A 70,001-nucleotide genomic window follows, 5' to 3' on the forward strand; every position below is an offset into this window, starting at 1 on the left:
TTTATTAAGATACAACAAGCCAAATTAATTCTTGAGGTAAGTACACAAGCCAAACACTGTTAGAAGACTCTTATCTGCTGGGGGAAAATTTCATCCATTATAATGAAACACGGCTAAAAATATCCTCTAAGAACACTGGAACTGTATTTGAGGCAGAGAGAGGATGATAATTGATTTGTCACCAGCAGTAACACTTCTTGAGTAATATATTTTTCACACACAGTTGCACCCTATTTCCATTTCAGCTAAAGGAGAGTCCAGAATATGATTTAAAGTTCCTTCAAATAAAGCAAACAGTTTTGATTTGTTCAGGGGAATTTACTGGCTCTATCAGTCACAAAAACTTTTGATGACAGTAAGTCTACAGATTGCCACCAAGATTAAGCTTGGAGTTTCCCAGCCTCGTGGACAGTACAGAAACACAACCAGCAAAATGCAAGAAAAAGTTAGAAAAGTTGTAACACAATTGTTTTGTTGTGTGAAATTCCCGAGGCCTGTTACAAAGACTCATATAGAAGCCAGGTTCTAGTGTTTTATATGAAAAGATTGAAGGTATATTTTCTGTCTGCACTCTTTCTTAGTGACATGGATCTGTTGTTTGGTTGGGTTTTTTAATGCAGTGTAGGCACACTCATGATTTAGAAGCTCTGAGCGCTTCCTTAGCTACACACATTATTTTTCTTCCTTTTATCGCCTGAAAAGAGTAGTAATTAAAACTAGAAGTATGACTGCTTGTGAACAGAATTGTAATGTATCCGAGGCAACCAAAGGCCATGAAAATTATGCTGAACTATGACAGCAGAGATGAAAAAATTAATTAATGGGAAGAAATGTTATTATGAGTTCAAAGCTTGTTGGCAATGTTGATGTTTTTACATTGCTTTAAAAGAAATACCAGACTGAGAGTTGGCAAAAGTTTTAGTAAGACACTATAGCACAACATGCAGAGAGATAGGCCTGAAAGACTCGTCTCCTTTTCAACCCTCGATGCTGATGCAGTACAGGCTGGTTTAGTTCTGTAGAAAATATGGCATATTATAAAACAGACAACACAGACATGCAAATAACAGCACACAAAATACGAATAAAACCAAGTCAAGTCCATCTGAAATGAACTGCACTTAACACAGAGGAAAAGACGTATGTTGTTACTCATACTCTAATAAAAGAAACCTAACTATAGTGCTATTAGATTTACAGCTTGAAAAAAGGTCAATCCAAAGCATCTCCACAATCAGCCTTGCACTGACGTTTTACTGCTGAGTCCCAGGGCCCAGTGAGGTCTTTCTTGCTCAAGTACCCGCCGGCCAGGAAGGGAGGCATTTCAACAAAAAGTTTTAATGGCAGAATTTTAAACGAAAGTGTGACGACCAAATGAACAGAGTAGCTGTGTCTATTGCTGTGGTATGGCACTTCCTAGGACATTCACACAGAAGTGGGTTTGGAGCAATACTTAGTTGCTAATTCATTTACAAAGTTCCTAGGCAAGAGGGAAAGGGTTTATGTAAAAATCCTAGCAACCGAGTACTAAACTAAGTAGTACTATTGTTTGTGAGACTTGTGTATGACAGGTTCTAAGAGAATAAATTTTGTTCAGAAATTCAATTCAAAAAACACTTTCCTTGTGTCTTTTGGCTATGACGTGTGGAAATACCAGAAGCCTCGTTATCTGCTGTTCTCGTGAGCACTGGTGAAGTCCTGAGCCCGGTAAAAACTGACGGTTCGTCCGCGGCCGCCACCACCCAACTCCGGCGCGGCCGAGCCCCGTGTCCACCATTTCCTAGCGCTACCGGCAGGACGGGAGCCAAGCCGCCCCGTCAAGATGGCTGCCGCCGCCGCGGCCCGCTGGCACACCGAGCCGAGCCCGCCGGCTACCGCGGGGTCCGCGCCTCTGCCCGGGCGCCCGCCCGCCTCCGGGCCGGCCCGGCAGCCGGCACAGGGCCGCCGCCTTCCGCCGGGAGCCCGAGCGCCGTGCCGGGGAGCGGCAGGAGGCCGGCAGAGTCCCGGCGCAGCGGGGGGAAGCGACTGCTGGGGGACCGGGAGGGGCAATTCCGCCGCAAGCCCCGTCGCGGCGTGCGGGGACACGCGGGCTCCCGAGAGGCAGAGCCGAGGCCAGGGGCGTGCGGGCCGCCCGCCGCGGAGCCGCCGGGTGCGCGGGGGACGAGCTGCTCTCCCCGGGCTGGGCTGGAGGGGGCTGCGCAGGGAGAGGAGGAGGGTCCCTGCGCAGCTCCCGCCGCCCCCGCTGGCCTTGCGTGGGGCTAAGCGGCTTCGCCGCCGCGCCGCGGGTCTTGCCCAGCGCGGGGTAGGAGGGGGGGTGGGTAAAGGGAGGCGGCGGCTCCCGCGCGTCGTCCCGGGGCGGCCGGGCGGCCCCTGGCGCGCCAGGCGTCATGCGGCCGGGGGGGGCGCGGGGGGGCAGCCGGAGCTGCCGCGGCGGTGAGTCACGGCGCGGGGGGCCGGGAGGGGCCGCAGCGCCCGACAGGAGCCGCTCCGGGCCCCGCCCCGAGGCGCGCGCGGCCCCGCCGCCGGCCCCGCCCGCCCCGCAGCCGCGCGAGCGGTAGGCGGGCCCCTCCCACCTCTCGACCGCGATGGTTGGGTGTCCCCGTCCGCAGCTTCCATTGGCCACCCGGACAAGCGGTTTGCGCCCATTGGCTGAGAGGCGGGCTCCAGTGAGCCGTGCGCAGAGTAGTAGGGAGGGGCGGGGTAATCCGGGGGGAGAGTGCGTGGGGCCGTGTGCAAACCGCGTGTGGCGCAGCCAGAAGCGACCCGGGAGCGGGCGGGCAGAGCCGGAGGAGCGGGGCCTACGGTGGGGCGGCTGCTGCGGCGGGGTCGAGAGTCCGCAGGTAACCACCGGGGGTGGCCTGGGCGGCGAGGGGGCCTGCGGCCTCCGAGGGTGGGGAGGGAAGGCTGGGTACGGAGGGATGATGGCGCTGGCGCACTCCGGCCTACTGCGCGGGAAAGTGGCGCCGACCGGCCCGCCCGGGCTGGGGCGCGATTCCCCGGCCCGGCTGTCCGGGGAGAGGGTGGGGGGCGGTGGATGGGGAGCGCTGAGAGGGGAGTGGGGTGCCGCGGGCCCTGCGAGGGCGGGCGGTGGCGGGCGGGTGAGTCAGGCTCTGGCGGGTTCCGGGAGGCGCTGAGGGAGCCTGCGCCGCTCTGGGGGAAGGGAGGACGGGGCGGGGGGGGAGGCTGTCCCTGGCCGCTCGGTCAGGCCGGGGGCTCTCCGGGCGCAGTCTCCTGCTGAGCCCCCGGACCGGTCGCGGCGCCTGGCCTCTTGGCCGGGGTCCGGCGGCGGCTGCGACGACGTGTCCCGCTGGCTGGGCCCGCAGCGCGGGGGCGGGGGGGTGCCCGGGGTAGCGCTTCACGTGGCCGGGCCGGCGGCGTGGGGAGCGGGAAACCGCCCGCTCTGGCCTTAATGCGCGGGTTGGGGTGTGTGACTAACTTCCCTGTGGGTGAGCGGCCGCAGCAAGTTTGGGTAGGAGAAGATCCAGTGAGACCGGGCGCTGGGTGGAAGGTGGCTGAAATAAAATTGTTTGTTCTTCTTTTTCCTTTTTTTTTTTTTTTAAATAAAAAAAATTGCTAAACTCCACTTGGCCGCGGCTGAGTGGGGAGGCTGGCGGAGCGGTGGCGGCGGGGCCTGGGCCTGGGCGCACCACGTGGCTCCCCACGTGTGAGGCTGCCGGAGACAAGAGGGTCGAGGTGTTGCAACTATTTGTCTCCGACCACAGGCATGGATGGTGGCCTGCTCCAAATCCAAATGTGACCTATAAATGGATAGGAAAAATAGCCTGTGACATCCACAGATCACGGACTAGTGGAGCAGCCTTTTATTTAAGTTCCTGTCAGATGTAGTTCTCAAGTAACCACTGTTACTCATTTAGTATCCAGAATTGTCAGAAGGAATTATTAAACTTAATAGTGGGTTTTATTCTCCTTTCAGCGCTTAGTAAGAGCCTGTTGCCATGCAGCGTTTAGGGTTGCCTAGTCCATGTTTTCTTCCTCAGCTCAAACTTGCCTAGAGAAGCAATCCTGCATCTGTCTTCAAAGTGAAGAGGTTAAATGAGTTCACCAGGGCTGTGCAGCAATCTTGTGTTTTACAGGCTTAACCTACCCTTTTTTTAAAACTGACTTTGTTAATGTCTGGACAGAACTTTACATTAAAAACTTAGAACGTTGCTGATGCTGTTTACTTCTGAAAGTTTAAAACTTAGTACAGGTAGCAATAAAAAAAAAAAGGGAAACATGGTAGAATGAATATTTGATAATCTGTAGTTTCTCCCTCTCTATGAACTGGTATGGATAGATGTAAAGTGCTACAGAGACACTTTTTTGATGAACTTTTGCTCCCCTGATTTGTGTCAGCAAAACTAGCCAAGAATTGCTAGTTTTAACTGAAGTTATGATGTCGCTTTGACCTGGCTTCTGGCCTCACAGTAGAGATCCAAGTTCTTGAGTTTTAGTTAATGTTCAGCATTCTTGGATCAACTGGGCTGTAGAATGTGTTGAGGGGACCCAAATGGAGGGTAGGGCTTGGCTTTCCACTTCTGCAGGTTTTCTTAACGCTTTAAGCTACATCCTTTCAGAATTGGGGTGTTGTTCCCTGGTGGTCAGAGTACTTCCATTTTGTATCTTTTCTAGTGAGGACAAAATCCGGAGACAGAATCATCACTAACTCTCTCTGTAGCATGTTTTCAGGTTACAGATGTGGAAGTTCAACCAGCTGAATACTGAGTAGCTTTGCTGACAGTCATGTGTCCTGTGTTCAGGAATTCTGCAAGTATACTTTTGAGAAATAAAAACTATTTGAGGGTAGCATTTCTCTTTAAAGGAGTAATATTTTCACTTTTGAATCAAAATGCTAGTATTTCTGTTAGCAGTCAGTCCTTTCTGCCTTTCCATTTCTTTATCTTACCGGAAAGCAAAGCTGTGCTTCCTGTTACATAAGGGTTTTGCCATGTTCGGGGTGGCTTTTCAAATTCAGGTGTGGTATTGTAAGTTGGTCACCAACAGACTGGGAGGAAACTGCTGATTTCTCAACATTTCTTTTTGATATAACTGACTTGCCAAAGAGTCCTTAAGTATGCTGGCTCTAGCACTGGTTTTTATCTAGTCTGTCCTTTGATTGAAGGAGTGAAGTCCTATTAATATTGAATGGAAGTGATACTGGCAGATCAAAAGAAGCAGCTGGTAAGTATAATGAAGATAATAGCCGCTGTTGGGCTGTTGAATTCTAAGAAGCTGCTAGTATACAGAAGAATTTTGAGTAATTTTAGAGGTGTTCAGCTTCCATTCTACAGTGAGGAGCCCAAGTTAGTTTTACTGCTGTTTGTTAAAACAAGCTTCTTCCTCGGAGAGCGTCTAGACTTAAAAACGTAAAATAAGGAGCGTTAGGTAGTTCTTTTCATCATCAGGGCTAGATGGGCTACTAAAAGAGACTTGGATGTTGTTGAATCTTGTGTGTGAAGACTGGGGATTAATAGCATCTCTCCCATTTTAAAGAGTTGAATATTTATTAACTGTAAAGGCACAGAAAGACATGATCTTCCACTTTGAAGTTTGATAGAAGAAACTTCAGTTTCTCATATCACTAGAAGAATCACAAAGAAACTTTGTCATTTTGAAGCTTGGTTCTAAAGTTGCATTCAAAAGCTTCAGATGTGACCTAGGAAACTGCTGTGGTGGTACCTCTTGCTTGGATCTTTGAGCTGTTCTCAGCCTGTGATCTTCAGCAGTAGACCAATCATACAGAGCAAAGTCTAAAATTCATTCTTAATAATGTTTTGCTGAATAGGTGCAAGATGATTTACTTTAGCTTCGGACTACAGTTACAGAGCTCTGTAGAAGGAGTTCGGGTTAATTGCTACCTTCAGTAGAAAGGTAGGATTTGAGGCAACTAGACTTGCATTTCTTCACAAGTTTTGGAATCTACTCTGAGGCAATGGCATAGTATATCTTGCAGAATTGGACCTGGCTCAGAAATACCAGATGAGACCACAGATGTAATTTGTTTTCCATTATTGCTTTTTCTTGTCCTGGTGAGGTAAAAATCTAGTTCTGGGAAGTAAAGGCTGTGGGGGAGGGGGGAGCTGCTTTGTATAACACATTTCAGCTGCAGAAAACACTGATAGATGTGACTGAGTGAAAACTTTCCAAGAAGACTTAAACAAGTAGCCTTCTTAAGGTGGCCTTGATAGATAAAAAGAAACTACTGGAAACTTGCTTGTGATGACAAAATGGAGGAGTATTGACTAATATGAGAATCTGAACTTGGGTGTTTCTTGCTGTATTTTTTTTTTCTCTTACAAGTAACTGAAAAATATAATGGTGTTCAAACTGCTTGGGGGCTGTCCATTTAAGGACTTGCCTTCTGAACCAGCCTTTTCTGGATAATGCTCCTTAAAGGTGGTTGTTGGCTTTATCTGAAAACTAAACCCTTATATTGGTTTTTAAAACAGTTAACACTGTTGGGGAATTTTGTCCCGTGTAAGGCTTCTTAGAATGTAGGGTAAGTAAAACTAGTGTCAGTTGTGTCCGCCTGTGGCTGGTGAACTTGTATTCAGTTTCAGATCCTTTACGGGAAGAATGCAGAAGTTAAACATTAAAATACTGCTGAAGAGAAATTCCAGGCAAACCAGTACTTTCATATACTTAAGGTATCTGAAGATGGAGCAGCATGCTTTGTAATTGTACTTCTATGGCAGCTGTAACCTTCAGCTATCTCTGAGTTCAGGGGAAAACAGGCCTCTGAAGATAAAGGTTTTTAAATGAATTTCAAATAGTCTTGAAGTATAGTTGTGCAGAGACTGCTGTTTGACTTCACATTTTTGCTCAGTTTGCATAATCTTATTTAGACGATTTGCTTATATATACCAGAGGAAAAGAAACTTCAGATTTTCCTCCTGAAAGAACAGTTAAAAAGGAAGCGACTTTGAATCAGATGTAAAACTTGCCTTTAGGATTCCTTTCTGGCAGTTAGCAGTGGGCTTTTGTCCATCATGCAGATCCAGATGGGCAGATTGACAGACTAGATACAGGCTGACAGATTGATTTTAGTATTAAAGCTTTTCTAGTATGTACCTAAAGCAGGTACAACTTGCCTCTTGAGCCTTTGTCTTTTCCTATATGTTAACCTAACTGGTTAGGTTGTTTGTATGGGCAGCTGTTGCCAATATTCAGTCCTGTCACATCGTGCTGTAGTCTCAAATTCATGGTTTGGGACGAAAGTCTGATAGTTGTTAGTATCTGTAAAGATGTACTGCAGTTTAGTTACAGCTCTTGGCATACTAATTGGCTCTTTAACAGGTCTTATGTTGCTGTTCTGTAATGTTTTAAAAGTGAAGATTTTGTATAGGAGAGTTGCAAGTTGAGTGAAGAATGTAACTTGGTATAGAATTCGGAGACCCTCTTTGGAAATTAAAAGCGGTGTCAGCTATTGTGCCTGCGCCCAGCTCCTGCAGTTGGCTTTGCTTTGTGTTTTTCCTGTTCTGCAGTGTCAACATGGTTGCTATGAAAACAGGCATAAACAATGGCACACTGAGTGCCAGCTGCTGCCACCGTAGTAGACAGCTCTTTACCCTTGGGTGTCCTAATAAGATAGTTTGAGGTCCTGAACACTGTGATGAAGCAAAGAAGACTGGGTTATCTGTAAAATCCAAGTATATCTCTGAAGTGATCAGACAACCAGTTGTTTTATTCTTGTTAACATCTGTTTAAGATCTTCCATCCTTTCATTGCAGAACTTTTAAGAGCAAATACCATCATCTGGTCCAGCTGGAAGGTAGATGTGGGATTACAGAAGCAGAATACTTAAGTTTATTTCTCTTGTACTGTGAATTCTCAGGCTTCAGTGGTGGTTGGAAGGATTTATGGTCACTTCTGTGCTGAAGATGATTGGAGAGAAAGGAACTGTTCTGAGAGAAGAGTAGTTAAAAAGCCACAGTAAATCTGTTCAACATTAGAGTACTTCAAAAATAACTAAATGAAAATTCATGTTTAGATACACACTCTCCCATTTAAGAGCTAAATGTCAGGATGCTAATTCTGGTTCCATCTTGAGGTAGTGCCTTGTTCTTGTTGCTTCTGTAGTGGATTTCTTCAAGACACAACTCACAAATGTTCCTGGTAACCTGGAATGCTGGATGTTTTGGAGGGGAGGGAAGCATTATGTAACACAAATTGTAGGGTTATAGGAGGATTATCTTGATGGGGGATCAGGTAAACTGACCAAACATACCAGATAATGATTCTACTGATGTTGCGTTAAGAATAATGAATAGGGAGAGAGCATGTGAAGTATTTAAACTTCAGGAGATCTCATCAAAACAAAACTTGTGTATTTTTAAACTAGTGTACTTTAACTTGTCTTCAAGCACACTTTTAAAAAGACTCCAATTTAAATGTTTAACTTCCTTGTTCTTTTATTTCTAGTTCTAGAAGTCTTGTGTAACTGTTCTACAGCTTAGGGGAGTTATGGTACTGTGACTGCAAGTCTGTTTAACCTACCCCATCCTAACCACTGCTTCAGTGGCCTGTGGCAGACTGACTTTCTGCTCAATAAAACGCATACCTCTGTTCCCCAATATGGGCAAAAGTGGTTTATACTGTCTCGGACAGGCATTCCCATCTGACGTTTCCCTAGCATTCTAAGGATGTTTTCCAAGTTAGCCTTCCAGATATCTGGCCAGTGTCTGCTGTCTTTCAGGGAAGCCAAATGTCTTAAACATCATCTTTCATGTAAACCTGGGAGTGAAGTATGCATTCTCAGCTATAGGTTAACACATAGAAGCTGTAAGTCTTGTTTTGCCGAGTTTAGCTGCTATTTGGGTTGTAGAAGAACGTAAGTCCTCAAACGTTAAGCAAATATGCTCTTTAAGGCTTTAGGTATAATACCGCTTGTTCTTAGAATTAGCTTCCAGAATGAAGCTTGATTAGTCAATAAATGTAGTTGCCAGCCAGACGCTTCAAGAGAATGTGTAACAACTACCAGGAAGAAGTAATTTGTAGCAATTTTGAGTTTAACTCTGAATAAGGAAGAAAGTGTGTTATTGAGAGAGAACAACGGTAAGGTTGGTTAGACAATAGCTGAAGGGGTCTACTTTTTTCCCCCACTCCTAAGCATTTTGTACGTAGCTGAAGCAGACTGGCTACAAGAACTAATAAGAGGTAAAGATGCATAGTACATTGCTGCTTTGGCTGTTCAGAGTTGTCTTACTCCAAGCAAAGCAGAGACAAACTCTTATCTCCTACTGTGGTTTTAATAGTCATGGTCAGGTATTGTACAAGAAGGCATTGAGTTAGCCAGAATCCTGCTTGGTTTTCATTGCCTTTGCCAAGAGGGTGGGAAACCTCTAAAACTCTTATTTTAATGTAGGCTTTGGTTGGTTGGGGAGGGAAAGATGTTCTAAAAATGTCTTGTCTTCCTCAGGCAGGTGATCTGCAGCCATGAGCAGCAATGAATGCTTCAAGTGTGGACGTACTGGCCACTGGGCTCGGGAGTGCCCTACTGGAATTGGCCGTGGTCGTGGGATGAGAAGCCGTGGCAGAGGTGATTGATTGCTATGGTTTTCAGTATTTGTACAGTAAGATCTTTACCTGACTGTTCTGAATAGTGTGTAAAACTGACTTTGTTATTCTGAGGAAGTTAAGACACCAGTTGGCTGCTTCTTGCTTCTACATAACAATTTTGCCTGGGGCCTCTGAGAGCGAAGTTAGTTAACTTGTCAATTCAGCTGTCAGTGTCCTTGATTAACTCTTATGAATATTCTTGACATAAGGATTAAGTGTTTTTTCTTCTGTTACCCATCTCAAGCAGGCTTCCAGTTCATGTCTTCATCTCTCCCGGACATCTGTTACCGCTGTGGTGAGTCTGGCCATCTTGCCAAGGACTGTGATCTTCAGGAGGATGGTAAGTATCACTAAATATTCTATCTCTTCAATCACATGGACAGGGATCTGTGGTTGAAGAGAAGGATACAGCGCACTGATCATAATTCAGTGGAGACAAGCTGTACGTGTCCTTCATTAGAAGCATGCTACATCTTGCTCTACCAAGGTTTTATAGTCTTGTTTGGTATGTTTTTCTTATTGTGGAAGCCTGCTATAACTGCGGTAGAGGTGGCCATATTGCGAAGGACTGCAAGGAGCCGAAGAGGGAGAGAGAGCAGTGCTGCTACAATTGTGGCAAACCTGGCCATCTGGCTCGTGACTGTGACCACGCAGATGAGCAGAAGTGCTATTCTTGTGGAGAGTTTGGACACATTCAAAAAGACTGCACCAAAGTGAAATGCTATAGGTAAGAACTGGCAGGAGACAACTGCAAAATGTACCTTAAGTGATAAGATGCATTCTCTTGTATAATTTTGGTTAGGAAGTGAAGTTTAACCTTTGACCACATAGCTTGTTTCTCTGAATAGTTGCTATTTTTCAAAACTAAGACCTGAACACCTGCAAGCAGGGGCAAGTCATAGATTTGATGTGTGTATCTAGATGGCCAGAGCAATACAGATGTTACATCGCTTAAGCTGTACAGGAGAAAGGGCTGTATCTTTTTGCAGAAGGTAACAAAGTGCGCTTGCCTGTAGCACAAACTTAAACTAGAGTTGAGTACACTGTATCTTACACTGGAACTAACAGACTCCAGCTGTACAAATCAGCTGACTGGCACAGCCAGCCCCAGCAGGAATATATTTAAGACATCTTGGTTATGGGAACTGCACACAGAAGTGGATGTTAACTCTGCTTGAAATGCCAGCTTCCAAATGCTGTCTGGTTTTTGTATGCAGGCCTATACCAGAAACAGTTGGTTCCTGAGTGCAGTATTCTTTGCCCCCACCAAGGTTCCCTCCTGTGGAGCAAGGAGAGAGGATATGATGCATTTGAGATACAATAAATTACTCTCAAAACAAGGCTGAACTGCAGACAGAAGCATCAGAGCAGGCAAAATGTGACACATGGAAGGGAACAAACAAACAAAACCCAACCAAAAAAAAAATCCCACCAAACCCAAAACAAAGCCCCAACAACACAGAACACTTCTGTGCACATGGTGATTAATGTGAGTTGATCATCTGGGAAACATTCCTGGCTCTGGTAAAGACAGAAACTTGCCTCATGTCAAGTCTGGAACACTGAAGCATGAGTCTTGAATGCGGAAATAGTGTTGTATGAAACTTAAGTAGATAATGTACCTGACAGATTACGATTCTTTTCTGAGTAACTGTTCTGTATGGTTTGATAAAATCATTTGATTTTTCCAGGTGTGGTGAAACTGGCCATGTAGCCATCAACTGCAGCAAGACCAGTGAAGTCAACTGCTATCGCTGCGGCGAGTCAGGGCACCTTGCACGGGAATGCACAATTGAAGCTACAGCCTAATTATTTTCCTTTGTCGCCCCTCCTTTTTCTGATTGATGGTTGTATTATTTTTCTCTGAATCCTCTTCACTGGCCAAAGGTTGGCAGATAGAGGCTACTCCCAGGCCAGTGAGCTTTACTTGCCGTGTAAAAGGAGGAAAGGGGTGGAAAAATCAACTTTCTGCATTTAACTACAAAAATGTTTATGTTTAGTTTGGTAGAGGTGTTATGTATAATGCTTTGTTAAAGAACCCCCTTTCCGTGCCACTGGTGAATAGGGATTGATGAGTGGGAAGAGTTGAGTCAGACCAGCAAAACCCTCTCTGGGTTACATGGAAGTGATCCTATGCAGGAGGAAAGAAATTCTGGAAGTGTCTAAACTTCCTCATAACTTTAATTTTATTATAATGGCCTTGGATTGTCTGACCTCAGTAGCTGTTAACACCAAGTAATATCTGTATCAGGCCCTACCTAGAGCATATAGCTGAGTGGGAGTAAACAAAAAAGATGCACATGCCTGTTAATGGCCATGAGAGAGAGAGAGAGAGAGAAATCGGAAATAAACTTAAAAGTAACAGTAATTCAGTCAGTGAATGTTCATGTTGGAGATACAGAACGTAATGGGAAGCTTTTGAATAAATATTTCAAAGTAAATCTGAAACCCAGACATCAGTGCTCATAGCGCATACAATTTGGAGCTATTCAGGAGTTTCAAATAAATGCATTTTCACAGAAATCAAGATGTTATTTTTGTATACTATATCACTTAGACAACTGAGTTTCATTTGCTTGTAATCAGTTTTTAAAGTAAGATGGTAAAAGCAATTGAAGTCCTAGAACATAGAAAATGTAATTTTAAACTATCAATAAAGCTGGAGGAGGAAGGGGAGTTTGGCTAAAGTTCTTTTTGTTTATTTTTGGTTTTCATGTACACAGTGCAAAATAACATATTAAAAAGGGGTATGTGGAGGTGTAAAAAGTTTAGTTTTGACTTTTCTTTTGTACTGTCTTATGTTAAGTTTTCATCTGGTAGCATGAGACTGCAAAGGTGTGAAGTACGCAGTCCTTCCAGACTCTGTATCTGCATATGTTCATGTGAATGGATTGTGTGGTCTCAGAGTGGGCTTGTTTCATCTATGCTGATGCAGTTAAAGCATTTCTTTAAAAAGCATTGAAGGCACAAAAGCTGTTGAAGGTACAGCGAGTTCCAAATCTGGAGTAGTGTGATGGTCTGCTAGCACTCCTTCAGCCTTCACAAGTGCCATGGCACTAGCAACTCCCGTTTCCAACACTAGTGTTACAGGCCTTCCCCTGTCTATGTGTTCTACTGCGTTGATTGACCAAGGGTTAGTAAACAGTTACACAGATGAAAAGTGAGCTGATGCAGAGTGTGCGAAGTCTTGATGTGGAAGAAAAACAAGGGCAGGGGCTCTTGACTGCTCCATGCATCCCCATAAGGTGCAGTTTCAGAAGGCATGTCTTGAACTGCTGCTGCTCAGGGCAGCTCCAGCTGGGGCTCCCAAGCTTTGGGCTACCCAGGAGCTGCAGCAGCTTGTGTGGCATTTGCCTGTTCTGTTCAGCAATAGTGTACTGTAGTCAGCTTGTGCTTGCATATTCACACACAAACTAAAGGCTTTCAAGTCCCAAAGTGTCTGTCATGGGCTATCTATGCTATAGAGGTAAAAATGCCTGTGATGTTGGGACGGTTGTGTGTGGATCTCTAGAGAGCAGTACCAGACTGATAATGTGCAGCTATGCTAGAGGAAAACTAAATTGGCACAATTTCTTGGCTTCTAGATCTGTGTTATAACTAACCAGTTAAGTATTGCATTATCCTTGCTTCCAAAATGTTAAACGTGACACGGTCATGCAATAATGCTTCTGAAGGTTGTGGTCTTCCAGGAATAACTTAAGCCTGTGCCTTTCAGCAGACTATAGCACATGAGTGAGGCTTACAGAAGACCAATAAGAACTTGGCTGATGAAGTTCCCAATGAGGAGTCTTACCTGGGAGTGTTTGAAACTGCAAAAGCAGATGTATTGCCTGATAAATTTTGGGTTGTTTCAGGAAATCTGCTATCTAAAATGTGCGTCTCCAAGAAAATTGTGATGGGTCATAGCTGCTATGTTGCATCAGGTGAACTGATCGGATTGTTGCTGTTTTGCAGTGGGCTGCCATAGCAATTTAGAGTTCCTTAACGTTTAATGAAATAAAGATTTATAACGAACTGAAGTTTTCAGCCTGGGTTTAATGTTCAAAGCGTGTGGAAGATGTTGAGTCATAGTTTGGGAAGAGAAAGAAGATTAGAATATGAAATACAAGGTGGCTGGAGCCCAGATTGCTTGGCTGGCAGGAGCCAACCTGAGCAGGTTTTAGGCCGAGCTGGTATTGCTGCAGAGAGAAGGAAACGGACTGTTGGAAGAAGACTCTGTGAAGCACTTAATGAGGGAACATTCTTGTACTGCTTTGCCTAAGCAGGAAAAAAAAACCACAAGTATTTGCTTCTGTGTGGTCAGTGTGACAAAGATGAAGGAGGCAGGTTCTACAGAGTAAAACCAAAATGAGATGGTGACTGCTGTTATAATTGGTTGCAATTCTTTGGCAGGATGCCTTTTGTCCAACCTATTTGCTGAAGAACAAAGCCTTTCAGCTCTTGCGGAACTAAGGGGTGGGGAAGAGGTGCTTGCCTGAGTTGTGTGGGTTTTTTGAATGGGGGTGTGTGTGTTTGAGCATTTATTTTTTAATAGCTGCTATTGGAGCATGAGTGTACTTTTGAGTCAAACATGGTTACCAAACCCCTTGTAAATCCACACTTGAAGTGAGTGGGCTGTCTTGGGGTAGTACAGATAGCCTAGTCATAGCATAGTTTTGCTCAGCCTTGTGGTAGGTTAGTATAAATTAACTGAATCTTTACATATAATTATCTTAGTTAAACAGTAATAAAGCTTGAAGGTCTGTGATTATGAAGACCTGAAAATCTTTGAGACTTAACCTGTAGCTAAAAAATGCTGTCTCAAAGACCTGCAGTGCGGGTGACGTCTATAGTCTACTTTTCTATTCCTGCAGAACTTGGTGATTAAGGTTCCTCATGAAGATCATGCAGCTACTGCTCCTTAGGACTCGGGTACTTAACTGCTTTATTGTCACTGTGTAATTTTTGTGTGCCTGAAAAGTAGTGTTTTCCTCTGAGGTGGTTTCTTTTTTGACAAAATGTGATTTGAAAGCTGAGAAATACAAGCTAGGATGTAACTTCAAAAAGGAGAAAATCCAACTAAGGTATCTCTTCCTAGTCATCTTTCTATAGAGAACAGTTTAGAATATTGATGCTGCTACTTCAAATGTGTTGGTTGCTTCAAACTTAACAAGATGAACAAGCAGATGGTGACTTCAAAAATTGTGGGGACTTGGAAAAATCAAACCTAATATTTAATTTGTTCCATGTTAATCTTTTTCACTAACACTGAAGGATCCTTGTTGGTCTTGAAGACTGGTACCATGACAAACACCAGTGTAGTGGTTTTCATAGATCTGGTGGATTATGTGGATCAGGAAGGCAGAGAGATAAATGTGTAATGTATTATTTTCTACAGACAGGGCTCTCTGAAGGGTTAGCATTTTCTGGAAGGGGAAATTTAATAAAATAATTGGGAGCCATTGACTAAATTCTTACCAAAAACCAGTCTTCCCAGTTTGTTTTCTAGACCAACTGCAAAGGATTGATGCAATTGCACTGAGGATGAGGTGCATGGTGTGCACAGTAAAATGAGGAGGCTGTGGGCTGTGTAAGGCTGGACATCAGAAGAACATGCCGGCAGTTAGAGGTAGCCAGGCTCATTGTGTGGGTTTCAGATGCTGCGGGAATCCATCTGTAGGGATGGTGTGAATAAAGAGGGATCTGGTCTGTGTGCCAGCCTTTCTAAATCCATGTCTTGTAATGCTGTTGCTGGGCAGGAAGTCTTGAATGTGATGTATGAAATGCCTGCAAAAAAGTCCTTTTTCATTTTTAAGTGTAGAAACTAAGCATATATAAGAATAAGAAATTCCTTTTATTATTTTTTTGTAAAATTATTTTGTGAACTGAAAGTGCTGCAGTAACACTACGGGAGACGAGCACTGGATTTCTTTTCCAGAATGGCTGGATAATCCTTCAAGTACTGGGGGAACAAAGATGTTGGAATAGAGCACTGCACAGGATACTTGGATTTCAAGAGAAATACTTAGAGCTTTCAAGGATAGTACTGTTTTACAGAAGACAAAGATTACTGTGCCATACACAGTTTTGTAGCTGGGAGTTTAAGATTTTGCACATCACCTGCTTGCATGATGAGTACTTTGAAGTTAACTATGTGACGCCTTTAGCCTGTGAATTGTCCTGAGGGTGATCCGAACCGCTGGATTTCACACCTTGGTTCCCCTTAGCTGCTGAGCGCACGCGTGGGCTTGCTGTCGTGGTGTAAATCCACTCACGCAGGTGCAAGAGAGCTGCGTTTTCTGAACTGCACCTAGGGTGTGCACCCGACAGAGTGCCTTCGGGCCTGGCTCTTCAGAACGGAAACTGCTGACACTATATTTGAAAAATAACATTTACAGAAATCTGCAGTCTTGAATCACAGAATCAACTAGGTCGGAAAGGTCCTTGAAGATCATCTAGTACCACCGTTAACTCGGCACTGACAGTTCCCAACTACACCAGATCCCTCAGCGCTAAGTCGGCCCTACTCTTGAAGTGCAGTTACTGCTACAAAGCCTGGCTTGTGAGAAGCACTGCACGTAAAACCGCGCCAGGGAGCGGCCCGCAGCTCCCGGCGGACACGGTGCGCGGCGGCGACCGCAGCCACCCCCGCCCTGCGCATGCGCGGCGGGGCCGCTGGCGGGCGGCGCAGGCGCGGTGGGGGCCGGTTGCAGTTCCGGGGTAACGGGGCGGCGCCGTCCGGCGGCGGAGTCCGGCGGTGTCCGGCGGGGCGGCGCGGGGCCGAGCCCAGGGGGCTGGTTGGCGCCATGGTGAGTGCGGGGCTCCCTCCTGGTGCTGTTGCCCGGCGAGGGGGCTCCGTGGAGAGCGAGGCCGCCGTACGGCCGGTGGCTCCTGCGCCGGGCGGGGGATCCCTCCGCCGCCTCGGGCGGGCTGGCGGGAGCGAGGCGGGGGCCTGGTGTCCGTTTCCTCCTTACAGGCGCTCAGAGGCGGGGGGGCGGTGAGGCGCTGCCAAGCGGTCAGTAACATGGCGTTTGTTTTCTCTTTTTCAGGCTCGAAACGCGGAAAAGGCCATGTAAGTACGGCTGGGGGGGGCTGGGGCTCCCGCCTGGGGCGGGCCGCTGCCTGCGCTCAGACCCCTGGGCGGGCCGCTGCCTGCGCTCAGACCCCTGGGCGGGCCGCTGCCTGCGCTCAGACCCCTGGGCGGGCCGCTGCCTGCGCTCAGACCCCTGAGCGGGCCGCTGCCTGCGCTCAGACCCCTGAGCGGGCACTGCAGTACAGGCTCCGCTTGCTCTGGCCGTAGGGCAGAGACCGTCCAGCCGTGCGGGTCCCCGAGATCCGTCGGCGTTATCTGGTGTGCTTTCTGGAGCAGCGCGATCCTGCTCCTGTGTTAGGCAGCCCCACGTGTCTGAGACTCCGGCTGGATTTGGTTTCAGAGACATCTGCACCCTCTTGTGCCGTGGCTCACTCCCACAGAGCCGTGCTTACCCAGCGGGACTCACTGTGCAGCCTTTTGAAAAGCGTTTTGGAGTTTAATAATGCGTTTCGGTACTTACTCGCGGATGTGATGTTGGTCCCGAGCCGGTGGGAGTAGGAGGGCTGTCAGGTGTCCGTACACCGCGGCCCCAGGGCTGTGGGGCTGACGGGGCTGCGCTGGGCAGCGCTGGGCAGGCAGGAGAGTGGCTGCAGCAAGGCCTGAAATAGGTCCTGATGGCCTCTTAGAGCTTTATAGGCAGTTCCCGCTTTTGGAACGGGATTAGATAGGAATCTGTCATTGCTTTAAGTCTAATTCTTGCTTGGGAATGGCTTGGGTTAAACCAATGGGTTTTAAATACTTATTTTTGTATTGGCTTTCTTGACCATTTTTCAAAAAGGTTTGCAGACCATGTATTTCGAACTGCCATATTAGAGGCTTTTCAATATTTTTCTCTCATGTTTGTTCTTTTACCTAAAATGCTTGTAATTCAAGGAGAAGCTGAAGAGATTACAGCTGTCTAATAGCTGGTGAGGTGCAATCTCAGAGTGATCCCATCCAGTGTGTCTGGGACACTAGATTGGATGGTGTGATTTTTGTTCTGGAAATGCCTCTTAATAGCAGGTGGAGCCTAAGATAATTGACTTAGATGCAGGGTATAGGTATGCTGTTAAAGGTATTAAATGCACTCAACTGTTTTGTGCTTTTTAATGTAACTGTGAATGTCTAGTAAATAAGTAAAATTGTATTTAAAAACTGTAGTGTGTGCAGTCTCTGCTTACTTGTGAGAGACTTGGAATATTTTGGTAATATCAATAAACTTGATTACTAACTGCTGCTATCCTTACTGAAACTTTATTTTTCTCTTGAGTTTCTTGCTTGCTTTTTGATGTATCCCTAGATAAGATATGTAAACTTAATGCTTGTGCTTATACTTGTTGACGTCCTTTTGCTGCTAATATCTAACATGCTAGCATATGCTAAACTGAAAAAATAATTAGCTGCTTACCAGGATTTATCTTTATTTAAGAAATTAACCACTGAGGATTGCTAGTGTCGAAGAAGTCACTAGCTGGAAGAGCTAGCCAATGAGCATGTTCAAGCCCTTGTTTTCTACAGACGGTAATTAAGTCAGTAATAAACATCCAGAGGCAAGCTTGTTTCTGTTGGAATGTAGATTTGTGAAAGTAAATCTGCTTCCTTTCTTTTCTTTAGGACGGCCTTGGCAAGATTTCGGCAAGCTCAGCTTGAGGAAGGAAAAGTTAAGGTATGGTGTAAAAAACCTAAAGGTTTGTTAGATCTCGTCCGGAGTGGCATGCAAGCCATGTACGGAGCTGTGTGACAGCTGTCAGAGGGGTTGTATGCCAGATACAGGTATCCTACAGGAGCCTGGCATTAGTCATCTGAAAAGCAGCTGAAGTAGGGGTTGTATTTTAGTGACACAAAACAGTAATGGTGAATAGAATTTTCTTATATGAATAATCTGTTTACAAATTTATCTGTATGTGTGTTTCAGAGGTATATTGTGGCCAAGAAGAAAGGGCAAATTGAGCATCACTTAATTTTTTTAGTAATGTAGGTAGAATATGTAATAATTTGGAAAAACAGCAAACTACAGTAATGCTATAAATAGAGGCAGCGTGCTGGGCAGAAAATGAGAATTATTTTTGAAGTTCTCTCCCTGTGCAACTACGTACTCAAATTGATGCACATACACTTATTTTTACTGACAGTAATCACAAGGTTTCTTTGGATTTCTTCCCAAAAGAGGTACAAGAAATTCTTATAATCTTGTTCTTTGGTATATTTTGACAAAACAGTAACCATGAAACAGAGGGCCTTCAGGATCATTGTGAACTCGAGGCTTGCATGAGACATAACATTGGCATGTTATTAACCAAACACATGATAGCTGTGCATCTGTTTATAATTATCTTCAGAGTCATGCAGCTTTTTGTTTTGATTGGTGTAAGATTGACAAAAAAATGGACTTAGCAACTTCTTAATTAAAACCCCTTACCATTATAATGAAAGAAATAGCACCCCTAAACCCACACAGAACCTTAGAGACTGATTCTCTACTATCTCTGGATATTCCTGTACATTTTTCATGGAATCATAACTCAGATTGCAAGAATATTTATGTGGGATCAGAGTGTTCTCAATAATATTTTTTGAACATGTTTACAATTTTGAATTTTGGGTAACTGACAAAGGAATTCTGGAAACTAACTGAGGTGTCCTATGTTTGCACCTTAATAAATCATATTTTACACACAAGTGCAAGCAATGTGAAACAGTAAAGTGGAAAACAACAATTTAGAGAAACTAGTGAAAAAGATTCCATGAACAGCCAAAGCATAAGATGGAAGAGGGTTTCTGGTATATTATGTGAAAGAAGGCTTTTTAATGTATAAAAGGTAGAGCTGTGTAAGTACTGTAGAAAAAGAGACAAAACAGCTGCACACATAGTCATAAAGGTAAGATAGAGTATTAGTCTGTGTAAGCAAGTCAACAGAATATGAAGAATGTTGGGGAAAAGGTCTTTTGGATAAACTGTAGTTGAGAGAGTACAAAACAATCATATTGGAAAAAAATTACGTTACATAGTAGCAATTGAGAAAGTGGTAAACTTAATAGCTATGTGGAAGACGGTGGTTTTTATTTAGATGCTCTTATATTGAAAATGGTGTTGTAATGCAACTGGCCTGAACATTATTTGTATTGGAGAGGATTGTGAAATGTTTTGAAAAAACAGGTGACAGATTTTGTTTTGAATAAAGTGGATTTAAGTAGAATTTATACTCTGTGATAGTTTAATTTGGCAGGGCTGTAAATCGCCATTGTTTTCACTCATTAAAAATTAGTGGGAGTAGAAGGCACTGGAACTCGGGAGCGTAGTTTGGGGTTAATCAAGCAATAAAGTTTGAACGAAATGCTGTGAATATATTTATGCTAGTTTCAAACTTCATGGTATATGGCTTTCTGTCAAACAGGAACGAAGACCTTTCCTTGCATCAGAGTGTAATGAATTGCCTAAAGCTGAGAAATGGAGGCGACAGGTAATGTCAAGCTACAGATTTTACTAATTCTCTAGTGGGTAGAACTTTAGCACTTCCTAATTAGACAGCCTGCTTACATTTTTTTTCAGAATTCTTCAGTATGCTGACAGCTAAATCACAGAGTAATTTAGATTGGAAGATGGTATAGCTCACCACAGTGTCCAGAGCAGATCCTATCATGTCCAGTTGCCCATGGCCACGCCCAACTGAGTTTTGAATATCTTTAGGGATTCAGACTCCACAGGTTGTTGGGGTCCCTGTTCCACTGTTTAATTACTTTCTTAATGATTTTTTTTTTTGTACCCTTGAATGTAATCAGAATTTCCCTGGTTCCAACTTGTGTTTGTTGCTACTTGTCCTATTGTCGTGCACCTCTCAAGCAGTCTGGCTCTGTCTTGTCTCTATCCTCCATAAGGTAGTTGAAGACAGGAATAGGTTATTCCCTTTTCATCTTCTCTTAAGGCAGATCAAAGCCAGTTCTCTCTCAGCCTTTGTACTTCATGTGCTCCTGCCCTCATCACGTGTACAGCTGTAAAAATGTTTCCATGTTGTTTAAGTGTCTGAGGTGCTATATTTGTGTCTAAATAAAATGTATGTTGATATTTCAAATTGATAGGCTCAGATCCATTTTCTAGATCAAAAAGCCAACTTAGAAGTTGGATCTTTCTAGGGTTTTTCTGAGTCTTTCCTAGCCTCTTTTTTTTTTATTTTGAGAAATTCACTTGTGTTCTTTTTTAACTAGATCATTGGAGAAATTTCCAAGAAAGTGGCACAGATTCAAAATGGTAAGATTTTTCTAATTATGTTTTATTTTTTGAATCTCCGTCCTGAGCAGTTACAGTAAAAATCATATGTCATGTGAACTGTACTGTTTGCAATGCATAAATTATGAAATTACTTTGGTGCTTCTAGTACACTGCCTAATTTATTGCCTTTTTCCACTCTGATAGCTGGATTGGGTGAATTCAGAATTCGGGACCTGAATGATGAAATAAACAAACTTCTGAGGGAGAAAGGACACTGGGAATTCAGAATAAAGGAGCTAGGAGGTCCTGATTATGCTGTAAGTGTATTTTGTAGTACATGGTTGTTCTGCTTACAAGTAAAGTGACTAATGAGAAAAATCTGTGCAATGTTCAATTGTGTATTACTTTGTCAGCGTTTATTAGAGAGGAATTCTGTTCAGCTCCTAAAGATGTTAGACTGTGTTCAAAGAAATATTTGTTTTCATGATGAGCAAATCAGACTTTTCATTTTGGACACCAGTTCAGGGGGTCTTGCCTTCCTGATAACACTTTGCAGCACTGGTCTGATTTTACCCATCAGTAGGTTTTGGTTTTCTATGTTGTACTCTTAATCAGCCTGTAGAAGGGTTTTCACTTGGTTCACCTAGTTACTGCTCAAAATGAAATGATACTAGCTCTCACTTGCCAAAACATCAAATGTATGCTCATTTTCAGATTTAGTAGTGCTTGTTTATCTGTTACCTAAATGTACTAGTACAGAGAATGAGACAGGTTTAGATATTTTGTGAAGGTTAATCTGATATGGGTTCTCTAGGGTTTGCATGGTCATTTTAAATGTGTGATTTGTACTAAAAGTAGAGAACCTCTATAAAAAATGGTCTGTGAGGGCATTTTACTTGTGGGGTAGTTTGAACTGGTCTAGCATATCTCCTTTCTTATTCCTTTAAAGTAGTAAGATGCCCAGGAAAACAGGAAATACGAGATGGAAGAGGAATAGAATTGTAAACAAAGAACTCTGCTTATTTTCCAGAGGATTGGACCAAAAATGTTAGATCATGAAGGGAAAGAAGTTCCAGGAAACAGAGGTTACAAATATTTTGGAGCTGCAAAGGATTTACCAGGAGTTAGAGAACTTTTTGAAAAGGAACGTAAGTAAATAGTAACTCTTCCCAGACATGAATCTACCGAGTTATATATCTCGAGGAAAATGTCTGTTGTAGTATGTGGGGAATGCTAGTAACAGCATGTTCTGGCTGTTATTCAGCTGAATGTCAAACCTGTCAATCAGCTGAATGAAATGCTGGACACAAGTAATTAATACTATTTCTTTGGGCAAAGAACACCTTTGGCTGTTTGCAATTAAAGAAGTATAGAGAAGAGTAAACTCTTCTTTCTGATGGGAGTTCCAGATGGTAAGGACTAATGTTCTATAGCAACTTTCCAGCATGGGTTAACTGTATTGGTAAGTTCTAAAGAGTACTCTGAGTTCAGAATTTAAAAAAAAAAAACACTGAAAAAAAACAAAACAAAAACCAAAAAGGAAGTTGGCTTAAACATAATTTTAGAAGAAGGAATCAGCTTTTACAATAGGAAAAACTAGATGTAAGTGGATAAATATATTGATTTGTCATAGAATGAAGGGGAATTACTTGAACCTGAAAGTGAGGCAGGCCTACTGAATCAGCTCTTTATAACTTGCCATCTGCAAAGAAAAATTATGGGAAGTACTGCATGATCTGGGGCAAGTTGGGTCAGTTTTTTAGTTCCTTTCATATAGAAGTCTTGCTCAGTACTGGGACTTCAGTACAGGGGGGGAAAACAACTGCATGTGTGGCAGTGTAGAATTGCCACAGGGTGGGAACTGTGCAGTATGAAGCATCAGGTCCAGTATTCAAAATGTTTTGTGCAGGCCAGAGTAAAATACCACTACTTCCAATATCGGTTACTAGCTGAAGCGAGGTAGCTGTAGTGGCTGTGAGGTTGGTAGGAACCAGGAATGCAGAGCAAGCTGTCAAAATGGACCTGGGTGAAAGACAGTCCTGCTCTTTCAGCCCTCCCACCACCTCGGAAAACTCGAGCTGAGCTTATGAAAGCCATTGATGCAGAGTACTATGGCTACAGGGATGAAGATGATGGTATTCTGGAGCCACTGGAACAAGAACATGAAAAGAAAGGTATGTGAGATTCAAAACCTGGATAAAGCAGTCCAAGAAGGGATGATGGTGGACTCTGAAGTTGTCCGTTTGTTGGTTTTTTTGCCCCTGCAGGTGGTTGTATTGTGCTTAGCTGTCAGCTTTCATCTGTCACTAGGTATCCAAAACACCACTGTGTAAGGCATTTCCAGGGTGAGGGGGTGTGCATTAGAGTTGGCTTTTATCTTTGCTATTGTTAAAGATTTAATATTGTCAGCAAGTGATTCACTACTGAAGCAAAATCTCCTTTTTTTCCCCAACTTTTTAATGCTTAATAATGTAAAAAACTGGGTTGCAGCAGGAAGATCTATGGAACTCAAGTGTTTATCTCCTTTGTGAAAACTGACTGTACCAGCTGTTTCCTGTGTTACCTACTTATTTATTCATGAACATAGCTGCTTAGTTTTCTTGGAGATTAGAGGGAACCTTCTGGAAACCCTAAAGTCTAGGTGACCTATGTTAATTTGTCTACATGTTATCTATCTTGTAACTTCACCACATTTGTGAATATTTTTTCCTTTGAAACCTGTATTTTCTCAGTAGATAATGTTTTTCCATGTGTCTGCTCACTTAGTTCTCCAGCTTTGTTTCTACTGACTTGCCCAGTAAAGATTGGAGGATTATGAGTCTAATTCCTGAAACCTCTTTAAAATTCAGCGCTGTGTGCTGTCTTCTGGTATTTGTGTAGCTTTAAACAAGAGGCCACCCATCACCTTTAAGAGCTTAGCTGTTTTCTGAATAGTTCTTTCAGTCCTGGTGAGCGTTGTCTGATCCTGGGCATTTCTGCCTGTTTGCATTGTATGTTTGTTTCACGATCTCCTCTTTTTGAAACTTCGACTGCAGGCAGATCCTCAGTGCTCTGTAGGAAAAGCTTCTAGCATAGGAACCCCTGGCAGGCTTTTCCACAGAGCACAGCAGATAAAACCATCAGATTTTGCTTGAACGGTTCTTCTTTTTGTATACAATTATCTCTTTGGAATTAGAGAGAAAAACTTTAAACAAAACTGCAGGAAGTGGCATGTTTAAATGATTAGAAGTTGTTGAGCTTGTAACTGTTATCAATACTTAGTATCTCTTGGTGTGGTTATCCACTGCTTGTATTTATCCTTTCTCCATGTGCGAGATCTTCACAGTGTTTTGCCTTCTTAGATAATAAGATGGGGAGGAAGAGGGGAATAAAGAAAATATTTCACTTATCAATGTCCTGCAGCATGGCCTACAGCCTTAAACAAAGTGAACGGTAGCTGGCTGGCAGACAATTGATAGTGTAAGAAGGGAAGTTTTGTGGTGTAGCGCTCCCGGAAAGGACTCCCACTCGGTGTTCATCTTGCAGATCCTGCTAATTGCAGACAGGAGAAGTAGCTCATCTGGATTCATGGGGTTATTTAAGAAAATTACTATCTTTAGTGATTGTGCCGCTTGAAATAACAAGGCTAGAGATGCTAACAAAACCAATGTACTGTTACTGTACAATTAATGTACTGTTAATGCACAGTAACTAAGATTCTCTCAGGGTCACTTGTCTGGGCTCTTGTGGTTTTTACCTTGTTATCAGAAGAGTTAAATTTTTGTGAAAGAAAGTATTGAAAAAGGTTCTTAATTTGGGATACCTTTTCTGTTATGAAACCGCACAGAAACACAGTCATGTGCAGCTAGTTAGATCTTGCTTTCTCAGGGAGAGCATTTCTAGTCTTTGAGAGCTAGGAGGAATGACTGCTGACTTATGTTGCTGTAGGCATTTTGTACTGCCTAGTTGCATTAATCTTGCACTTCTAGGGTTTTTATACACTGGCAATGTCACTGATTGAGCTTCTTAAAACTTCTTTTAGAGCTCTTACTAGCACTCTGCTCTGTAGTAGAGATCTAGCAGCTTAAGAGGTCCGAGCTAGCAGTAGGTTACAGAATTGGAATCGTGCTATAAAGTAAGAGGAATGAACTATGAGATGAAAAGAGAGAGACTTATTTTGGTGGTCACTGTGAGGAGCATAATCATTTTTAACTACATGGTGATCAACATTCCTATAGCTGTTGACATGTTACAGAGGTCTAAAAGCCACTTAGCCTGGTCATGTGACCCTGTTACTCAGTTCAGAAAGTAGGTTGATATTTAACCATGACATTTAGTGTCTAAAATGTACCCAAATTAAGGCAATAGCAAGTACCACACTTCCACAATACTAGCATTGGGTTTTGCACAAACTACACTGATATATTTTATTAGATACTACGTCAAGGCACTACAGTAAGCATGCGTTACCGATGTAGAGGATTTAAGCAAGAAGTTTAAGTCTGTAGGAAAAGCTTTGGAAATAGGACCGTACTGCTTTAACTTGCTCTCAGATACACTTGCCATTTTCCTTTGCTAACCAGTTATAGCAGAAGCAGTGGAAAAATGGAAAATGGAGAGAGAAGCACGACTTGCAAGAGGTGAGGAGGAAGAGGAGGAGGAAGTAAACATCTATGCTGTCAATGATGATGAGGTATGTGATGGCTAAGGTGATGTAACATTTCATGTGTCTTTTACACTGCCTTCCTGGACAGAGTTATTTTGCCAAGAACCTTGCTGCATTCTGCCCTTCTCTCTACCTAACTTACTATGCAATTGTCCCTGCTTAGTGAAAGTCAGTAGTGGATGAGTACATTTGGTCCAGGCTTAGAGAGCGAGGAAAGCTGACAGCTAGGGAAGACTTTTTACCTGAGTGAGAAACAGCAAACAGCTTGTTGAGATTTAACTGTCACTGCCTGGAATGCTGGTGTTTTTAAGGCAGTGTGTTAACTTCACACTGATTGGTGTTGCTTTGAAGTACAATCTACATCAGTAACAGCCCAGGTAGTTTTCTGTACAATATAATTTCACACTGTCAATGCGCAGCAAAACTAGAGGTTGCGAGGGTCTTGTTTGTAGTTGAATCCTGATACAACAAGGCTTTCCTGATGCTGCAGTCACTGCTGTGACATGGCTCTTGTTTCTTTATTTTCCCTGCTCCCAACGCCAGTAAGAGAAGTGAGGGACGTTGCCATTGCTCTCAAAGATCTGTAAAAGGGGTACTGGAAACTAGTTCTTATTTTGCAGTCCGTACCTAAGTAGGTTTATCACAAGAATGAAAAGGAGATAGTCCAAAAGTAAAACGGGTGGTTCCTTCAGTACCCTGTTTTGTTTGTATTACCTTCTCACTCATAATCCCAGCTCTCAGGTGTGAGAACAAAGCAGTACATATCTACACAGGGAAGTGCCACATATATTTTTAAAGCACTTGCTTTCTTCTTGGTTAGCTGGCTCCTCTCTTCTTTATAGCTTTGCTATGGCAGCCAGTGTGTTATGGAAGAGGAGGGAATATAGCTTTACATTCATGCCCCTGCCACAGAAGAGGAAAAGCCATATGAAGAATGAAAGCAATCATTCTGAAAATGTCAAGGAGCAGGACCTGAACTTGATGCTTGTCATATTCCTGTGTTCTTTGGTCCTGTTCACCTACTTCTTGTGTCTGTAGCGTTGATCATTCTCTATCTAGTTCCTTCTGGCAAATCAGGTAAAAAAGTGGGTTTTGATGACCTCTTTAGAAAGTAAATTTGATGTGGCTTTATTTTTTTTTTTTTTTAGTCTGATGAGGAAGGTGGCAAGGAAAAAGAAGGTGAAGAAGGCCAACAGAAATTTATTGCGCATGTTCCAGTGCCATCTCAACAGGAGGTAAGACATAACAAAATGAAGTTGCAGAGACGCACCCTGCTTTTGCAAGACAGATTTTAACTCGTGGCAGGTCATCCATAAAAGTGTCCTTGATTGGTTATTTCTGTGACTTGACTCTGCAGCTGTTGAATCCTCTTACAAACGCTGTGGAACTGTCCAGAATTGTGGTACTATTGCTATAACCACTTTCACCCGAAAAATTTCAAAACCTTCTGTCGTGACCTGGACTGGAATCCCAGAGAATTGCAACGGTTCTGTGATCCCCTCAGGTTAAATTAAGGTGAAACTACACCAAACAACCAGTTAAAATGTTTTACTTGTGGTAGAGAACAATTTAAACTTGGAAAAGGATAATAAGCAATGTGGTCTCTTATAAATCTGTAAGAAAGAAAAGTAAAGGAGAGAAAGAGAGTCAAATCCAGATCACCACCCCTGGATCCAGCATTGTCTCAGGTCTGGTAATCTTGGGTGGTGGATACACCCGGATCTAGCTTCAATGGTGTGTGCATACACAGGAGACTTTTCTGTTGCCTTTTATGTTCATTGTATCAGCTGATCAGCGTATCTGCCCACCTTTAGTTTTTCCTCTGGTCCCACAGGTTTTTGATGTCTTCATACTTCTCGAGCAATCATCCGGCTTCTGGGCAGAACTGCTCGGCTCTTACATGAGCAATGCATGTGTGGAGTCTGCCCTACACAATAGAGCCACACATGGCTACACATGGAGCCACTGATAAACAGTTGGTTTCACTCAGTCCATGTCTCTCCCTCTGAGGCTTATCTAAGGAGTTTGAATGCAACTGCAAGGGGGTGAGGGGTACGTCCTTCCATACACTCCTGCTTCCTTGGGTGACATTCCTTAGACTAATCCAAAGGCCACAGCTTGTCCTTGAGGTTTTCTGTGTCGATGAATATTTGAGGCATTTCTTCAGTTCCTTACAACTTCCGAAGTATTACAGAAATTGGAAAGTGTTGTGGTGTTATGATCAAGATAACCCTAATTGCCTACTATATTGTGCTTTTCTGCTGACAGTCTCACTTTTTTTTGAATTTAATGGGATGATTTCTGAATTGCAGGGTTTGCTGTCATAAGTTTTCTAAAATTATTTTGGTGGCATGACCTTGAATTGACTATTATGTTTTGAAACTGCTCTAGGGTATGTATTACTTTAACAGTGATAGGTTGTTTGAAATACAACTCAGGCGAGAAGGTTCTGGGGATACATATCTTTTGGTAGGTGTGCCTTTGCATCACACAGAGAGCATGTGGCAGTTTGTCCCCCATTGCCATCTTGTCAGATGACAATGCTGTGTTCTCCTGTGAAGTCACAATCCTGCACATTCAACAAAATACACATGTAATGGCTTGTCAAAACTGCAAGAGAGAAATAATGATTAAAAACATGGCTTGCTGGATGATGGTATTCTCTTAATGAAGAGAGCATAACTGTGAGTCAAAACAGGCTTTCTAATACATAACCACTGACTTACACAGCAGTCTTCAATCTTTTCTAATTAGACATTAGTCAGTGTAATTTTTTCTCATTTTTAGTGGCAGATCACTCTATACCTTATGTCTATGGGATTATGCCTTCTAGATTCTAAATTACAGAAAGCTGACGTTCAGAACACTTATTGTTGAGAGATGGTGTGTGCCCGTGTACAGTCTGGAGAAATACAAAATTATTACTGAGATCAAAACAAGTCTTGCAGGTTGCTATTAGTAGATTTTTAAAGTACATGCTTGTTAAAGAATCATGTATTGCTGGCACTTCTAGACAAAATTTAGGTAAGAGGTTCATAGCCGTTGCTCATGCGAAAGGCAAGCTCACTAAACTTACTTTAGGGGTGTGGACTAGTGTGGCATAAATCCATGTGTTCTGCATTTGTTAAAGTTGTATCTGAGACAGTTTGAATCAAAATTCAGGTGACTACTGAGAGTAAAATAAAATGGCAGCTAATGTCCTGATTGCAAAGGGTAGGAGCATGGATCTGAAACAGGCATCTATTTTACTGTTTCTTTTGACTTTCATGAGCTTCAGTTGAGTATTACTCCTGACTCCTCTTAATTCAACTGCTTCTACACTAGTGCATACATGACTTTCACAGTTTATTTCCTGTGTTTTTCTTCCTCTTATCTTAATAGCTAAGCATGCTTGGTTTCAGCATCTCAATTAAGTTGAATGTCATCCTATCTTTGTATTTGCAGATTGAGGCGGCTCTTGTACGGAGAAAGAAGATGGAGCTTCTCCAGAAGTATGCCAGTGAAACCCTCATGGCACAGAGTGAAGAAGCAAAAACACTTTTAGGATTGTAACATTGCCCCAGTATGTCCTGGGTTTTGTATAATCCATCTAAAAGCAACAGGTTCATATATTCTGGTAGCAGTCACTTTTAGCTCTGAAAGTCCCTTTGGATGTTAAGAGTCAACTGATGAAATTATGTGTGTTCTGTAGAAGGAAAACCATCGTTTTGGTATATCCACTAGGATGACTTACACTTCAGTGCTGAAAAAGATCAAACTTAGGCTAATTCGTCTTCACATCTTCAGCAACTGTCTTCAATCCTTTCACTTTGTAAAAACAGCCTGTGCAGTGGTGCCTCTTGCAGGTAGAACCACAAACCCAGTGACTCCTTAAATCCTGAAGGAAAACTGATGTTAGTGCCATTCTGCCCACTGTACCCTGACTGTAAGCATACACATCTTTCTTGTGTTGATTTTTGACGAGCCGAGTCCAGAAGTAACTTATTCTGTTATGCCTGGTTAGTTTACCAGAGGAGCCTAGAACCTGTTCAGAGGTACCTTGATGGCAGATCTTGTGAGTGACTTGGAAATTGATTTGGTTCTTTGTATAACACATGCAGTATGTCTCAAAGCTGTTACCCTTTTTGTGGTTTGTAACCGTGCCTGGGTGAATTGCTTAAATGCTGGATATTTCAGCAACTATTGTAAATACTTCCAGCTTTGCAATACCTTGTTCAAATATTTTTAGTAAAATTTATTTACAACCTGATGTCTTGTTTCATTCTAGCTCAGAGGATTGCGTTGTTTCCCTAATCGTAGCCAAAGCAGGGGATCATAAGCAGCCATCCACAGAGCGATTTTAAGCTCTGCATCCCCTACTGCTCTTGGTTTGTGTATCCTGTGACAAGAGGCAGATTACAGCAGAGCCTGTTCTGAGTCTTTTGGGTGACTAACATTGTTACACAGGTCTAAATGAATGAAATTTTAAATCGGACACCTGCAGCCAGGGAGTAGAAGTGCTGTCTAATGAATACAGTATTTTACAACCATGTCTGGGACTACTTAAGAGTTTCTAAATGCTCTGAGTATTCAGCACTATTGTAAATAATCCACTCCAGAACAATTAAAGCTCTACATTAGAGGCAAGCTTTGTCTTACTTGAACAAACAAAAAAAGCCTTGAAAGAGTGAAAAGCATAGCTGCCAAGTTAAAATCTTAAAAAAAAGATAATCAAAAACTCAAATATTGATAGCAAGCAGACAACTAACATTACAAACACATTTGTCGCTTCCTGTTAGTGGCGTAGCTTTCTCTGCTTTGTAACAAAGCAGCAGGTGAGTATGTTTATGACTTGCAATAATTTTGTGTGCTCTGATTTGCAAACATAACTCCAAAGTTGGGTTTAGTTTTTGCTGTTGCCCCGTGAGTGTTTTCTGTTCTTTGGTTTAGAGAATGTCATGTGCTTTTATCCACATGCTATCTGCATTGCTGTAAAAGACAACACTGTTATCCCTGGCCACCAAGAATGGAAAAATAGGCTCCTTTCATGTTGGATGTGCTAACAGCCTTATGGTCTAGCGATACTTTGCCTATGGAAAAGATGTGAAAAATGTGAAGGTTAAAGGCTTTCTTGCCTGGTACTAAGCCACTAACTGTGTCCCTGGAACTGAATAAATTGGCAAGTAGTCTACTAAGTCTTTATGGTGCTTCAGGAGTGTTGGTCACCAAACCATAGCACTGGGGCAGGGGGCATGTGACACCAACAAAAAAACTGAAGCAGCCAGATGGGCTTGCTAAAGAGGCATTAGAGTTAAAGCTCTGTTGTGAACAGCCCCTTGCCAACCATGATTCTGCTAGACTGTACTTTTTGTTGTTGTTCAGTGCAACAACATTTTTTTCTTCTGGGGGAACAGTGCTTGGAAGAGGAATGTCTGTGTAGCTGTAGATTTGCTAAACTATATGCCAGAGATAACTGAATTAGATTTAGGGGTTAAGAAACCCAACTAGTTTTTATGGCCTGATACAGTCTGGGTGTTTGATGGTTGATCCTTCTGTCACTATATGAATCTATAACATAGAAAACTGAAGGGTAAAGTCAGATCAGGGACAGAGTGATGATGACAGAAGGCATAAAAAAAGAATAAATGGAGAGAAAATCAAGACAGGATAGTAATTGCATTCATGTTCAAAGGAGTAGCTACCAGCCCTGAGCAAGGCTGATACAAAGACATATAAATAGAGAAGTTTTTAAGGCAGTGGTGATCTCTGCTGACCAACACAGAAATGGAGTAAGTGTACAAAAATGCAGTATGGAACCATGCAATGCAAACTGTGGCTGCAGCTGTACTAAATATTTGCTCTGTTGCTCTGAGTGCTAAGCATTTTTAAGCTGAATGCCCTTTTTGGCTGCATCTGAGCCAACAAAACGCAGAGTAATTATTTGCCAGCAGTGGCCTATAGCGAAGTGCCTGTGTGCTGCTTGCTGTACAGGCTGTCAAATTGCTGGTGGAGTCAGGGCTGGGAAGCTTCTGCAGCTAAAGCCAGGAAACCGATCTTGTAGTTTGTCCTAGAGAGGGAAATGGTGTGTAGGCTCTGCATTAGCTCTTACTTTTGAGTGTGCAGCTGTACTTAGGCATGTGTATGCTGTTGGGCTTAGAGCTCGTACCATCTGTATAATGCCTCAGCCTCGAACGTGTCACGGTTATAAAATAAATTTCATTTTATGCATGCTTATGTGTGGCTTGTTCCCTGGTCTGCCTCAGAGTTCTGCGCTGTGCATGATCCTGGCCTGAGTTTTGAGGGGATAAGCTCCCTAATTGTTCTGTTCTCTGCATTGATTTTGGCTTGCTTTTGTGTTTTAGAAGTGCATTCGTTTCGGTTTCATTTAATGCCAACCACATAAGTGGTGCAGACTGAACAGCATCACCTTTACTCTTGACGTCGGTGAGTGCAGTGCAGGCACTGGAGGATCAGTCTCTCCCTGGAGTCTGAGAGAGGGTGGTGAGGAGTAACTGCTAGCAGCACTAGAAAAATTTACCTAATCTGTGTTAGCAGAGATGGGTTTGCAGAGTATCCATTAACTAATGATATTTTGTGCTTGTTTTCTCACTTTCAAGTCTGTTTGCTGGGAAGTGCCTTTGCGACGCAGATCGCGGACCCCGCAGCGTTTGTGTCTATACACGATCCGCTTTTTCCCAAAAAGCATCGATTCCTGAAGAACCGGAAAGAATGTCTGATTTGTTACTAAAGGAAACTTTACCTCTCCGGTTTTCCTTGGCTGCTGCCGCGGTACCGCCGCCGGCCGCGTGAGGAGGGTGGGTCTGGCCGCCGAGCCCGGGGCGCGCAGCGCGCTCAGGCAGCGGGCCGGGGGCGCAGGGCCCGCGCCGCGCTCCGGCGTTCGTGCTGGGCGGGCCCGCTCGCTCCTGCCGTCACGGCCCGGCGCTCGGCGAGGGCAGGCCCGGCCCAGCGGCAGGCCCGGCTTAGCGCCGGGGTGTGGGCGGCGCCCGGGGGCGGGGCGCTGGTTTGAAGCCGGGGCGGCGGCGGGGGAGGCCGCGCGCTGCCGCCGCTCGCTCCCGCAGCCGGTATGCGCCGGGCGCTGCCGCCGCTCCGCGCCCTCCTCAGGGCCGGCGGCGCGGGGCGGCTCCCGGCGCTCAGCGGGCTCTGCGGCGCGCCGGCGGCCCAGGGGAGCGGCGGCAGCGAGGTAAGCTGCGGGCCCGGCCCGGGGCGGGGGGGGGCTGCGGGCCCGGGCCGGCGGCTGCGTCCCGGAGCGGGCGGTGCCGGGCGGCGGTGCTGGCCGCTCCGAGCCGGAGCGAAACCGAAACGGCCTCGGGTGGCGGCCGCCGAATCCGGCCTCGGCGGGGCGCGGCCGGGCCCGAGGGGCGGAGCGGCCGTTCCCCCTCCCGGGGGTCCCCCTGCCCGCAGCCGGCGTCTCTCTGCCGCGCCGCCCGGCGCTCGGGAAGGCGTTACCGGGGCTTTGCTCTCCGGTGCCTGCGAGCCGCCCTTCCCCGGGGGCCGCTTGTGCTTCGTGCCGTGGCGGAGAGACGCGGCGGTCGCGCCCGGGGCCGCGGGCTTCGTCCCGTCCCCGCTGTTGCTGCAGAGCGCTCAGTGGCGAAGAGAGCGTTCCTTTGTGGTCAAAACGAAAAAGAATAGCTGATAATTTCACTGTTTCTCTGTTAGATATAGGCTGAATTCCATTCTTAGTTCTTTATTTCTCTGTATACTTAGATTTTTTTTTTTTGCCACAGTGTTGTTCACTGTAAAATTCATGTTTCTTGTCTATTTACAGGTAGCAAAATTAGTGTCAAGAGCTGCATTTATGACAAAACTGTTACCATCTAGTTTCAGTAATTTCACGTGCCAGCTCATGAGCCTGAGAAGACTACGGTGTGCTTATCAGCAAGCCTGCAACGTTATTTCTGTAGCAGCTGGGTTATTTCTAATGTGGCATTCCTGAAACTGTTGCAGACAACTTGGAGACAAGGGTTGCAGGGCTTTTCGTTTTTAAATAGATGATGGTTGTATAGAGGAGAAAGGAGAGAGCTTCAGGGGGGAATTCATGCGTGTAAAACTGAACAAAAACCAGGTGCCTAATTTAAATGAATGATAATGTAATACAATTCAAGTGTTGACTTCATTAAATTGGGCTCTGTCGGGGAATGTACCCAAAGTCATGGGTTTTTAAATGTCGTGTGTGTGCCGTGGTTTTAGAGAAGGCAGCAGCGGGAGCCGGTGTGTCTGTAGCTACAGCACCTTTGACATGGTGGTGGCCGTGGCAGTGTCTGTCTCTGTGCGGTACCCAGCTGCAGGATGAATAATTGATGAGAAACAAAAGTGCTGTTTAATTATGCAAAATGCCCTTCTCCCCGCATGGGAAGAGCAGCGGGCTGGATTGCTGTCAGGACGTGCCCAGAGGCGGTGTGAGTAGCAAAGGCTCTCCCACCGCCGGGGTCATTTCTGTGCCTGCTCAGTCTCAACGCTTAATCTCTCACTCCATTTTCATCAAACGATGAAGGAGGGGATCATAAATCCCAAGATTCCTCGATTGCATTTTAGGCTTGTGAGAGAAATGAAGTTTGGATTCTAGACCCTTTTTGGTCCATCCTTTTCCAACCTGATTCAGTAACGGTGGTTTTGTTACTCCACAGTCCCCTCTCTGTCTCCACTCCTTAGGCTCAGCACCCAGCTCATCGTTCTTACCCCCATTTAGCCTTGCTTGCCTTTTCTAGGCTCATGAAGTCCAGCTCTTCGCTTCTTCAAAGGCAGGCAATGAGATAAATTCTAGTAACCCAAACAGCATCTTTGTGTAAGGAGGTGCTAACTTTACCAGTAGGCATCAGTCTGCCATATATGTAACTACAAACCAACTGAAGCAGGGTATAAGGAGCACGACAGCTAATTGGTCACAGTCAAACCTGTTGTGGAACTGAAAAGTACAAGTGACAGCAGGGGCAGTTTTGGCATCTAAACATCTTGTAAGGGAGGAGCCAAGTACAATACTTACATTCCAGACCTATCTGCTGCTGTAAAATTTACTTTATTTTATTAGTATTCTGTGTACTGAAATTACCTGTGAAGTAGAGTGGGGTTAAATCAGTCAAACATGGCTCAAAGACTCGCTGGCACAGCAGCATGTATTTTGTACCTCTTCTTATCAGTTTAACTCAGTTTGTCCCTATCTTCTGAAATGTTTTGGAACTACTGTAAAGCAAGATGGAGCTCATGAGGCTGTATGCATAAGGAAAAGGGAGTTAGTTGTCATGCCCCTTTTTTCACAGTAGGCATTTTAGCATATGAATATGTCTGTAAGGCACATTAAGACCTAAAAAGTTAAAGATGCCTTCCTCCTCTGGGGAGGCTTTTAGCTATTGTAAGCTTATCAAACAGGCATAAGTATGGGCATAACTAATGTACTCTTCAATTCTTCCTTACAGGTCAACATACTGCCATCTTTTGGTTTTCTTTTTGACATTGATGGTGTACTGGTACGAGGAAAGACTCCAATTCCTGCTGCAAAAACAGCCTTTCAAAAGCTAGTGAATTCTCAGGGACAGTTCTTGGTGCCTGTAGTATTTGTCACCAATGCAGGGAATTGCCTTCGCCAGAAAAAAGCTGATCAGTTGTCTCATCTACTGGGAGTTCCAGTGAGTAGCATAGCTTAAATCCTATTTATTTAGTTATTTACTTATGGTGAATGTGTCAAATATATTAAATGCTGCTCAGTTAATCAGTTTTGTTTTTCACTTAAGCTCCCTGAAAGGCTTTGCTGGAGGTATTAGAAAAGTAAAAAATACTGTCCAAAGCTAGTGGTATTTCTGTTGGTACTGATTTTTCCAATGGTAAAGCTCATGGTAATGAGCTTTATTTCTCTGCAACGTTATTATTATGGGAATAAATCTTGCCTTCTCTTTCTGAATAAAAAAATGTGTTTGCCAGTAACATGAAACTCTGCTCTAGCAAGCTGAATGTCTTCTGTGATAATGTTCAAGACGGGAGCTTCCAGCCTCTTTTAGATACAAATGGTAATTCTTTCTTTATTCCCTCCTGATCTGTGGGTGCTGCAGGCAGCAGGACTTCTCCATTGTTGGAGACTGTGTTTGAGCATTTACTAAGGTAAAAGCCATTAAAGACGGTTCTGCAGCACCTTTTGTTTCAGTAGGGCCAGCAAACGTGGGCATGTCTGTATCAATAACATCCTGTGTGTCATGGGTAAAATGACAGCTCAACTGGGTTTGGGTTTTTTAGATCTGTAAAGGTGGTAAGTAGCAATTCATAGTAGCATCACCCTTACAAGATAATAATTTTACTGGTTTTATACCTATTGAAGGAAAGAGGATATATAAAGTAAAAGAAGGTCTTCTGATACAAATAAATCAATGCTGCAGTCTAGCAAAGGGGCTGCAATTGGAACTAGGGCAGTTCTGATTCTTCTTCCCTGTTGGTTTTCTAAATGAACTTGGTGATTCTGTAAAACTAGGAGAGAAAACATGCTGTTCATGTTGAACAGAGTAATTCTGGAAGCTGAAAGGGATGTATATGATAATTTGTCAGGAGTATGGGTTTATTTTCTGGCGTAGTGTATCAATATGTCACCTGTGAAACTTAGGAGAAAATGATAGGGTAGGATTTTAGGTCGATAGGTGTGATTGCTTTGTAATTCATGGAATTTGTCACACCTGTTGATTAAATCGACATATAAATAACTTACCTGAAAAACAACAGACTCCTTTTGTTTTTAAATTCCAAACAGATTTCACAAGATCAAGTGATGATGTCGCACAGTCCTCTGCGGATGTTCAAACGTTATCATGAAAAATGTGTGCTTGTATCTGGACAAGGACCGCTACTTGATATTGCGCAAGAGTATCTTTTAAAAAACCCTGACTTTCTGTTTAAGTATTTTCCTTAATCAAGTGCAGGGGATCCTGTGGACCAAGTGAAGACCAAATATTTCAACACTACAAATCAATAGTAGTTCTTACTGTGATGTCACATTTGTGTTTTGAAAATGGTTGGTGTGTTGACACTTGCTTTGCTTTGTTCTGTCTATTTTTAGTGGGAAAGGAAACAAAGAAAGAATTTTTTTTTTGACTCATATGTAAATAACACTTCAGCACAAAGCATTTGTGCTCTCTTGAGGATGAGAGCGTGGCATTCTATTATTTATTGCATCTGATTTTTAGATCACTGACTTATGATCCGCTTGTAAGCAGGTAGCCAGTCCAGGTCACATTGGTTTTGTTACAAACACCTAGAGTAGAACTGTACTTGAAAATATTTTGCTGCTTCTATACTAACTGTCAAAAAGAAGTTGAATTATCTTGATATAATGGTGTCATCAAAGCTTTGCACTGTAATTTAATGACCTTGACTTTTGCATTATCTTTGCTAATGCTTCCAGTAACTCCCTTCTGTACTTCTTCCTTTATTGGGATTTTAATTAAAGTTGGTGTTAATTGCAAGTTGTAAAAAACGCATATGCCACTTTTAAGTATAAGCTTTATTTCAAAAACAAAGATGAGAAAAAAATACTGAAGGGACATTCCAGTTAACTGTCAAAATATGTTAGGCATAGATAAAAGTATATTACAAGACTCAGTACGAAATATATTGTTATATTTCTGTTAGATAGCATTTTCATACAGGATAATCTTACCTTAAAATAACTTTACATATGGCCTGTGGTGGTAATTCCAATACAAAATCAGGTGGCTTGGTTTGTATAACTAAGATATTTAAATAGCTCTTATTTTCATTTGCATTGTAAAAAGTTGTTTTAGCGTTGAGAGTAGCATCACAACTGCCTTTTACATAAATGAGCAGTTTTAGTTTGATTGCCTCTTGTTAACTAAGTTTAAATTAATGGGATATGTCGTCATTTAAGAGCACTACCATGCAAACCAGGAGGTTATTTTTTGCCTTTTGGTCTTTTCCTTTTTTGATGTGTTTTGGTATTTATCTTAACTACCTGTAGAATGTAATTAAACCTGACTGGTCAGTTCACCGTCTTGCGGTGTTTGTTTATCTAGCAATATGTTTGCAGTAATAGTGGCCAAAGGTAAGCACAGTTTGTGGAGACAGTATTTTTTCCTCAACTAGCTTATATTTCTTTTAATAATTACACAAGATGTTGTCTTGCTGCCACATAAACTTCTTTTTGTACTTGTGTAAAGATGATATTGGAGTATTGCAAGTGTAGAGCAGCTGCTTTGTTTTTCATCTCATATTTTGAGAAAGACTTATGAGTAATTTCTGTCTTCAGATTTCAGACACTCAGGTCTCCCATTTATAAATAATGGGATGATCATCTTTTTAGTTTACAGAAGAAGAAATTGGTCTTTGATAAGTTGCTTTCATTCCTAAGTAATTTGCTTTACCAGATAAACTGCCTACGTTAACATTGTTAAAATGGAATTACTGATTTTTAAGATCTTTTAATAAAAGCAGTTCTGTATCCTTAACTGGTATCTTCCCAGCCTTGGTTTCTGTCAACCTATTACCATTGAAACGTTGCGGGAGAAACACCCTTTGCTAGATGTAGTTGACCATGAGAGAAGACCTAACGTTCTGGTGAGTATATATTTTTGTTTACTCTTAGATGACGTGCTGTAATAGGGGTCAACATTTAAACTACCGAGCTAATGCTGCTGTTCTTACACCGTACTTCAACTTTGCTTTTCTACTTCTTTATTTGTTTCATTGCAGCATTTCCAAGAACAACTGTATAGACTTTTTTCCTATCAGTGGTAATTCTTTAACATAGCTTTTGATTTTGTAACTTAGTGTTGTGGGAAAGCTTATAATTTAGGACAGATACCTACTTCAAAATCTGTCTTGGAAAGCTTATTAGCTTCCTGAGATATGTGAAAGATAAAGTAAGCTTTTTCCATGATTGTCTTGGTATTGTCTCTAGACTGTGAGGTTGCTTTGGTTGTAGATTCATGCTTTGCACATAACTAATCTTTCTTCAAAGGACTGGACAATGTACAGTATGGCTTCAACTGAATTGTGCAGAATTTCAAAAAGAAGTGTAAACATACACCGTAAATACATGTGTGTATTAACATATTCAGGGTCAGTATATAGAGTAGATTTTTTCCATGTGAAGTCAAGAAATTATTTGTGGTTCATAGACTCCATAACTTGGTTATATCACCTTTTGCCTTGCTTCTCAACCATGCAGATGTAGAAGTTCAAGAAACTGTTAATGTATTTGTCACCACAGGGAGAAAAGCATGACGTGCAAACTTAATTGTTTAGCAAATACATTGTGTTATACAATGTATTTTTCTTAGCAGTGTTAAAGAAATAAATTTTGAAAACTGTTTTTCAAATGTCTTGTTAATAATAGAGGCCTCCTACTCATGTGGAAAAACAAACATCCATACTTTCATACACAAGTAAACGAAACAGCTGAAGATGTACAGCTTGCCAGAGGAAGTTAAATAGATGTAGGAGGCCAGCGAATGTAGAACACGCTAACATGTCTGCTGTCCATTTGCCACAAGATTTCACTTCAGAATTGAAGTACAAGTTTCTAAGTAAACTGACATCAGGTATATACCAAAATAGAGAGTGCATTTCCTGTCAGTGTTGCAGAAGGCAACTGTGGAAGCTATACTTGAATTTATTCTGTTAAAAATAGTAGTAGATGTTTAATCTTGTAGAAAACTTTCACTTTTTTCTTATTGCAGTACCCCTCTGCTGTGGAGCTTCCCAAGATTGAGGGTCAGTTATCTTTATTTAACTTGCAACTATCCGTTAATAGATGAAATATCTTTATTGTACTTTGTAATTAGAATTTATTTTTTAAATTGTTGGGCACTTCAGAAGGTTGGCCGAGACGATTCTAAAATTTCCTTTTTAATGACATCTGTCATTAATTTGAAATGTATCATGTGTGATAAAGCTATTTTTTTAATGTTTGCAGTTTTCAGCCATGGTTTTTTGAGATTTCAGAAGGTAGGTGAGGTGTGCTTTCTTTTTCATCTCCCTTTAACAGGCTATTATTTGCCTTCCTTTCAAAAATGAGGAATAAATTTACATGTACAGAAATATTTAGTCTTTTTCTTACAGTAGTCAAGATGGTCACTTCAGAGTTGTAGTATGAGAAGCATCTCGTTTCAGCACACTGTATTCACTCTCATCTCATCTGAAGTAGAAACTGGACTTTAGGATCTTAAAATATGTCGGATTATTTCTGGAGACCGGAAAAATGTCTAAGAACAACATTCAAATTTTGGTTTAAGATGAACAAAATAACATCTCTGATGGATTATTTAAATACTGTATGTAAACATAGAATTCACAAAGGTGTGGAAGACTTAGAAATACAATTTAGAAGTTAGTATTTTGTGGTGCTATGGAGAAACTTAGACAATTTTAAAAAGTTATTAAAGCTGTAGATTTTGCACTGGGGTCTTGTTACTTCTGGGATCTTCTGTGAATGAATGGGTACGTAATATATTAAAACCCTAAGTTACAGTTCATGTGACTATTTCATCAGTTCATGGTGGTAAAGCTCAGCCTCTTTAGACCAAGTTTTGATGTCAGAGATTTGGTTCCCTGTTAGCTAATTCTGTGACTATTTTGTAATTCTTGTTCTCATAGCTGTTGTTTTGTTTGGGGAGCCAGTCAGATGGGAAACCAACCTTCAGTTGATAATAGATGTTTTGCTGACAAGTGGCTATCCTGGAAATCCGTACCACCATGAAAATTACCCTCACATTCCTGTACTTGCTTGTAATATGGATCTGATGTGGGTAGCTGAAGCCCAGTCTCCAAGGTAAGTGTGATTGTAACGTGTGTATATCGTGATATAACTGGGGTTTCCTCATTTCTTCAGTAAAATTCAGAGTAAATACTTTTATACAAAATGCTTGCATAGCTTCACAGTAGGTCTCATCTCTGAATACACATCTCTAAAGCAGTGCACTTTCAGCAAATGCTGCCTTATTGTCTACATAACTGCATTCGGGAAATCACTTAAGATAAAAACTGCTTTTAAGCTATAAACATTTTTGTGTCTCAGAAGAGTGGGGAAAGCTAGGGGTTTGCCTGAGGGTCTGTGTCTCAGTTCAAAGATAAAAATGAAAAAAACTGTCACGGCCATTGTTTCGTTTCATTAGGTCCTTCTTTGGTATTTCTCTTTTCCACTTCACAGCTTCTGGTAGGATAAAGAGTTGATCCTGCTAGTTGAAAGCTGTGAGTGCTTTTGAGCTGGGGACAATATAGGGAGCTCTTTAAGGAACATAAGAAAAACCAAGTAGAACACACAAAACAAGGTGGCATGATCTCTGATAGTGGTTTTGCTTGATTTTGTTTTCAATAGAAGGTAGTTCTTTAATAGTTTTGTTTCCCCTCCCTTCCCCCCCAGTCTAAAATTTGAACGTACAATGAAATAGAAATTGTTAGTGTGACCTGATTGCTGCCTTGATCTTGTGTCAAAGATCTTGTCAGATATCCTTACTTGGATGCAAAGACCATCTCTAATTAGCACGTTGGCAAAAGACATGTGTGTGATAGTTTCAGGCTAGAGTAAGGCAACCAGTATATCTAGTGATAAGATACATTCAGTCGTGTCCTTTGGGAAGGATCCACTATAAAGTTTGGTTTTTTCCTTTGAGTTTGACAGTATGACAAGGTTGGATCTGATGGTACTGTTACCTTCACTGTTGGAATGTAATGCCGTGACTAAGTTGTTTTAAGCTGTTGCTAATAATTACTGGAAATAAATTTGTGCTTATTTATTGATATTCCATAACACAAAGAAACAAAGAGGGTGGAGCGAGGGAATGATTGGTTAATTCAGAATTCAGAAAAGCTAATTCTGTACCACATTTGAAAGTGCTACAGCTGCTTCTTCTTTGTAACTCTTTTCCTTAAAAGACTATTTTGATTCTTAGGCCACTAGAGACCTTATTTCTTTATTCGTGCACCTCATATATCTCTGCTGGCATCTGATGCTCATTATATTGGTGTTTTGGGGTTTTTGAGGTTGTAGATACATAATTTGAGCAGGTGCTAATCTTTGTGCATCTGAAGTTACCTAACAGCTCTTCTTTAGTTGTATGTGTATTTTATTGTACATAGAATTGTTGTATAGCAACTTCTTATTCTTCTTTATTCAATGTTCTCAAGTGATGTATATTAGTTTATCCAAATCTCACACCTTGACTACAATAATGAAGTAAACACGCTTTTTTTTTGTCATGAGATTACATCTTCTAAATTGCTGATTTACTGGTTTGGTTGATGACAATCATCACTGTTTGCACTTGATCAAAATAACTGAGTTATCAAAAGCATGCTGTGAAATTATAGTTTGCTCTTTGATCTTCCTTTGCATATCTCTTTTTTTTTTTTTGAGAAATCCATGAAGTTTTTTTGTTTCCATATTACAAGTGGGTTTTGGTATACTCTTGTGTTTAAGGAGAGATCAGTTTTCTTTCTGTCTGATTCTAACTTTCGTTTTCTGTTTCTCCTCTTGGTTAATTTAACTGATTCTGTTTGGTCGCTGCAGAGAGTAGATCACAGGCTAGGCATTATTTCAAGAAGCATCACTTTTGTAATTAGGGTATCTACTTCAATGCGAATAACACTAACACAAACCATTCCTATATTTAAAAATAGTTAAGTCTGTTGTGCTGTCCCAGTAATGTGTTTTTATTGTGGTATTTATTGTTCAGCTAATCAGCACTTAATTTTCAGTGAAACAGCTGTAGAAATGTTGCATGCAAACAGAGAAATTTGATAGCTACAAGATCTGATTTGTTTCTAAAAGCAATGAGATAAAACAATTTAGCTTTTTTTTTAGCTGTACTTTATATAATTTGATTTGTCTTTATATTTGTGTAGGTTTGGACATGGAACATTCATGGTTTGTTTGGAAAACATTTACAAGAAGATCACTGGCAAAGATCTGAAATATGAAGCCTTAATGGGCAAACCTAGTAAACTGACCTACCAGTATGCAGAATACCTCATCAGGGCTCAGGCAGCAGAGAGGAGATGGAAGCAACCTATTCAGACTCTTTATGCTGTCGGGTAAGGTACCGTAAGTCTAAGGAGTGCAGCAGGAAATGACTCGCAACATAAATACCAGCAAAGAAAATGACACAACTCTTACTAGTTTGTTTCTCATACCATTGGGCCCATGCAACATTCGTGGTGCTGTGGTGTGCTTTTCATAATGTTGTCGAGCCTCACTGTTTCTAATCTTGAAAATTAATAATACTTTGTTCTTTCTATGTGAAATTTCTGTAGAAGCACAAAAAGTGGTTTATATGCAACCAAGATTTCTCTCTTTTTAAAAAAAAAAATCTGTAATAGGCTGTGTAAATCTAACAGAAAGGATTTTCATCGGTGTTTGCTGTTATACCGGTAAAACTATAAAACAACAAGCTTTGAGTAAATGACATTTATTAGATCATGTAAAGATAGAATTTATTTGTGAGATCATTAAGCTCGGTCATATGTGTGTGTTATCACTTTATAGAATCCTTTTCAGAGAAAGACATAAAGCTGTATTGTATTAAAGACTGGTCCAAAAGCTCCAAGATATTTGGAAATATAATAAACTCATTCGTAGACTGCTAATACCTGTCCTTGATATCCCCTCCCCCTGCTCTGATCTGCAGTTTCAATACAGAGAGTTATTCACTTTCCTCATGTGTCATGCTTAATGAAAATGGCATAATAAAATGGATGTAGGGCTGGATTTCTTCCTATCTGCATACTTCCACATAAAGTCATGTGAAGTATAAACTGTTAAAACCATAAAAATGCCTTTCACACATTGATATTAGACAGCTAAAATTGCACTGCTGACTAAACTTTCTACTTACATTTCCAGAGATAATCTCATGACTGATGTCTATGGTGCTAACCTTTACAATCGCTATCTTGAAGAGAACTCCAGAAAAGGTTCAAAATCGCGGATTCAGGCCAAAATTGCTGGTGGCAGAGGATCTGCTGCTCTCTCTCAGGATGATGACATAGACAACAGTTGGGAGAATGAATTGGCATCTGCGGCTGCTGCCCACTGTAGGTCTGTTCTTGTTTGTACCGGGGTTTACAACCCTCACACCGAGGTACCCCTGGATACCAGGGAGAGCATCACAGAAGCAGTGTTCCATGGCCACAGGGATTTTAGATTTGATCCTGGTTTGGTAGAACCAGATCATATTGTACCAGATGTTGATGCTGCCGTAGACCTGGTCTTCCAGCTGGAGAACTTTGCACCTAATTGAGATTAAATGATTTCTTAAGGACTCCTTAAGTGCTATGCTTTTCTTCCCCAAAACCAAACCCTGCTTTAAGATCATGCCACAAACTGCTGCTTTCTAACATTTTTAACTTTTTAATTCATACAGTCTTATATCAAGTATACTTAGAAGTAGTAGTATATTGAAGTATATTAATATACTTAATATAAGTATATTAAATACCAATAGTGCTTTTTAAAGTACTTTGAAATATGTAATTTCTTGCTTTAGTTGCCCTTTATTGTCCTCCCATTCATAATGTTAGGTATTTTAATAGCAATTTTTCGTAGTAGCTTATGCATGTTCGTACTTAAATTCCCCCGTCAGTACCTTCTTTTGTTTACTGAAAGAGTTATCTTCTCGGCACTGGGGCTCTTGAGGCTGTCAGACTGTGATGCTGGGGTCATCCACACAGTTACAAATTGGCTGGTACAGAGCACAAGGTGTTACTGCTGGGGATTCTGCAAGTAACGAGCTCCCTTTTAAATTAAGGCAAAGTGCATGTCCGTTCTGCCCCTCTGTATTGTTCAGGTATGACCCTGCAGCCTTTCTTGTTATCTGTTTTTCCCATGTGCCTGGAGCTGGTATTGCTTCTCTCTACTCTGACGTAAAGCCTGAATAGAAATGCCCATGTCAGATGGAGAAGGCTGACTTGTAACCCCGTTTTTGGAACTCCAACTAAGCTGAACAGAGAGCAGCTAACACTGGGTGTTCTGTGCGGCATAATACCTGGCCTTTTTGTCTTTGCCTTTTTATCTGCACTTCTTTGAGGAATTAAGAAACTTAGAAAGCTTTAACAGTTATGTTTTGGGTGTTACTGTCAATTGGACTTTTCCACTGAATGAGTGACTACTGTTCGGGCAAAAAGTGCCTAGTAATTTACTTGAAGCTTCACACCACTGTGGTAATTAACGGGCCTTTAGTGTGATATATTTCATCTTGTGTCAATATTATGTGTTTGGTTCATGGATTTTATAGCTGTTCATTTTAAAAAAGAAAAAAATAATTTATTTTATGTTATTTTTGTAAAATAGTTTTAAACATTTTCATCCAAAAGATGCCTTTGAAAATATTTTTGTGTTTATTTGTTATAACACAGTATATGGTGTACTTGTGACATGAGCTTTGAAAACAGAAGCCAATTAAGTGTGTTTTAAAAACAAAGTCAACTTACACACAAATATCACCTAACATCACCTTGGGGGCTAGTCAGGTTTTATGGTTGGTTTGTTTTGTTGTTTTGTTTTTTTTCAAATTATAAATTGAACAAACAAAAATCTGTGAGTCTTCAGTTTTCCCAAGTTCTTGCAAAACAAGCATTGATAGACAGATGGTGGCATAAAGAGAAATGACTTGCTGGCCAACTTCTTCACTGCTTATTATCCTGACATCAAAAATCTGAAAACTCATGCCGTGAAGAGAACATTGCTGCTATGAAGTCGGGTTTTCTTGTGTTTTCTCTGTTTGCAAACCACTGTAATCCTCCTCTCTACTTACCAGGATTGTTGATTCATCCACGTGTAACATTTCATAAGTAGCTTTCAACATATCTTGCTGGATCCAGTTTAAAGACACTGCTCTAAACAGTCTATTTCCTGTTTCTTTACTGAGAAAGTATTACAGCAGCACATTCTTGCCTTTTTTTATTGGTACAATAAACAGATATATACCTATATCTTTAGCACTTTTCTGTAGTATGCCAACTATTTGCAAAGTATGCCAAATCTTTCTAAGTAAAGATTGTAGTTTTGTAAAATGTCAGGATGACATGAAGTTGTGTTGTTTCAGTACTGAAGCATGTTGCAGAGTTGGTTAACTATTACCAGAAGCAGTTTCAGGTTGTCAGTAAAGCAAGGAATAAAAAAGTGAAAGTTGATGAAGAACAGCAACTGTTCAGTTTGTTTCTTCTTTTTTTTTCCCCAGAATATGCATGAACACTTCAAAAAGTTAATGAAGGAACTGTGTGTATACTTTTAAAACTTCATCCCTCATGGAAACATCAACTTCTAAAGCATATGTAGAAAAAATACTGTTTGGCTGCTAATCAGGCTGCTACTGTTTTTTAATGGAAAGGAAGACAGTTTTTTAGTCCCTATCCCTCTTAGACCATGTCTGTGTTGCAGGGGTGAGAATGCTGCCCGGTGAGTCTGCAGGAGCAATCTTTAATGTGATTCTTCGTATGAATGTGTGACTGAGTCCCAGGAGTGCACTGGGGTGCCACTAGATCTGCAGCTGTATCAGCACAAAACCAAAAATTGTCAGTTGTTGCCACAGATGGGGGACAAAGATGATTGACATACTATAAAACACAAAAGAGAAGTGTTAGTGTAATAGGCAATTGTAGTATAACAGTGAGCTAGGCAAATATTTTGGTGTCATATCATGAAAAATATTGTTAAGGAAGGATTTGAAGGAGCATAGTGAGTTACCACTGAGGATGTTTCCCTGGAGCTCCTGCCAAATGTGCCTCACAGCATCCACTTGCTAGATGCTCCCACTGCTTCAGTGTTGTGCTGAGCCAGGTAACTTGAATTAGTCTAATTAGAACTGCAACCACACGGGCTGGATCCAGCTCTAGAGCCCAACAGCAAGCTGCTTCCTCAGCGACATGTGCTGCTGTTGATGTGCACTGAGCACTTACACCACAGTTAGAATTTTGAAATATTGCTGGTGTTAGTAGTGTAGCAAACTCCTCATCATTTGCAAAATGAGTAGAAAAGCATGTGTGTTTCTCCCTCAGTGAGCCCTGCTGTCATTTTTATTTCTACTTAAATTTGTGCTAAGGTGCTAGTATGCGACTCAGGCAAACCTTCCATTCCACCTGCTTTACTCAGTACTGAATTCCAGCAAAAGACTTGTCATCTTTTCATTGATGTGACCCCTCAAAAAGCAGTCATTGTTCATTGTATTATTTAATGTCTTACAAATGAAGATGCTACGCTGAGAGACTTCTAAGTCTTTGAATTTCATGCCTCCTGTTCACTCAGGAAGTGGTACAGAGGGGGATGTTTTTGAAAAGAAGTGACATAAAACATTACATCAGAGTTACCACTGTAATTTCTAATATTTCCTGCTATGGTACTTTAAAGTGAAATTTTGTGATTCTTTGTTAGTAACAGGCCAACACGTGAGAACAGAAGAAATCTCAATCTTTAGTACTGGAAAGTTGCTTTTTTTCAGAGTTCTTAAGGAAAACTGAGTTTAGTAAAATGTTCTTTCCAATTATTCAGCTAAGAGTGAGATGAATGAATATTAAGTAAGAAAAAGACTAAGACCCTAACTTAACTTTTGCTTCCCTTTCCTTGAATGTCTTCTTACCAGGAATTTTCACTTACCTTTAATGTTTTCAGCTTTGACATTTACCTTTTTGAAACAGACAGTATTTCCCACATTATGTTCAGTGTATTTCAGTCATAATAATGTAGGTAAGCTACTGGATGTTACAATACTTCTTTCAAGTTTAAAATGTATTGTTGAAACACCCAAGTGACCAGGATGTGCAGAAATAGGTCACTGAAATCACACTTAAAAATTTCTGAGGATATTGCTGAAGTTTCTTTTAAGTAGAGCTTGCCCTTTGTTTGTGTAGTAGTGTTTTTATTCTCAACACCTTTTGTTCTATTAAAAAAAACCCTCAAAACCAGCCTTTCAAAAACATATCCTGTACTTATTTTTGCTAATACAAAACTGACAATATTGTAAACTCTATAGTCATGTATTATCTTCAATATCCCATGTTTTTCTTTAGCAGCATTTTTCAATTAAAGTTAGAGGAATCTGAGATATGTATTTTAATAAAAACAAATTTTTAGATATCACCTCTTTGATATAAAAAAACAACCTTGCATTTAAAATTATCATGTCAAAACTTGAATACTCTTAAATGTAAAGAAATAATCTATTCTGTAGCACATCTTCTGCTTCTAAAATCAGTCTACTACAACTATTGATACTACTTGTTATGGAATAGTCTTTTCAAATTACAGATTTTTTTAGTAAAAGTTCATATCCAGGCAGCTTGTCTTAAAGATGTGAGTAATTCACAATAATCTGTTGAAGCTTTTGGAGTAGTTTGCTTCTTTCCATAAACTGCTCCATAATTTTTTTCTGGGACAACCTCCCTTACGTTGCTACGTCTTAGGTTCTTCAGCAACACAAATATGATGATATGCTGCAATACAGTGTAATTCAATTGTATCTAGAAAGATTAAACTTAATATTGCAGCAGCAGTAGGGGATGAAAAGCAACCTCTGCACTGCGGTGGGCTTGCAGATGACTGTTGGTAAGAGTATTGAAAAAAGATCCTCTAAAATGAATGTTTTCACTGAGCTTGAAAGATATTCTTGTTGGCTGTCAGTGTAGTACTGAAAACGACATGAGAGCGCTGTTAGTGATACGTATTTTAATTTGCCATGCACTTGCAGATGATCAGGCAGCCGAGATCAGAGCAGCATTTGGGGTTTTTTCCCTCTGCATAACCTTTTATGACTGGTTTAACCTGTTGACATTTTCAGGGGTCCCCAAGGGTGTCCCGGGGAGGATCTGGCCACCCACTGGGGGCCACCCATCTCGCTCCCTCGTCGGTCAGTAGTTGTGTGGTCTGCGTGCTGTGTAGTGCTTTGGCAGGTGAACTGGGAGGCAGCTATGAACTAGTTAGTTACATCAACACAGGTGCGTGTCCCTTCTGCTCTGGAAATACTGTGAGAGCTTCTTAGCAGCAAGACAGGCAGGTTCCAAGGCTCATACCAGGTGACACATGCCTAGCCGCTCATCGTTGGTGTATGCTGTGAAAGCACAGGCTTGCCTTTGAAGGGCTGGTGTTTTACAGGGTTTAGAGAGAACTGTTCTATGTATTCTATTTTAGGACTGTACTATAATAATTACTTACATAAATGAAACTCAGCTTTGCATAAACTGTTACATTTTGCTTCATGTCACAGCCTTGGAGTTCATAACTTGCTTCGCCCTTTGTATTTTTTGGGTTAGTTTTTTCCCCACACAGCTTTAGAAACTATATTACAGATGTGCAGAACAATGTGAAGTACATGAAAAAACAAAGCTCAGTATCTGCAGAGTAGGCATGTGTTAAGCGTGACGCTTGCATTATATATCTCCTACACTGATTCTCTGCAGCACCGTGCACACCAGCGACATGTATAGGTACACCCAGAAAGTTTCAGTAGTAAAGAATGTGTCATTATTAGCAGAATTATTAGTTAATTCTCTTCACCCAGCACTCTAAAGAACCAGCTTTAAAGCATGGCCATACTGATTGCAGTTTTAGTATCTGAGGCTGTTACTGAAGTAGTAGACTGAATACAGAACCAAGTAATTCAATATTTGGCTCCTGCAGATCAAATCTGCTCATCTACCATTGTTAGAATTAAAAAGCCAAGCAAAAAGAAAGGGTGTTGCTTTGTTTAATTTACAGCAATTAAATAAAATCCAGGATCTAAATGTTCCCTTGGGAAGGTACAGTTGTAACGACATTGTTTACACTTAATTGTAAGCACTAAAAAAGTTATTTGCACTTCCCCAACATTGAGGACTTGGGTTTTCACTCAATCTTCCATCCAGTAATGCTGGAGAGTTTACTAATTTAATGTGCATGCATTTATGTAAGTGATGGGCAGTTGTAAAGATAAGAGGAAGAGAGTTAAGCACTGCTTGTTTAATAAAGAGTACATTAGATCGTATCTTGTATAAAAGTAGGAGACCATACAGCACTGTAGAATAGGATACATAATTTCTTAAAACTTGATTTTGTTTCTGATAATAAGCCACAGCAAGGTACATGCATAAAATAACAACAAAAGATATTAATTGCCAAATGTTTACTTTAATTAAACCTTTTTAATGATATACAGTACAATGTATCCACTACTTTGCTAAGATTCACAACAAAAAGCAGGTTTCATATGTTTAAAAATATTTTTCATAATAAATTCATAAATAGATGAAGGTAAAGTATAAAAAATTACTGTAGTATGCAAGCTTGCTCCCTTGTCTCCTCATATTCCAAATGATCTAGTCAGTACTGTGATAAGAAAGTTTAAAAGCAAAGTAGCTACTGATGATTAGAAACGTAGAGCCTGCATCTCTTGAAGAAACCTTGAAAAACACCAACAGATTTGTCCTAGAAAATGCAGAATAATTTTAACACTGTTACCATCCAAACCCCTCAATAATTTTGGAATGCAGTGAATGAATTCAATATGAATTAGAGATTTTTATTTTCTTCCCAACAAGTGTGTGAGCCAGACTCGCTTAAAGGCTCTCTAGTCTCTGGAGATGTGGGGTTTATATTTGTCAGGTACCAGCGAGTGAGGCACGAGAGAGGGAAAAGCTGGCTGACAGCACTGAGCATATCTGACTTCAAAAATCTTAGCATTTCTCATTACAGAAGTATAAAATAGAAAATCTTTTAAAACCGTTACAAATAACTAAATTCACCTTCTGCTCAGTGTATGTCTGTATTGACTCTATGTCTGGCAAGCAGGACAGTGACCGACCTCACTGCTGGCTTCCCCGGGCTGTGAAATGGCACGGGCATGTAGCACCACTCCAACACTTCACTCGAGCTGGTGAATCCCTTCTATGACAACACCAAACTGTATTAGCAAAGTTATTCCCCTCATTATTATTATCACACTCTTTAAGAAAATGTATATAGCATTTTATTTTGTCAAGTATCAAACTACTTTTCACACTTACTTAGAATAATCTATTTTAATACCATTTATAAAGGGAAAAACGCACAGCATTCAAAGAGGGAACGAACATGAAAAATACGGAATAATAAGGATGCTCTGCCTTTCACATTAATGTGGTGGAGGTTGTTGGTTTTTGTTGTTTTTTTTTTTTTTTCCTGATAACTATTTCCCTTTAGTGCAAAACCAGTTCCTTACAAGTTCTGTGCTTTTTTGCAGTGGTAACTAGATGCTTTTTAAGAAATTAGCAGGCAACTGTCAGCAGCTTTAATGCCTCTGAAAATTCAGCTCTTGACTCATTTTTAAAGAGTACCTTCAAATTGTCAAGACAAGTTTGCATGTTATGTTCAAAGGACAATCTTTCACTGATTACACATACAGGAGTTTAGATATCCACAATCACCCCCTTACATCTTTGTATAAATCTATATTACTTACAGAATTTATTGCAGAAAAAATGGGTGTTGATCATAGCATGTTTTACAGCACAGTGCAGTGTTACAGGCTGCTACTTAGAAGTTACTCAAAAGAGACTGGCTTTTGGACATACACAGATCATGTGGGTCAGGTGCCCTAAAAAGACAATTTTTAGGGAAATACAGTCATTCATTTAATGTTTTCCTCTGCTTTTATCTGGAAAGGGTAATCTTTGTGTCATAAGGTGGTTTCTTTTATTGATTGAACAATTAAAAAGAACTGCTGCCTTGCCTCAGTTTTGGTCGTATGTAAGGTACTTTCTCTAAGCTAAAATTTACAGAAACTCGGATCCTTTTAGCTAGCTATTACATCCAAATAGTGTGTACTTTAAGATGTCTAAGTGAGTTTATTGGGCAATTACAGTTCAAACTCTTACAGAATACTCAATAATAAGGTTTATGTTCTTACGAAAGCTTTAAATGACTGTTCCTAGTATCCTAGTCTAGGCTTTAAAATTAAAAGATATCAGAGTAAGATTTTTTTAATGTTATGACTAAAGGAAAATAGTTCACTTGTAGTATTTTAAATTTTGAATGGGCTATGTAAGCTTTAGACAGAAGTGGCTGAAACAGAAGCAGCTTTGTGAAGCTGCTATACCTGCCTGATACTCTACCCTGACCTACACTATCTCCTTGGCTGAATGATTGCAGAGCTAGATTTGACTGATTTCTGAGTACAGTGTATTATATATACACATTGCAGATATTAAGTAACTGTCACAGGAGCAGGAGATTGATAGCTAAACGTCTGCAAAAACCTGTTGGTTACAGCCTATCTGGTGGCCCTTCAGCGCTTTGTGATGGGAAGATTAATCCTCAGTTTTCTGTTAAATTTGAGGTTGAAAGTAGAAATCATTGTCAGTTGGATAATTGAACTGGAAATAACTCAACTGAAGTCTAAAAATATCTCGCAAAAGAAACATGTAAAGTGACTTTTTTAATGATAGACCCTCAATAAATTTTTATCAAGGTATGATCTTGGATCTTCTAATGGTTTTCAAATGGTGTCCCGGGGCAGACATCCATCCTCTTTATCTCATAATGGAAGAAATAGGTTTTAAATCCAGCTTTGAGCCAATTTAGTAGCTCTCCTCATAAATACTAACCTCTGCTGTCACCATACACTTAACTAATTTAGCAGTCCACTCTTAGTATAGACAGCAGCCAAATTTCTCTTGTACAAAAAGTGAACAGACAAACCCATAACTATTGGTGTAGTGTATTATTTTACCTCTGGGAAGGACAGTATTTTCTTTGAACTGAGTAAGCATTGATTAAACCTAACACATTTTATCAGACTAAACAGAAAATCTTCCCTGACTGTTACTCAGGCTTCACTCTTCTCATTCTTGTGAAGTTATGCTGTTCCCTTGTTTTCCACTGGCCGCTGACTCATATGGAAAAACAAGACTATTGTTGACACAGTCTGTCTTCAGTGATGCCTAAAGTTACAAATGTAATACAGAACTACCTTTATCAGTATTCAAGTAATGGAAACCCTTATTAAAAAAACAAACCTGAAAAAAATTGCAACTCTTTTGTGCTTTGAAGAATTATTTTTAAAGTGCATTTTAACATTTTTCAGTCATATTAAAAAAAAATGCTAAGATGAGGATAGGAGAGTATGCTGGTTATTTTTATCTAACTTCTGGCAACAATTTCATGGACAGCAAATATACATTTGGGTTGGTTTGTTTGATTGATTTTGTAACCTTGATGTTTTCCAAGTAAACTGAAATGATAAAAAAGATGCAGAGGGGTAAACTTGTGCCAGAAATCAGAACACTGAGTTGTGGAATAGTTTGGGGTTTTTTTTCTAAAGTACACTGTGGGGATTGCAATTAAATGCTTCCATTTGAGAATTTTTGCAGCTTCGAATAGCTCTATAATCCAATTCAATAGAGTTAAAAGGAATCTAACATCACCTGGCCAGTAAAAACTGAGATACCCAGGAGGCTGGTTCTCTAACTGAAATCTCAGTGGGATGATCAGCACCAGAAGATACTACAAAACCAGAACTGAGCCAGTATTTCCCAAATCTGTGGCTCTCTTCTTATAGCATGGAAAAGAATTGTCAAATCTGAGAACACCCTGAATAACCTAAAGGACTCTCTGCTCTGTGACTCTGATCACCACGCTTCACACAACTGTAATAAAATATAACTATTAATCTACATCAACAATGTGGCATCATTTATTGCCAAATTTGTAAATCTGGAATGCCTTTTAGTAGATAAAACAACTTAGTATCATTTGAGAAAGCATAATTAAGTGGCTAGGGTGATTAGCCTAAACTTTGGGCTTCATTTCCTTTCAATTTGACCAAGAACTACACGTCCTCGGCTCCGCTGCTGTTTAACTGCCTCACTTCTTGTACCACAAGGGTGGGAATACAAGCTGCATGGTCATCACCAGCTACTGAGGCAAAGCGAGTCATGTGGGAGCTACCTCTTCACAAAAGAGTACATACTCACTCCTTGGATCTTCCCTGTTTACTGGTTGCACACTCTACCCATAGCCTGGTCTCCACAGAGAATGACTGACAGGGGTTGAAGTGAGCACTCTCCAAGGCTGGGAGATACCAAAAGGAGAGTAACTTTATTTTTCAGTTTCACAAAGCATGTATTGTTCTCACTTCATTTTCCTCCAGCACACTGTTTACCCAAAATAATGCAGTAGGGTAAACTTCAGTGGTCTGTTAACATATAAATGTTTTGAAAGCAGGATAAACAATTTCTATTAATGAAATAACATACAAATTCATCTTGTTTTAAAGAGACTCTCATTACAACATTGAGTACCATGAAGAGAAGCTAATAATGTTATTACCTCCCCCTTCCCTCAGGATTGGCATGAGATGGCAAAAGACATTCAAATGGTCAACTGGCTGGGACTAAGAGAATAAATAACAGAGGTGGACATATCAGGGGGACAATAGATACTGGGACAACTCAAGGGAAGGCTTTAATGTTATTTAAGGGTGCTACCGTGTGAGTGTGTACATACAGTGATGTACTACTGCAGTAACACAGGTGTATTGCACATGACAACCAGCTCTATTCTTCAAATAAATATTATCTTCTTTAAAGGCAAGGAAACCAAGTAAGAGCTCCACTTCTCATGAAGTTCTTAGAAAGCTATGTGGTATTAGCCAGGCTTCATTTAGTTTGGTAGTTTTTCCCTCCACAAAAGTGATCTGCTTTCCAGTACAGTGAAAGTGATAAAAATCATTAGGGACTTTTCCTCTGCTCTTAAGTATTTTCATTTTTTAAAAATTTTGTTTTGCAAAGCAAATGTTAGCAGGTTTCTGGGCTGACATTTATTTGGTGTTATATTTACTTAATTGTAAATATCTGTACAAGTTCCATCCATGATGATGGACTGGATGAGTAACTGCAGATAAAATTAGTTTAAATCAAAATCAATACAAAAGATAACAATGCTCACGCTCCTGGGAACCACATTCTGCTGATGATTTCATTTCAGTATTTGCCTCTGCATTCCACTCCTAAGTGTTACAAGGCAGGGATCAATGTCCCCTTCTGTGTTTTTGTAATATTTTGTACACTTTGCCAAAAATAAATGATAAAAACTAATGCAAATACATGCTCAGCCAAGAAGACCCGCTTAAAAGCAATTACTGTACCATAGTCTTGTTAATGATCAACTGCCAGTAAACAGGTTTCCTGGCAAATGTTTCTGCTGTGAACTCTGATCACGCACTACTGAATTATTCACTTGATGTACATCAGTGCACATTTGTAACCTAAGATTTGAAACTGAGGTTTTTACCCATAAATCTCAGGTTTATTGCTACTCGCTCTTCACCCAGGTATCCTTTTGGTTTCAATAGGATTCATGGAATTAAACCAACAGGACTGTCTTCCTAATACTTGAATTACAGAGCTATGTGTGTGAATTACAGATTTAATAAGTCTTCAGAAGGGGAGTGAAAAGCTCTAAGCTATGTTTACTGTTTAATTTATTTCTGGTCAAGAAAATAAGTCAGCCTACTGAGTATTGTGCTAATAGACAAAGAAAGGGTTTGGTAATTGAAATAGCCTTTTACTACTGACAGCCCAAGCACTGTCATTCATAGCTGCTACTATCCTGAAAAAATAACCCAGGTCTTCAGCCTATTTCTTTGTTCCCTTTTGTTCACTTAGGTAGGGCATGCAAACTTGTATTACACTTGCTACAACACAGAAGAGCCACCAGTTAGAAGACAAAGCTGACTTAAAGCCACAGACTTAGTTTTCTACAGCAAAATGAAAACTAATCTGAATTGGTGCCTTCATTTGAAAACCCAGCGAACAGATCACTGCTGCTGTAGGTCAGGTTTTCTGACTGAAACAGACTAACCTGCAGACAGAGTCTCAACCTGCAAGACTAGCTTAAGAGATATATGGGGGCAAATCGTAAGGAAAAGTATAGGGCTTGGTCTAACTCTACTTGTTCACTAAAACTCAAGACTAAAGAAATAGATCAGTAATTTCTCAGTTCTCCATCTACTGTAAAAACACAATCATTCACTGACTGTATTGGAAGCAGCATTTATGTTCATTTTGCATCTTGCTCCAGTTTTAAGATTAATGACTATGTAAACTACTGATTTCAATCTGAGCAGTAGCAATACTGTTCCTAAATGTATGTGAATTTTTATCAGCATGGCTTACATAATTTGGCACTGATCCTGCAAATAGTGGGAGGCTGAGCTTATCCGAGGGTCCATGTTCAAGCATGCAGAACTGCAGGACTGCGACATACAGATGTAAACCTTAAGAAGTCAAATACTCTGTGTCTTAAGGACCATCTAACCAGGAGGAAAAGCAGTCGTTAGGACTGAGTCTTAGCTTGGAATGTCTTCACAGTTTATTCCAAGAGTGGAATACAGAGTTTGCTGATCATTAACAAATCTAAAGTTTGAACAATTTTCATTTGCAGTGTCTAGCTACTGCTGGACACTTACTGTCTGTTGTATTTGGATACAGAAGAGCTGGGAATGTCCTGGAACACTATCCAAAAATACTGAGTATAGCAGCTCAACCTGCCCTTCCATATAAAACATTAGAATTGTGAAAACTATACTAAGTGAAAAGTTTAAGGCCCTTTCATTCTTACAACTATAAAACTTCAGAACTAACCCCTTAGAGGCAAACAGGCTACAAAGCATACGAAACTCCTCAAATCATCTACCTCATAGTTTAAAAAAACCCAGAAATACCAGAGAATGTTTTTAATATTTTCTGTAGGAAGATGGATAGTACTGAAATTAGGATCCATTAGCCCTTTCTTACATCTTCCTGATTTTCACAATACTGGATAAGTTGAACAGCTAAAAACTGGTGTCGTCCTAGTAGCAAACCAACTGAAGTCCTTTTTGATCAAAAGGGACAAGTGACTTCAAGTGGGTGCTTTCTGAAAATGACCTCCTTCGCTATCAGGATTGCAAAAATAACTTGTCACCTCTGAACACCTTTGTTTTAACTGCAGAGTTAAAAATAAACCTACTTCTGCTCCCTTTGCAAATCCGTTTTTGTAAGATGCTTGAGAGTAAAACCAGAGCGGACTCTGCCATCGGTTCAACTGCATCTACAATATATAATACAGAGCTGAGTCTGAAAGACCAGTATATGTAGTTGAATTATGAAATCTATTTTACTTAATGTAGACTTTTGATCAACAGTGAAAGATTTTTCCTGCTGAGTGTTTTCAAGAAATGAAAAGCAAGTGGTAACTTGTGAAAGGGAGAGGAAAGCAGTTGAGTACAAATTTGGGAAGGAATCACTCGAAAAGACGCTGGTTTCTTACAACCAGGAAGTTGCAATGCATGCAGTTTTCAGCTATTCTGAGGTCTTCTTTCCCATTATATGTCTAGATTGTATTTAAAGAGACGGTTTAAAAAAACAGAAACAAAACCCCAAACCCACTACGCCACTTCTCAAGCAATAAACACTCTGGTAACAATGTCAAATGTCTGATCAGAATTAACCGTATATATGACCATTAGGCACATGGCAGGAGATCATGGCTACCAGTCAGTTCAAGGTTTCTCCAGTTCTTGTTTCCAGTGGTGCAGGTCTTGAGTTGTGGAATGAAATTAAGAGACCTGAGGGCAAAAACTCAGTGATACCCACTTGGAAAAGGGAGCTATCACTGTGCAAACAATAATAAATGAAATGCATCTACCCCATCCTCAAGGCTATATTTAATTATATTTAAAATAACTACACTGGTCCAATCCTGCTTGACAGCAAGTCCTGTGATATTGCTCAGGCTGATTTTGCTTTTAGTTAAAATGGTAACTTAAAAAAATTACAACAAAACCTGAGAAAAGGCTTCCCCACCTGGGCCTGCTCCAATACTAGCTAGCAAACCACATGTCCTAGAACAGGTGACTGCTATTTGGTCCTGTAATCAAAACACTGGGTATTCTGACACTTGAAATACCTTTATCAGAGACACGGTCACTTTCTGGTCATTGGTGGTATGCTGAGGATAAAAAAAGACACTGTCAAGATTGCCTGTTCCAAAAGTGACCTCCTTACAGTCCCATGCTAAATGCTTCAGAATTTTGGGTGTGCATCAGCCTCTTCCCCAACCATCTGTCTCCCCACCCCACATCACCAGTTCAAAGTTGTTTCCTCCACTTTTTTAACTTGTGCAAAGATTACAGAAAAGAAAATGGTGGGGACAAATGTTGAGTAAGTTTTTCAGAGGGTCTGACTTTCAGGACTACCTCTCAAGAGTCCCTTTTTAAAAAATAAGACACCAAAGCAAACAGGATTGTGTCTAACCTCTACAAAATTGCTGGTTTCACAGAGGAGGAGAATATGGCTACCGTGCTACTCAGCATTAGGGTGAAGCACCATCTAAATTCCAGTAAAGTTAGGGATATCACCTAGCTCATATCAGCAACCACACCCCCAGCCTTCTACAACGTCTTTGCTGTCAAGCTTGATGCTGTCAGTATTCTTCTCACTGAACATAGGGCCTCCATGCCTCATCATGAGCTCTGTAGCCATCTTCACAAAAGCCTCTTCCACGTTGCTGGAGTCTTTCGCAGAGGTCTCTATGGCACAGATGATATTATCATAGTGTTCAGCCAGACTCTGCGCTTCTTCCAGCTGAACCTCTCGAAGGTCACTTAGGTCAGACTTGTTTCCTGGAAGAGAACAGAAACAGAGTAAGTTATAATGGCTATTTATGTCAGGGCAAGTATTCAGCAGGAGGTTCTCAGGTTGCCCAGAGAAGCTGCAGAATTTTTATTCCTGAAGTTTTCATAATTTGACTGAAAAGGCCCTGACCAGCCTGATGTTAGCCTCACTTTGAGCAGGAGTTGGACTAGATAAGTCCCCTAAACCCCTTTGTTAGGTATTAGAAAATTGGGTATTGGAAGTGTGAAGAAGGCAAAAGAGCAAAACAGTGAGAAATCTGCAAAGCATACATTTTCCTTGACACAGAGTGCCCAGAACAAACACAGGACTGGACAGAGGTCCAGTGATTTGCGTTTGATGTGGCACCAAGGAGGAGTGCGAAGCAGGGTGCAGGCTGCACGGTCCCGTTCTTTCACTTCAAGGACAGATTTATCTCCTGTTCTGCTTGGTTCCCTCAAAGTATGATTTTGGGTAGCAATCTGCCAACTCTGTGCCTCATCCTTCCTTCTTTCCCGCACAACCCAGCTGCACCCATTGTACCAAGTCGACCTTGCTTCCCGTCCTCCCTCTTTTCCCACAAAACACAGCCATACTCGTGGCACCATGAAAGTAATTACTTATTAATGATAGAATAATGATTTGACACTACAGTCCCACCCACTCACCATACCTACTGCAATAAACAGTACCCCAAGCCTGGACCCAACTTGGAGGGACGATAATCTGACATCAAACTGGAAAGACAGATCGATGGGTTTGTGCTCTCACCCCCCCCGAGGGGACACCTTTAGGTAAGACTCCCTTGGCTATACTGAGTGTATCCCCCGGAACTTAGTGTGTGTGAGTGTAATTGTTTTTGTTTTGTTTTTATTTGAGTAGCATTATATAGCCAACCTGCAGTTTGTGCATTTATCGTAGGCAATCCTAAAGAATCTGTAAGTATTGCATGAAAATAAAGCGTACTATTGGTGAATCTGATGGCTTCTCCTGAGTGCCTGCTTGGGCTGGGTCAGACTTACAGTCCCAACTGCCATACCTATTAAGGGATAAGTCCAGCTGCCTCGAGCCCCTCTGATCTCTGAGGATTGGCTAGAATGCAAGGGAATTCATCTCTTACCAAATTTATCTCTTACCCTAAACACAACACCCTTCCAACCTGTATTTCTGTATGGCTCACAAAGAGAACAGAACAAGTCAGTTACTGAAGAGTGTAGACCTTAACGAAAAATGGGCTAGCAGTGAAACCTAAAACCATTTTGTGAAGACAACTGCAGTCTGCTGGTACCTACAGAAATCTAGAGCAGTACTGACATTGTATTAGTGGGTCTACAGGCCCTAAGAGCCACATCTGAGTCAGAAACTTTGGGGCTGGGAAGCAGAACTTCTAGCAGAGAACTGACAAACCCCGATTGCCCTGAGGTCCTTCTGAAATCCCATCTGCTGAAGTATGTGGCTGTTCCAGTTCACCAAAACATGTTGGCTTGATATGATGGAGCTTCTCTGGGCCCAAGAAACCTTGCGATCCTTATCCTGAGAACAGCTCCACAGCAGCTGCGCCTCAGAACCTGGAAATCTCAGGTACCCAGTTCTCCATTGAGACACAAAGGATTCAAAGCTGGCTTCTGATACAAAGCTGTCTACTTCTTAACAGAAGTTAATCAAAGCAAAACATTTCTGTTTTAATGAGTTAGCACTAATTAAAAAAAAGTTGGGAAATTTCCAACCAGATCTATTACATACATCTTAACTTCCATCAAAATTAAAACGTTTAACCATCTTAAGCAAGTATTGCAACTCATTACATTGTACAGTAACCTGCTTAGTATTAATATTTTAAACTCACCGATCAGTAATTGTACTATGTTGGAACCAGCATACTTTCTCACATCCTCGATCCAGCGAGGAATGGACAGGAATGAGCCTCTCTTGCTGATATCATAGGCTAGGATCGCTCCATTGGCGCTGCGGTAATAACTCTGGGTGATAGTTCGGAATCTCTCCTGGCCAGCCGTGTCCCAGATCTGCAACTACATAAAACAAAGCAGACAGTGAGACACTGGCTAGCAAGCTTTCCTGAATCAAGAGACAGGACTTGAGTCAATAGCCTTGTTATAAGTCTCCCTTATATGTAATATATTTTGGCATCATGTTTTTCTAGTCCTTTGTTCATGATTTAAGGATGATAATATACACTGGAGAACGTTTTTGCACTGGGCTGCTCGAAGTTTGTATCTGTATCAATTGAGACGCTCTGGGTTCCTGCAGGTGAGCACTGATGCATCATTTTGGAGCAGATCATGAAATTATCACTTGCATGTCCAGCCCTACCTCTTTGTCACCTTCCCTGGCAGAGTTAGCAAAACAAGACATCAGTCCACAGCCAAGCCACTCCACTTCATCTGGCGTGTCACTGCGAGGACAGCTGGGTTTCGCTAGCATACTGCCTGGTAGACTGACATTCTGCTACAGGGGCAGTGACAACAGCAGCAGGATGTGGTAGTATCATCTGAGAACACTGATGCTGTTTTATAAGGAAATATGAGACAATTAAAAGAATATATATAAAACACATAAAATGTATAAAAGAAATGCCAGCAATTCTAGTTTTCAGTAAAGACCTAGTCAGTCTAGTCAGCTGTCCTTTTTTAGGTGGTAGAACAGACATCACATCTTGTCAGGAAGAAGAAATGCTTAGCTCACATACTTTTACCTAAATCCAGCAGCATCAGAACTATGAGTTTAGTATCAGGGTTTGAGTTCCCAGTACTAGATGTTCCAGACAAAGTAGCCAAATAACTCAGTGTGGATAAACACAATATCCTGCTCATAGGGAAAATTTCTTTTAAAATCCTCTTGTTTTATAGGTTGTCTAATGTTCTGGAACATGGTGGCTTATAGTCCAAGAGCTTTTAATCTAAAGTAACTGTGGATATTCTCATTCTCCATATAAATCTCTAATCCTTTTTCAATCTTCCAAAGCTCTTGGCTTCAACATATAGTAGCAATGAAACCAGAGAATCTCCTTTTACAAGTTTTACATTTTCTGTCCTTCTGTTGCACTTTTTCTCTACCCCCAAATAATAAATGAGAGGCTACTGCTTGTCTTTTTGTGCCATTCCTTATATTCTTCATCTCCTCTTAACTTAGACAGGACATAAGCAAATACTCCTGGGTTTTTTAATCTTCCCATATTGTGGACCTGTTATTTAGTATTTCCTCTCTCTCTAAACCTCTTTATTTTAAAAAGCTGACAACAACTTAACACAATGTGCTAGTGATATTTTGTACCAAATAATATGGAATCATTTTTCCATTTATTTCTTTTGCACATTAGTATTTTGTTTTTATCTTCCAACTCTGTAGCATGTTTCACTTTGGAAAAGGCTGTACTGATCAGACTACTTCCCTGAACCTAACCAAGATAGATCCCAAATGAGGTATGTACAGCCTAAAGGGAATCAATCCAATGAAAAAGTACTTCTCAGTCCTGGTAACAGTTTTCTCGGAGAAGGGGAAGGGCGTGTAATGGACTCAGAAAACAGAAAACCACAAAGCAATGATTATTAGTGGAACAGATAATGATTTAGAGCAGTCAACAGACAATTATTAGAGACATGGAAGTTCATGGCAAGTTTATGTATGATGTTCTCTGTAGTCAAGTCTCCCACCTTTGTGTCTGTTACGTAGTTTTAAATCTCAATACTTGATTAGGTCAAATGCAAGACAAGGCTAATAATGATTACTCAACTCTTGGGTGAGGTCTAAGAGATTCTGTCCATACAGAAAAAATATACTTTTTTAATAATAAAAAAGTTTAGTTTAGCTTACACTTTTCACATGGCATGTATGAATAAAAGCGATTTACCTGCAGAGTGACTGAATAAGCCAGTCTTGGGCCTTGTGCTGTATACTGGATTTTGAAAATGTCTGTATAAGTAAATTCCATAGAATTAGAGAATGAGTAAGGCTGGGACAGATCTGGGGAGGTGACAAAGCCAAGTGCCTGCTCAAAGTGGGGTCAGAACATAATTCTTCCAGGAAGAATTGCTCCACGATTTTCCCAGGGAGCAAAATGAGTCTAACCAGCCTGTAGTTCCCAGGATTTCTTGCCCTTTCTGAAGATGAGTACAATACTTGCCTTTCTCTGATCCTCCCCGATTTCCACAGCCTTTCAATAGTGACAGAACAACCTCAAAGTGTCACCAGTAAGAGCTCACAGCACCCACACACATTTTTTACTTCAGCATTTATGTCTGTGTGTTCACAGGACTGAATTCAGCTGCTGAAGCCCTGGGTGTCCTGCTGGGAACAGCAGAGACCACAGGTCTGACCTCAGGAGCTCAAACAGCAGTCTCCCTCTCAGCCCACATCCTCTAGGCAAGCTCTTTCCCTCATGCTCCCCTATTTGTCACTCTTCTTCTGTGTAAGGACTCTGAATCATCCAGCTTTTTACATGATCTTCAGTGCTTTTGCTCTCGTTGCTGAGACTACAGTATGTATTAGACCCACAGGCAAGATTCTTTCTTTGCAAACATATATACCAGCTGACACACCCATGTGTCACTGCTCCCATCGCGTCTGATGGCAGAAGGGGCCAGGTGAGTGCTCACTGTTCCAGGGAAAGACAAATACGGGCACAGTTTAAGGATTTGCTTAAGCCAAACTAAGACAACACTGTCACCAAAGACTTGCCATCCCAGCTGCATATCCTTGCCCTCTCCCTGCACTGAAGCTAGCACTTGTTAATCTGATTCACCATACAGGTCAATTCACTGACACAGCTGAAAAACAGGGGGTTTCCTTTTGTTTGAAGGGTTAACACTAATTACACAGCCACATGGTACTGAAAGCACAAGGACTGCGCGGGGAGGAGGGTATGAGGATCCTTTAGAGCAATGGCAAAGTTGTCTTGCACCAGTCACAAATATGCCCTTTCAGTTTAACTTGTTGCTGAAGGTGGGTGTCAACCGACGTTATAACCTCACCTGCAGCTGAGCAAGGAGTCCTCCTCCAGCCTGCTCTGCCAGACCTGCGCGGAGATGGCAGCTTCAGCTCCTACGAAGCACTCTGCCTTGCAGCATGCTCAGTGGGCAAAGGTACTTTCTGGGGGTCTAATGACAACTCATTCCTTACCATTTGGAAGCTTGAAAACCTGTCCTGTCACATTGCAATTTTAATAACTATCTCATTTTAAATCATTAAGAACACACTACAGACACACACAGAGCACGCAACTATTATGAACCAGATTACCTAATTTAAAGCAAGATGTAATCCTAAAGGCAAAATACAGCTAATTTACTCAACGGCATCTTTAGAAAACTCTAAGAGAAAATATTTATCTATAGCATGAATCAGTCTGATACGATTTAAAAAATACTTTAAGTTATTACAAAAATACCAGTTCTGCTCCTAAGTAAACACTATTTTCTCCAGTAGGTGTAAAGAGATAAATTTCAGGCGATTCTATTGAAGAAGAAACATGGCAATTATATATAAATACCAATCACAACTAGAATTTTAAACTACCATTTTATAGTAAAAATTTTATATAGTCTCTCTGTTAAAACTGTATTTACATGTATGCAATTCTTGACAAAAAATAACAATTGCAAATTCTTCAGAAAAAATTTAGTCTTAGTATTTCTCATTTAAAGGCCCCTCAATATAACTTAGATTGCAAAATCAAAACATGAAATTAACTGTACTAGCCACAGGTTACAGCAGAAAGATACAATTATATATTCTTTTGTATTGTGTATCACATCTGCACTATACGACACAAAGTTCTTAATAATTAATTTCCTCAATTTAAGTGCTTCAGCTCTGTAAATAATGCGATGGGAGCCAGGCCTGTCACTTAGTAACCTTTTTAAGCAATTCCTGATTTTGTAATTACTTTGGCAACAATTCTGGTGTAAGAAAGACACAGAGGAGTTGGGATTGCTGGAGAATTGTGTTGGATTCACCTGAGGACACTAAGAAAAAAACCCCTATGAAATAAAAAGAAGAGATTAGTAGCAGGCCTTCAGGGGAACCATCCCTAGTAACAAAAGAGGACAGGCTAAAGAACAGAATAAATACCCATTGTTCAGAAGGAATATGACAGAATACCCTAAGTGAACAAAGACAAGAAGCCACCTTCCTTGTGCTAATTGTTTCACTATTGAATGCCCATTTACTTACAAAAGCTGGTTATTTTGATCTGCTTTTAGCTTTGAATTTTTTGGACAGCAGAGCCCCTAGCACTGACTGGTACTGAATAGCAAAGCGCTAAACCAATTATTAACTCCTGTAAGATTTTTCATGACTCCATATAATCACTGGAGAATTGGAGCTTTCTGTAAGTACATTAGACAAAAGTCTTGAATGTTTTTTCATATTTGCTTTTTCATCTTTTTCTGTGGGGAAGGAGCACAGAGGGAATATGTGTCAGTGGAAGGAGGCAGGCTGGGCTCTGCCTGGCTGGGGAGCAGCTGTGCTGCAGTGCCCTGGGGGTCTTCACAGCCAGCACCACCGACCCCAGCCAGCACCCCAAGCTGTATCGACAGGACTGAAGCCAGCAGATCAAGAGAGGTGATTATTCCCCTTTATTTTGGCACTTATTAGATTCCAACTAAAATTCAGTGCTGTTTTGGGGCCCCTGTACAAGGCACTAAAGAGAGCAAGTTCAGAGTAGGGCCATCAAGACAGGGTACTCAGAGTACATACCCTGTGAGAAGAGTCTGAGGGAAACGCTTATTTGGCAAGGGAGAGGGATTTGAGATGACCTGTTAGCTGCTGCCCAGTACCCAGGAGGAGGTTATCGAGAAGGCTGAGCCAGGCTCTTCACAGTGGCACATGACGGCAAGATGAGACACCAGAGAAAAACTGAAACAAGGAATGTTTCAACTTGAAGCAAGGAGGAAAACAGAAGGTGGGTTTCTGGAAGATCATTCTGAGATGTTTGATTAAGAAAGCGAAGTTTCAACTATAGAATTAGATGAAGTGTTGAAAATGGTGAGTGACCAGTTGACCAAAGAACACAGTAAATGAGTACTGTCAAATAGATGGATGTGGATTCTTCTTACATCGATCAACATATGGTTTATCAAAGGCTAATGCTTTACAAATGGCCTCAAGACATGTTAAATAATTCCTCCCTACCTACTTCCTATCTAACTTACTAAGTACTTTCCTGATTCTTCTAAAGTATCACAGGAGTTCAGGTTTACTTTTGCTTGTGAAGCAGCACTAAACTAAGCACATCCTGCGGCTGATACCTTGCCTTACAAAGACAGAAATGTCACTTTTCTGCTACGAATTCTTCAAAATACAGCAACTTCCCTAAAATTTCCTGGTAGTGAAATGGTGCATGCAAAGACCATGTTAAATGATTCTTAACCAAATTACTGTGTCTAAATCCTGTCATCTCAAATGGCAAACAATAATATACATTTCTGTACACTGGCAAATCACAACACTCACTCCTAAAACGATTTACTGAAACAATCTTGCAACTTAATCTATCCAGTTTTAGCCAAAAGCAACAAAACCAGCATCTGTATGGCAATGTATTTCAATTTAAAGTGATATTCGTACACTGAACAGTTAGGATAAACTGCTCCATTCAATTGTTTCCCTACAAAATTTTCAGAGAATGAGGAATCCCTGTTTCCTGTGAATGCAGGATTCCCGTTTGCTCTAGTGTGTTGACAGAGAGCTACACTTTCCTCTGCATATCAAAGAGTATTGCTTCCATGTAATAACCAATAGCTTAATTTGTATTTCTTTAGCAATGTCATTAAACACAACAGTCAGGAGACAAGACAGTTAACAAGTCATAATTTTATATTACTTGCAGTTTGGCCAGATACGTGACATATTACATTCTGGGCCATTCTGAAAGGAACATAGTTACAGACATAAGGCCTGAATAAAAGCCAAGAATCTTGATATCATAAAGGCTGAAAAAGCTTACAAATTAAAAAGTGCAGTGATACATGAAGAAGTATTTATTATAAAAGGAATGTGTTTGTTTTCAAATGTTCTTCTCTCCTGCTGCTTTCTGAAAGATATAGCAAGATAAAAACTATGGCATAAAAGAAAAAATACTCAGTATATGTAAAACACTGTGAAACAACAGCATGAAGCAGACATTAAAGATGCCAAATTAATTTATCAGTTCACAGGAGGAAATTCATCAAAAGGAATTTTATTATTACTAACCTCAATTCATGGACTTAGACATAGAAATGTCCTTCCCTATCATTATGTAAAATCTTAGTTCCATCATTTTATAAATATCTTTTCTTGCAGTGACATAACAGTTACAAAACATTTTTGTTCTGTTTGCCAGATTTTTTCTATCACTCAAAGAACAAGTAATTATTTTATCAATAGGACTTTAATCACTATCCATTAAGTCAACAACCACAACTTTTGGGAACTACAGTCTGCACTCTAGGATTTAGCCAGCTAAGAAGGATGTATTTTACAGAGAGTAGCAAGCCACCAATTTACGTGTCAAACAGCATAGACGAGGGGAATTTTTAAAAAATTAAGATAGACTGTAGACATTTCATGAAGTGGAGGGGGGAAAAATTCCAGATATACAGTGGTTGGAATTTGCCTTTGTGATAAAAATCAAGGTGGTCATCACAGGCCAAACCCCTGCCTGGTGCTGTGCCACGCAGCCTGCCTTCAAGCTCCAACGCCCCATGGCTCACAACAGCCCGGCCCAGAGGCACTGCCTCGTATGATCCCACATAAGGTCTGGAGGTCTTATAGAAAGAACAAGAGGAGAAACAGAAGACTGGATGGCACAGACAAGCTTAGGTATTCTTCCTCTCTGGAAGTGGCAAATCTCTGCAAATCAGGGTTAGCACATATTGGGGAAGCTTGTAATACCAGTGCTTTACTGTTTTATTTCTGGAGACAGCTTCAGTTATCAGGACTGTCCATGAATAGCTCCTTCTTCAAGCACTAATGTCTCTTTATACATGAAGTTTCGTCAGCTTCAGTGGCTGATGAAGCAGTAGTGTATGAAATATCATTTGAGACACTTGAAAGAATACAGCTTTAAGATGCAAGGAAAGCCTTGAGTTAAAAAGGATTATTTGCAGAACCTTAACCTTTAGTATCCCAACATGCTTTTTTTCTCTTGTCCAACAAAAATGCATCAGAAAGAAGTGAGACTTAAAATCCTTGGACTCCAAATGTTTCAGAAACATTATGTAACTGTAATAACGACACTTGACATTTTAAACAGAAAGGGACACGAACACAATTAACCTTAAAATGTGTGTTTCAATCTCAAAATAAGCATCCAATTCATACTCACTCAGTTGTGTTGTGGTACTATCTTTAGCCTGACTAAAAATGAAGCTTAGGCCACTGGGGATGCGGAGCAAGTAGTGTTCAAAAGCTCCTTGGGACTTTTTTGTACACACTATTGTTCTGAAGGAATTTCTAAAGATGAGCTTATAAAACATTATAAAAATGGGAATTTTCCCATTTCAGCACCATCTGCTAAAAATAAAACAAGCCTTTGCATTCCTCATGAAGATACTGTCTTGAGTAGCCTAAACCCAAAATGAAACTGGAGCAGCACAGAGAATCACCTGGTGTGCTTTTGTAAGGTCAAACAAATGTCATTTTAAACATGTCCTGAACGTCTCTTGGTATGAGGCATCACAAGCAACAAATTAGGCATCACAATCAACAAATTATCTGAAACACTTTTAAACAAGTATGGCTCACGTGACTGAGACAAAAACAATGAGAAACAGTGCATCTCTCGCAGAGCACGTGTACAGGCTTGTTTATCAAGGGGTTAGGATATGATCTGTTCAGATAGCTAAAGTGCTCTTCCTATAATCACTATAGCCTGCATCAAAACCAAATTTGTAAAACATTCAAGATACACACACCTACTTGCCTACTTCATAAGGGCACTCACAAAAGTGTAATAAAATGCCTCCTTATTTTCCGTGTCCTGGAGCATGCTGAACAAGCCTACCAGATTAGATGGACTGCTCTGAAATGTCAATCCAACTGGAAAAGCCTGACTGGAATTTAAACTTCACACACAACCCACACCTTAACAGACCAAACAAAAAAAACCACCAAGCAAATGTTTTCATATTCTAGCTGTGTCCCTGACTCAGCAGCTAACAAAAACATCTGTAAAGTAAATCAGCAACAATGTTGGATTAATTTGCCTAAAGTAATGCTTAAAATACTCTTCAATCTGTGCATCCCTTATTTTTTCTAAGTGGGAGTACAGAACAATCCATAGCAAAAGCAAGCCTCGAGAGCTTGCATTTTCTTACTTGTTTTTTGAAAAATACTTTGAAATAATCCACAGGTTTTGTTAGAGGCTGATTACTAATAAAGGAATATTCAGGTGTAAATACTGACAATCTGAAAAAGCACACCTAAGAAGACGGGGTCATCCCCTGGGCTAGTTCTCCCCTACTTCTGAAGCCCATGGCTGAGACCCCTGGCACCGGGAACAGACACATTTGTCACCTTCTATGTGCCTGGCATTTAAATGGAGCCAGGTTTTAATCTTAAAGGAGAAACCCCACTTCTAACGGCTCACTTGCTAGAAAGCACAGAAGTGCTAGAAAGCACAGAGAACTGAGTTTCCTTTTCAACTGCTACCCCCAGCTAGACATGATAGGAAAAGGTATAATACTCCCAAGAAAATAAACACCTCTGCTAGGCATGGAACTTCTAATCCCCCTCCCTTCCTAAAAACTGACAGCCTTCATTTCTTCCATTTTCTACAGCTTTCTCTGCTTAATACTCTGCTCTCCAAAGTTAATTTATCAGAAAAGGACAATGGAGGACTTTGACACCTACTTTGGTAAACACAGACCAAAATTCAACTGCAATTACCGTATTTCTGTGCCACCAAAAGCTCTGCAGTTTTATGATCGGACAGTGATTGCGTTAAGCCCTTCTTGGTGCCACTGGGGATGAGGGTACCTGTAGGACTCTGGTCTGGAGAACGGATTGATCCCAGCAGCCCCCTACAAGCTGCAGGTGCTCCAGGCCGGTTTTCCCTGCTGACTGCCCATGTGTCTGTGCTCAGCAGCACAGTTTGTCGTAGGGAATCCGTGTCACTGAGAGCCTGAGTGAAATTCCACTGGGTAACTGTCCTATTCTCTTTCTAACCCTATCGACTAGCTGAGTCCCCCCAGCATAAGAAAAGCAAAAATCAAATTTAAGGTTGATCTGTTCGGGTTTGAGAAGAACTACAGAAGCTGCACTTTCGGAGACACCCCGTCAGCCGTGTCTTACGAGAACTTTCCTATCTGCCGAACCTAACAGCCGCTCCCCCAGCCCCTCTCAGCCCGCCGGTGCCACCACGTCCCTCCCTGGAAACCCGGCAGTGCAGCCGCGGGGCCTTCTGGCGGGCACTAGCCCACCGCCCGGCGCCTGCCCGAGGAGGGGCTGAGCCTGCCCGCAAGCCCGGCGCTGCGGCGGGGCCGGGCGGCGGGTCCCGCTGAGCCAGAGACGCGCCCGGCCCCGCCTCGCCCGCGGGAGCCGCTCGGGAAGGCGGCACCGCCGCGGGGCGGCCGCTCCCCGGAGCGCAGCGGCAGCGCACGGCCGAGCCGGCAGCGGGACGGGGCAGCGGGAGCCGCCCTCCCTCAGGCCGGGCACCCCCCCTCAGGCCGGGCACCCCCCCTCAGGCCGGGCACCCCCCCTCAGGCCGGGCACCCCGCACGGGCGGCCCGGCTCGCCTCCGTCTCCCCCGGCGGCGGGGCCGGGCGGGCCCCCGGCGGGATGTCGGCGGCCGTGCCGGGCCGGAGCTGCGGGGGCCGGGCCGGGGGGCTGAGCCCCGTCTGGCCTCAAGCCCCGGGCCCGGGGCGGCGCTGGGGCCGCGCTCCGCTCACCTTCACCCGCTTGCCCTGGATCTCCAGGCTCTTCATGGTGAAGTCCACGCCGATGGTGCTGCCCTGGCG

The 70,001-nt window shown here is 41.5% G+C and overlaps 4 protein-coding genes across 9 annotated transcripts in view; 3 read left to right on the forward strand and 1 right to left on the reverse strand.

Annotated features, from left to right (window-relative positions):
• The first annotated feature begins 2,712 nt into the window (after positions 1 to 2,712).
• CNBP (CCHC-type zinc finger nucleic acid binding protein) lies at positions 2,713 to 12,234 on the forward strand. Of its 3 annotated transcripts, none has more exons than XM_074913831.1 (5): positions 2,713 to 2,840; positions 9,419 to 9,538; positions 9,803 to 9,898; positions 10,087 to 10,285; positions 11,250 to 12,234. In XM_074913831.1, the coding sequence occupies exons 2-5, from the start codon at positions 9,436 to 9,438 to the stop codon at positions 11,365 to 11,367; spliced, it is 516 nt and encodes a 171-aa protein (XP_074769932.1). In that variant the 5' UTR covers positions 2,713 to 2,840; positions 9,419 to 9,435; the 3' UTR covers positions 11,368 to 12,234. The 3 variants fall into 3 exon arrangements, with proteins under 3 accessions (XP_074769932.1, XP_074769933.1, XP_074769931.1); XM_074913832.1 differs by having other exon boundaries at positions 9,806 to 9,898; XM_074913830.1 differs by having other exon boundaries at positions 9,806 to 9,897; positions 10,083 to 10,285.
• A 4,025-nt stretch (positions 12,235 to 16,259) lies between these two features.
• ISY1 (ISY1 splicing factor homolog) lies at positions 16,260 to 29,710 on the forward strand. Its single transcript, XM_074914389.1, has 11 exons — positions 16,260 to 16,346; positions 16,587 to 16,609; positions 18,224 to 18,275; positions 20,005 to 20,070; positions 20,813 to 20,855; positions 21,021 to 21,133; positions 21,847 to 21,964; positions 22,868 to 22,990; positions 25,379 to 25,488; positions 26,610 to 26,696; positions 28,906 to 29,710. Exons 1-11 carry the CDS (start codon positions 16,344 to 16,346, stop codon positions 29,011 to 29,013), a joined length of 846 nt encoding a protein of 281 aa, XP_074770490.1. The 5' UTR covers positions 16,260 to 16,343; the 3' UTR covers positions 29,014 to 29,710.
• A 2,814-nt stretch (positions 29,711 to 32,524) lies between these two features.
• LOC141964111 (haloacid dehalogenase-like hydrolase domain-containing 5) lies at positions 32,525 to 45,729 on the forward strand. 3 transcript variants are annotated; one of them, XM_074914085.1, is made up of 9 exons: positions 33,494 to 33,523; positions 34,872 to 35,081; positions 36,188 to 36,300; positions 37,914 to 38,007; positions 39,132 to 39,165; positions 40,048 to 40,222; positions 42,295 to 42,483; positions 43,292 to 43,486; positions 45,627 to 45,729. In XM_074914085.1, the coding sequence occupies exons 1-9, from the start codon at positions 33,497 to 33,499 to the stop codon at positions 45,652 to 45,654; spliced, it is 1,065 nt and encodes a 354-aa protein (XP_074770186.1). In that variant the 5' UTR covers positions 33,494 to 33,496; the 3' UTR covers positions 45,655 to 45,729. The 3 variants fall into 3 exon arrangements, with proteins under 3 accessions (XP_074770184.1, XP_074770186.1, XP_074770185.1); XM_074914083.1 differs by lacking the exons at positions 33,494 to 33,523; positions 45,627 to 45,729 and adding an exon at positions 32,525 to 32,641 and having other exon boundaries at positions 43,292 to 45,569; XM_074914084.1 differs by lacking the exon at positions 45,627 to 45,729 and having other exon boundaries at positions 43,292 to 45,569.
• Positions 45,730 to 49,464: 3,735 nt separating this feature from the next.
• RAB43 (RAB43, member RAS oncogene family) overlaps positions 49,465 to 70,001 on the reverse strand; it is a 20,742-nt gene continuing 205 nt past the window's right edge. The window contains exons 1-3 of one of the 2 annotated variants that reach the window (XM_074914751.1): positions 69,933 to 70,001; positions 59,891 to 60,068; positions 49,465 to 58,055 (exon numbers count right to left, since the gene is read on the reverse strand). The exon at positions 69,933 to 70,001 is cut by the window's right edge and continues 205 nt beyond it. In XM_074914751.1, coding sequence (XP_074770852.1) covers positions 57,802 to 58,055; positions 59,891 to 60,068; positions 69,933 to 70,001 — 501 coding nt within the window. In that variant the 3' untranslated portion in view covers positions 49,465 to 57,801. Of the gene's footprint in view, positions 58,056 to 59,890; positions 60,075 to 69,932 lie in introns of both variants that reach the window. The other variant, XM_074914750.1, reaches the window with a different exon arrangement.

Source organism: Athene noctua, chromosome 10 (assembly GCF_965140245.1).
Source record: "Athene noctua chromosome 10, bAthNoc1.hap1.1, whole genome shotgun sequence".
In the NCBI taxonomy this organism is placed as follows: Eukaryota; Metazoa; Chordata; class Aves; order Strigiformes; family Strigidae; genus Athene; species Athene noctua.

Coding starts and splice junctions, on each gene's coding strand:
- CNBP (XM_074913831.1), top strand. CDS start 9,436: ATGAGCAGCAATGAATGCTTCAAGTGTGGACGTACTGGCCACTGGGCT. Junction 9,899..10,086: donor CTGTGATCTTCAGGAGGATG/GTAAGTATCACT, acceptor TTATTGTGGAAG/CCTGCTATAACTGCGGTAGA. Junction 10,286..11,249: donor ACCAAAGTGAAATGCTATAG/GTAAGAACTGGC, acceptor TGATTTTTCCAG/GTGTGGTGAAACTGGCCATG.
- ISY1 (XM_074914389.1), top strand. Junction 18,276..20,004: donor TTGAGGAAGGAAAAGTTAAG/GTATGGTGTAAA, acceptor TCTGTCAAACAG/GAACGAAGACCTTTCCTTGC. Junction 25,489..26,609: donor ATGCTGTCAATGATGATGAG/GTATGTGATGGC, acceptor TTTTTTTTTTAG/TCTGATGAGGAAGGTGGCAA.
- LOC141964111 (XM_074914083.1), top strand. CDS start 32,525: ATGCGCCGGGCGCTGCCGCCGCTCCGCGCCCTCCTCAGGGCCGGCGGC. Junction 32,642..34,871: donor AGGGGAGCGGCGGCAGCGAG/GTAAGCTGCGGG, acceptor TCTTCCTTACAG/GTCAACATACTGCCATCTTT. Junction 42,484..43,291: donor CAGACTCTTTATGCTGTCGG/GTAAGGTACCGT, acceptor TTACATTTCCAG/AGATAATCTCATGACTGATG.